General features: G+C 45.2%; 4 protein-coding genes, 2 long non-coding RNA genes and 1 pseudogene across 7 annotated transcripts; 2 read left to right on the top strand and 5 right to left on the bottom strand.

Moving 5' to 3' along the window:
* Positions 1-27508: 27508 nt before the first annotated feature.
* Positions 27509-28610, top strand: LOC123450790 (annotated as a pseudogene). The gene has a single exon (XR_006632076.1). The product of XR_006632076.1 is annotated as an alkylbase DNA glycosidase-like protein mag2 (transcript).
* Positions 28611-29125: 515 nt separating this feature from the next.
* Positions 29126-30839, bottom strand: LOC123450813 (protein RADIALIS-like 3). Its single transcript, XM_045127894.1, has 2 exons — positions 29911-30839; positions 29126-29349 (listed from the first exon to the last, which is right to left on the bottom strand). The coding sequence occupies exon 1, from the start codon at positions 30175-30177 to the stop codon at positions 29914-29916; it is 264 nt and encodes an 87-aa protein (XP_044983829.1). The 5' UTR covers positions 30178-30839; the 3' UTR covers positions 29126-29349; positions 29911-29913.
* On the bottom strand, positions 29126-38427 carry LOC123450842. The gene is made up of 3 exons (XR_006632078.1): positions 38286-38427; positions 35424-35426; positions 29126-29311 (listed from the first exon to the last, which is right to left on the bottom strand). It is a non-coding gene; the product is annotated as an uncharacterized LOC123450842 (long non-coding RNA).
* LOC123450835 lies at positions 30100-32198 on the top strand. Its single transcript, XR_006632077.1, has 3 exons — positions 30100-30188; positions 30886-31262; positions 31552-32198. It is a non-coding gene; the product is annotated as an uncharacterized LOC123450835 (long non-coding RNA).
* On the bottom strand, positions 33734-34946 carry LOC123450801 (protein RADIALIS-like 3). The gene is made up of 2 exons (XM_045127889.1): positions 34550-34946; positions 33734-34046 (listed from the first exon to the last, which is right to left on the bottom strand). The coding sequence occupies exon 1, from the start codon at positions 34814-34816 to the stop codon at positions 34553-34555; it is 264 nt and encodes an 87-aa protein (XP_044983824.1). The 5' UTR covers positions 34817-34946; the 3' UTR covers positions 33734-34046; positions 34550-34552.
* An 11804-nt stretch (positions 38428-50231) lies between the features above and the next one.
* LOC123450824 (protein RADIALIS-like 3) lies at positions 50232-51657 on the bottom strand. The gene is made up of 2 exons (XM_045127902.1): positions 51104-51657; positions 50232-50548 (listed from the first exon to the last, which is right to left on the bottom strand). Exon 1 carries the CDS (start codon positions 51368-51370, stop codon positions 51107-51109), a length of 264 nt encoding a protein of 87 aa, XP_044983837.1. The 5' UTR covers positions 51371-51657; the 3' UTR covers positions 50232-50548; positions 51104-51106.
* A 3113-nt stretch (positions 51658-54770) lies between these two features.
* Positions 54771-55872, bottom strand: LOC123450782 (protein RADIALIS-like 3). The gene is made up of 2 exons (XM_045127877.1): positions 55522-55872; positions 54771-55054 (listed from the first exon to the last, which is right to left on the bottom strand). Exon 1 carries the CDS (start codon positions 55792-55794, stop codon positions 55528-55530), a length of 267 nt encoding a protein of 88 aa, XP_044983812.1. The 5' UTR covers positions 55795-55872; the 3' UTR covers positions 54771-55054; positions 55522-55527.
* Positions 55873-72089: the final 16217 nt, after the last annotated feature.

The following is a 72089-nucleotide window of genomic DNA, read 5'->3' as shown; positions in this document are numbered from 1 at the left end:
GCTCAGAACTGCAAACTAGTGTCTCCATAGGATTCCTTGGGTTCTCCTACCACAAATCCATATATTACAGTGCTATATATGCATGAAGAAAAACACCACAAACAGCAAAGGGAAAACTGTTGGGGAACGTCGCATGGGAAACAAAAAATTTCCTACGCGCACGAAGACCTATCATGGTGATGTCCATCTACGAGAGGGGATTTCCGATCTACGTACCCTTGTAGATCGCACAGCAGAAGCGTTAGTGAACGCGGTTGATGTAGTGGAACGTCCTCACGTCCCTCGATCCGCCCCGCTAACCGTCCCATGAACCGTCCCACGATCCGCTCCGATCTAGTGCCGAACGGACGACACCTCCGCGTTCAGCACACGTACAGCTCGACGATGATCTCGGCCTTCTTGATCCAGCAAGAGAGACGGAGAGGTAGAAGAGTTCTTCGGCAGCGTGACGGCGCTCCGGAGGTTGGTGATGATCTCGTCTCAGAAGGGCTCCGCCCGAGCTCCGCAGAAACGCGATCTAGAGGTAAAACCGTGGAGATATGTGATCGGGCTGCCGTGGCAAAGTTGTCCTAAATCAGCCCTAATACCTCAGTATATATAGGAGGGAGGGGGAGGGAAGAGGCAGCCTCAAACCCTCAAGGTTTGGCCGAAATTGGAGGTGGAGGAGTCCTACTCCAATCCTACTTGGAGTATGATTCCACCTTCCCACTTGGAAACTCTTTCCACCTTGTGTTTTTTCCTTCTCAAACCTTATGGGCCTTAGTGGGAACTTATTCCAGCCCACTAGGGGCTGGTTTATCTCTTCCCATAGCCCATGAGACCCCCTGGGGCGTGACACCCCTCCCGATGGTCCCCGGCACCCCTCCCGGCACTCCCGGTACACTACCGATGAGCCCGAAACTTTTCCGGTGACCAAAACAGGACTTGCTATATATCAATCTTTACCTCCGGACAATTTCGGAGCTCCTCGTGACGTCCTGGATCTCATCCGAGACTCCGAACAACATTCGGTAACCAACCATATAACTCAAATACGCATAAAAGCACGTCGAACCTTAAGTGTGCAGACCCTGCGGGTTCGAGAACTATGTAGACATGACCCGAGTGACTCCTCGGTCAATATCCAATACCGGGACCTGGATGCCCATATTGGATCCTACATATTCTCCGAAGATCTTATCGGTTGAACCTCAGTGTCAAGGATTCATATAATCCCGTATGTCATTCCCTTTGTCCTTCGGTATGTTACTTGCCCGAGATTCGATCGTCAGTATCCGCATACCTATTTCAATCTCGTTTACCGGCAAGTCTCTTTACTCGTTCCGTAATACAAGATCCCGCAACTTACCTAAGTCACTTTGCTTGCAAGGCTTGTGTGTGATGTTGTATTACCGAGTGGGCCCCGAGATACCTCTCCGTCACACGGAGTGACAAATCCCAGTCTCGATCAATATTAACTCAACTAACACCTTCGGAGATACCTGTAGAGCATCTTTATAGTCACCCAATTACGTTGCGACGTTTGATACACACAAAGCATTCCTCCGGTGTCAGTGAGTTATATGATCTCATGGTCATAGGAACAAATACTTGACACGCAGAAAATAGTAGCAACAAAATGACACGATCAACATGCTACGTCTATTAGTTTGGGTCTAGTCCATCACATGATTCTCCTAATGATGTGATCCCGTTATCAAGTGACAACACTTGCCTATGGTCAGGAAACCTTGACCATCTTTGATCAACGAGCTAGTCAACTAGAGGCTTACTAGGGACAGTGTTTTGTCTATGTATCCACACATGCACCGTGTTTCCAATCAATACAATTATAGCATGGATAATAAACGATTATCATGAACAAAGAAATATAATAATAACTAATTTATTATTGCCTCTAGGGCATATTTCCAACAGTCTCCCACTTGCACTAGAGTCAATAATCTAGTTCACATCACCATGTGATTCCAACGAATCCAACACCCATATAGTTATGGGGTCTGATCACGTCTTGCTCGTGAGAGAGGTTTTAGTCAACGGTTCTGAAACTTTCAGATCCGTGTGTTCTTTACAAATCTTTATGTCATCTTATAGATGCTGCTACTATGTGCTATTCGGAAATACTCCAAATATCTACTCTACTATACGAATCCGTTTCACAACTCATAGTTATTCGGATTAGTGTCAAAGCTTGCATCGAACCCTAGTTGGTGTATGCAAGTGGGGCGATCGAACCCTGCACCTCTCCTACACACACGCACACAAAAAGCCACTGGGCTAGCCCATGCTAGTTGAACTAGCAGAGGCATCAGGCAAGGAAGCTATGACTCGAACCAAGTTAACACACCAGAAAAAACAAAAGGGCACACCGGGGACTCGAACCCAGTACCTCACGGTTGCAATACAACAGGCTATCCAGTTGGCTACACAGGAATTATGCTAACAGAAGCAATGTTGCCCTAGGTGAAGCACCCTTGCAGCGACTCTGACGGAAAAGCTGGCAAAACAAATATGGTGCTACTGGGATTCGAACCCCGGATCTCTGGGATGGAACCGGTTGTCACAAGCCAGTTGACCTATGCATGCTCGAGTGGTATATTGCAGGGTTTGTGCCAGATGAACCATACCGTGGGGCGAGTCTGACGAAACTGAATCACGAAACAGAGATATCTCTGTTGCCAGGACGGGATGCAGGCTGCGGTGGCTAGCTGGGGCTGCGGTCTCGAGGCGCGGGAACGGCGAGGTTCGAGGCCGATGCTTGGGGATGGGGCGCCAGGTCGCAGATCCGTCCGCATGGCAACGGATCGAGGCGGAGTTGGGGCAGGATCCATGGCAGGATGCTCTATCAACGCCATGGCGGGTCGCGCCGGAGACTGGCGGCGGAGGCGGCGCTCGCGACGGGAGCTGCTGGAGGAGGCCACGACGGGAGCAGGGAGACGCTCGAGCGACTCAGGACAAGGCGGTCTCGCCAGATGGGCTCGGCGGGCCGGTCGCGGACTCGGCGGGCCCGGCGGCGCTGAGGAGGTTGAGGGGAGGAGAGAGAAGAGAGAGAGAGGATTAGGGTTAGGGGAAGGCACGTAAATCGATGCACGGGCTGGGGTGGCTGTCTAAAATATACACGGGGGTCTATTTATAACAAATGAGGGGGCTAGGTTACCCGGAATTGCGTTCCAGATCCAACCGTGCGGTCGGATTCGGACGATTCCGAACGCGGGAACGGTTACGAAGACGTGTAGAGGAGATATCCGGAGACGAGAGGGAGAACGGGCAGCGCGGCAACGATTTTTAAAACACTGACAGACGTCCGACGGTAGACCGAATACGGTGCTGCTACGATCGTCCGTTCGGGTACCAGACGGACTCCGATCGCGACGAAATTCGACAGGCGGCCTAGCTATAACTACTTACGACCGCATGCCAAGTTTCACCCCGATCAGAGAAAGTTTTACGCACACTTTTAAAACAGGGTTCTAACGATGCCGCGGGCGCGTGTGTGTGTGGTCGGGCTCAGAACGGACAACGACGAGAACCCGCAACTAACAACGGATGCAACTTTTGAAAACTGGCGGCAACAGGGTGCCGATGCAATGCTGAAGATGTGCATGATGCGATGATGATGCAACAAAAGAAAATAGACACACGACGAAAACAGAAAGAAAAGGGGAATCTTCTGGAACGTCAGCATCGGGCTGTCACAACTGTCCTACACTACAAGAGGATCTCGCCCCGAGATCCAATAATGAAAGGGGGAGAGGATGAGAAAGAACAAGAGGTACAACTTAGTCGCTTCTTTGACAAACGAGTGAAACCAATGACCTTGAAAGTTGCAAGGCGATGAGGAATCAAATGAGAAAGAAGCAAGAATTCACGGAAAAATTCGGCAACACTTCGGTAGGAAAATTGGACAAAAAATTCGATAAGATGGTAGAATTAGACAATATTCACAACAAACAAGTAAATAGAACAAGGGAACACCATGATCTTGGTAGACCAACTAAATAGACCCAAAAGAGCAACATCACAATGCCGCCGGAACAATAGAATAGGAACTAGCTTATACGGAAGAAGAGAATGAAGAGAGAATGACAACTACTAACTCCAATGAACTTGACAAGCATTCTTGCAAAAAGAATTGGACGAAGTTGTTGGAAAAACAACAACGAAATAACAAGATAGTAGTGGCCTTATGGAAACCTTTTCAAACTAATGAAGTGACAACCAACCACTAACAGAAACAAGGATTGATTGGGAGAAACAAGATATGAACAATTTCTTACACCAAGAGGATACATTGAGAACTTAGATTAAAGACAAGCACCATAATAGCAACAATCCATAGGAAAAGCTTTAGGTGAAATCCAAACCAAGATAGCTCAACGAAAAACTCATGGGTTGAAAATATCTCATGATCATAGAATTGGTGGTTTTAATTATCTCATACTTGAAAGGAAATCTCTTCGAGGCTCCTACACTAACAAGAATGCTATAATACCACCTCAAAGGATAAAGGAAGAACAATGCACTAGAAATGGAAGAGAAAGAATACTTGAGGTACTCCAACAAGAATCTTGAAGAACACTTTGAGAAAAATCACATCCTTGAAGAACCACCAAGACGAGCCTCCGTACACAATTGAATGATGCAAGGATATGAAGGTAGAAATAATAAGATTATGACCTTGCCAAGATTTAGATGAAGCCTCACAAAGAGATACTTAAAAGAACTTGGAACTCCGAAAAAGAAAGATAAGCACACTCGAGAAAAAGAATTTGTATCATTAGCCACTCCGGAAGAAGAATTAAATCACTATGAACAAGAATAAGAATTATGTTATGCTTATCCTTCATCACGTTTAATTGATGACAAGCAGCGGATTTAGCATACAACTTATTCCTCTTGAAAGAATCTTGAAGAGACAGAGAGATAAGCACCACTTGAAGCATAATTGAAGGAAGCACCGGTAAGAATTCACAATTGAATGGGAAAACCAAGAATTAATGGAGATACATGAGAATGATGAGATCATAAGCCACCTGAGAGAAAACTTGAACAAGGCACCGGAATAATTGAGAGACGAACGAAGAGACAACAATGGAGAAGAATAGAGGATGAAAGCTAAAAGCTGAGAACGAAGAATCTTCTAAAATGATGGCCTTCGGAGGATCGAGAATGAAAACAACTCAGAGAAGCATCGGATAGCACAAAAGGGAATACTCATGATTGACAACAGTTAAGATGATGGCACAAGGCTGAAATGATGAATCTGCAAGAGAATGACAAGGATTTGAGAGACACACTCCTTCGGTCTTCAAAGCAGAGAATGACGAGAAGAACACCACCAAGAGTTAATGAGACACTCCGGAATAAAGAAGAACGAAAGGTTGAGCCAAATATGAGAATTAATTCAAATAGATCTTGAAGAAGGGATATGACTGATGAAAATCATACTTACATCATAGTTGAAAAGAATTTAATGATCTCCGGAAAAGATTAAAAGAGCCAGGAAAGATCCTGGGAAAACCTGTGGGTTATGGGCCCACTCGAAGAACCGCCGTTGAAAAGATTTCTTAGAAAGAGAGATATTGCACCGGTACAAAAGAAAACTAGATGAGGTTAGCACCTCGAAATAATTAAAAGAATTGAAAACGAGAAACTACTGAAATATCTTTAACACTCCGGATAGAAAAGAGAGGAATAAATAACAAGAAGACTAATAAGAATCTCCAACATAGGAAATAATTTACAAGGATAAAAAGGATATGATGAACACGGACAACTGAATAAAATTCAGCGAAAAAGACAACAAGATTGAATAAAGATGAACACGAAGCTCCTGAGAATCTTCACAATGAACCACCGGATAAGAGAGAAAAGAACAGACAGCGGAAGCACAATGAAAAGAAAACTCTTGGAAGAAAATTGAATCACTGAGAAAAAGGGCGGGAGGGTGGGAAAAACAAAGACAACATGGGACAGATGAGATGAACTCCGGAATAAATGAGAGAATGATCTTGCAAAAATTGGAGAGGATTGAATCCACTTGCAGAGAAGCACACCGGTTGGAAAAGAATTAACATGACGACTCCAGTTGACAAGAATTGACACAACAATCTTATTTGAGCAAAAGGATTAGTACTCTCATAAAAATATGAGAACACCACTTAGGAAAGATCTGAAATCATCACTTGACATCGAAGCAACACGAATTACCATAATCAACAAAACAAAGGGTGAGTCTTATGAAACAAGCCAGAACAAACTCATGAGAAAGATTTCGTCAGATATTTTCATGGACAGGATCGCACGGGCCCGATTTTACAGTAGCCATCAAGTGCAAGGCAGTGCACCCGACATACGAAGCGTCCCCGAGTCGTAGCAAGCTACAAGGACTCTTTAAGACACAACATGTACCGCTGTAAGTCGACCGTGAACAAACGAATCCACTAGATGTCGAACCCCAACCTAACATCATGTATTTGTTAGAAGATTGTCCTATAAGCAACTACTAGAATTCCCACCTATGAATTCCCGAAATATCTGGTCATGCAATCTGGTACACACATACAAGGAGTAATATCACACAACTCCTATACTAACCCGTCACCTGTATCACATCCATCAACACACGACCAGAATCTCGGACATTCATCTACTACAGACCCTCGTGATCACAATGATACAAAGTATGGCAGTACTCCCGAACAATCTGCACCAGTACTGGGGACATCGGGGTTATCTCGCCACTACTAGTATTGAAGCAATTACGAACATCCTTCGTTCTGAGATACTAAGAAATCTGTATGATAACGATGTGCTCAAGAATCCCCTAGAGCTCAACTCCCCTGAAACTCAAAGCAGATAGGAGGCACCAAGACAGAACTCCGTCACATCGGCATCATATAGATTCCAAAAATATCCGCGTGATCCTAAAAAAATTGAGTGAGAAGAGGAGTAGAATTAAATTATTACGTCAAGATTCCTCACTAGAGCGTAGAAGAGGAGAAAAAGAATCCTACTCTCCGATATATAACTAGACTCAAGCAGTTTTTCACTAGACTCGACTCGGCCAAGTTCGATCAATCAAGGGGGCTCCTAGGTCGGTACTGCTCTGATAACAACTTGTCACGCCCAAGATACGACCCTATCCTCAATTTAGCACGGGGGCCTCGTCAGGGATAGAAGCGCATCTCGTCGTGTTGCAAGAATGGAGATCGTTACAAGTACATGTACTGAAAAGAAGAGATATATAATAGAATTGGCTTACACTCGCCACAAGCTACATCAGAGTCACATCAGTACATTACATAATCATCAAGAGTAAGAGAAGGGTCCGACTACGGACGAAAACAAACGACAAAAGAAGAACAACGTCCATCCTTGCTATCCCAGGCTACCGGCCTAGAACCCATCCTAGATCGATGAAGAGGAAGGAGAAGAATCAACTCCAAACGTACAATCAACGCGCTCGCATCAAGTAACCTTTACCTGCACCTGCAACTGGTGTTGTAGTAATCTGTGAGCCACAGGGGACTCAACAATCTCATTTCTAAAGGTATCAAGACTAGCAAAGCTTATTAGGTGAGGTATGGTTAAGTGGTGAGCTTGCAGCAGCGGCTAAGCATATATTTGGTGGCTAAACTTACGAGTACAAGAAATAAGAGGGGGGAGATCTACGCATAACGGACGTGAACTACTGATGATCAAATGAATGATCCTGAACACCTACCTACGTCAAACATATATAACCCCACCGTGTCCTCGATCGGAGAAAGAACTCACGAAAGAGACAGTCACGGTTACGCACACAGTTGGCATATTTTAATTGAGTTAACTTCAAGTTATCTAGAACCAGTGTTAAACAAATTTTCCACGTTGCCACATAACCGCGGGCACGGCTTTCCGAAAGATTTAACCCTGCAGGGGTGCTCCAACTAGTCCATCACAAATTACCACAAGCCGCATAGAAATCCTCAATCACGAAGCTCGCGATCTCGTCGGATTCCCTAGTGGGAAACCTCAACTGTGAGATTACCCAAAGCATCACGAGAATCCCGATGCACAAGATATTTCGTCAAAGGTAAAACTAATCCAGCAAGGCCGCCCGACGTGTTGACGAACCCGATAGGAGCCGCGTATCTCGTTCTCAGGACACGGCGGATGGGTCACACTAGGAGAACCAAACCTCGGGTTCCCCCGCGGTGGCCCCGTAGTCTGCCAGTTTGGACCAACACTCATGAGGAGCACTGGCCCGGGGGTTGATTAAATTTCCTCGGGTGCCGGCGGGTCCCTATGCATTATTATTAGGTTATTAGGCAAATGTAGTACCAAAGTTGGGCCTTGCCAGACCAGCTTTAATCTAAAACGAATTATCAAGGGGTCCCCATAACAACCCCGATCGTGTTAGGAGCGCTCATTTATGGAACATAACACCGGTAGCCGAAAACTAAGGGGGCAAAGGTGGAACAAAACACCAGGCTAGAAAGGCCGAGCCTTCCACCTTTTACCAAGTATATAGGTGCCTTAAATTAAATACCGTTTAATATGGTGACATGACAAGAAACCCATGTTATCACATGGAAGCAATTGCACCTGCAACTAGCCACGCTGACAACATGGTTAAGCAAGCGGTAACATAGCCAATCAGTGGTTTGCTAGGTTGAACAGGTTGAAGGGTTCATGGCATTGTTGAGAGGCTGATATTTAACATGTGGTAGGCAACGAGACATAATCGATGGAAGCGATAAAACTAGCATGGCAATGATAGTAATGGTATCTGGGGAAATGGTCATCTTGCCTGAGATCCCGCTTGGAAGAAGAATGACTCCGTGAAGCAGACGAACCGACGTAGTCGAACGGGACCTCACATCCGACACGCTTGCGGAACTCTATCGAGACGGAGGAAACCGGAAACAAGAATCAACACAGATATTCACCACACAATGCACAACACAAATGATGCATGAGCAGCTGAAGGCATGCAAGACACGGCATGACAATTCACGACAAACAAACACTACACATTAAGTGAAGTTCAATATACAACGAGTTGCATATTGAAGAAACTCCACGTTAATTATTTAGTTCTATCCCGATTAGATACACGACAATATTAAATGTGGTTAAACATGGCAAGAGGTGAAGCGCAATTAATCTACCTATCTAGGCATTTTAAATGAGGTCGGAAATGTCATATAGCACCTCCGAAACGATCTCACAGGTTAATTTACAATTCTGTCCAGATCTGAACTAACACAATTAGTTGGTTGTTAAACAGCAAAACAAATAGGTTCATGTGAATCTACGCGTCTTTACAAGCAGTTTACACATAAAGATCATCTCCAACGGAGCTACGGATCAAAAGTTACAAGCACCGCAAGATATGATGGCATGAATGCACTATGTGTGCAATGGCGGACACGAGCACTTCAAAACATACAACCAGCAAGAGAAAATGAAACTACACAAGATTCTAAGCAAGTTTCACATAGGACACGATCAAATCGGAGCTACGGATCAAAAGATACGAGCAAAACACGAAATCACTACAATCTACCAAAATCAGCCACATAGCATTTCCTACGCCCCACAACTACGGGCTACACAAATCCGATAAACTCAAGCAAGACATGACACGAAAGAGGGCAAGAAGCACTACTACAAACAAGTAACAACAACTAGCATGGCATCTACCAAAATCAGCCACATAGCATTTCCTACGCCCCACAACTACGGGCTACACAACTCCGATAAACTCAAGCAAGACATGACATGAAAGAGGGCAAGAAGCACTACTACAAACAAGTAACAACAACTAGCATGGCATCATGGATTGCTAGGGAAAGAAGACACAAAATGGCTTCTCACACACTATTTCAGACTTAGTGAAAGTTACACCTCATGAAAGTGCAGTTTTCGGTCTGAAGGCATAATGACAGCAGCAAACCATAAGCTACAGGACTCCAAATGGCATGAAAATTTACAGCATGCTAGAGAATCACAAGGGCTACAACTAACTCCATTGCACCAACCTCAAAAGAGCTACAGATCACAAGATAGAAGCAAAACAAAACAACAACAAAAACATAACAAATTCCAGACTTAGCAATATCTCAACACCTCCAAATCAGTATTATTTCTAGCAACTTGAGGGCAATCAAACCACACCTAAACATGCATTTCTATTGCAACCAAAAATACCAGGGGCTAGAGTAAACATCCAAGAACAACTCTCTAGTTGTCAACTCCGTCAAACGAAGCACGGAATAAATCCTACGAAATAAACAAGAGGGCAACATACCAAAATATCACGCGAACTAACTTCCTTAAAAGCTAAAACTAATTGCAAATAATTGCAAATAATCTAGCGGCAATCTAGACAAAAACATATAAAATATATGGGGTTGCGCAACAAAAATATTACCACACGTAAATGCGAGATAACGTCCTAAACACAGAAAATAATCTAGCGGCAAATCCCTACGTGCAAAAATACCAACGGCTACTCTAAAATACATGGCCAATGGGTCTCTAGAGCATGAACATTTTATCTAAGGAATTCGGGCAAACCGGACACGCGCGAAAAATAAATACGAGACGCAAACATATTAGGACATCACGTTAATCTATGCATACGGCACGCGAAACGTAATCAAACAAATATGCAAGTTATAAATTCGAATTCTACGCGAAATTCTACACCAAAACCATATGCTACTTGTCGCGATCCGACTTACGGAATAAAAGTTACAGACGTTCTAATATTACGATATTTCCTGAATACACTAATTCGAAAACTAAATAAAATAAAAGAAATCTACTGGGCCGAAACTACAACAGTTGCATGAGCACAACATAACCAAAAGGCGCTCGGGCCGAAGCGGAGCTGGAGGCGCTGGGCCTTGGGAGCCACCCGACGTAGGCTGCAGTAGATGGGCCGAGGCTCAGCCTGGGGAGGCAGCTGGGGAGGCCGAAGTGCTCCTGGGCCGAAGGGGTGGCCCACGCAGCTGGGCGAGGCCAGCGGCTCGGCCTGGGCTGGCGCTTCCGTGCCGCGGGCGGTGCTGGAGCGGGAGGTCGCGGGAGCTGGCGCCTGGCGAAGTCCACTGGGCCTCCCTTCCCGATCCGTTCGAGACCGGTTGTAGGCGGCGGCACGGGGCCTGGAGAGGCGGCTGCACGAGCGGGAATGGGTCACCGGAGGCGGTCCCGACCCCTGGGAGAACCGGATCTAGAGCGGGTCGCGCCGGAGACCGACGACGGAGGCGGCGCTCGCGACGGGGGCTACTGAAGGAGGCCGCGACGGGAGCAGGGAGACGCTCGAGCGGCTCGGGACGAGGCGGTCTCGCGAGATGGGCTCGTCAGGCCGGTCGCGTGCTCGGCGGGCCCAGCGGCGCTGAGGAGGTTGAGGGGAGGAGAGAGAAGAGAGAGAGAGGATTAGGGTTAGGGGGAGGCACGAAAATCGATGTAGGGGCTGGGTTGGCTATCTAAAATATACACGGGGTCTATTTATAACAAATGAGGGGGCTAGGTTGTTGGAATTATGCCCTAGAGGCAATAATAAATATAGTTATTATTATAATTCCTGTATCAAGATAATCATTTATTATCCATGCTATAATTGTATTGCATGAAGACTTATATACATGTGTGGATACATAGACAAAACACTGTCCCTATCAAGCCTCTAGTTGGCTAGCCAGTTGATCAAAGATAGTCAGAGTCTTCTGATTATGAACAAGGTGTTGTTGCTTGATAACTGGATCACGTCATTAGGAGAAACACGTGATGGACTAGACCCAAACTAATAGACGTAGCATGTTGATCGTGTCATTTTGTTGCTACTGTTTTCTGTGTGTCAAGTATTTGTTCCTATGACCATGAGATCATATAACTCACTGACACCGGAGGAATGCTTTGTGTGTATCAAACGTCGCAATATAACTGGGTGACTATAAAGATGCTCTACAGGTATATCCGAAGGTGTTCGTTGAGTTAGTATGGATCGAGACTGGGATTTGTCACTCCATGTGACGGAGAGGTATCTCGGGGCCCACTCGATAATACAACATCACACACAAGCCTTGCAAGCAAAGTGACTAAGTGTAAGTTGCGGGATCTTGTATTGCGGAACGAGTAAAGAGACTTGCCGGTAAACGAGATTGAAATAGGTATGCGGATACTGACGATCGAATCTCGGGCAAGTAACATACCAAAGGACAAAGGGAATGACATACGGGATTATATGAATCCTTGGCACTGAGGTTCAAATGATAAGATCTTCGTAGAATATGTGGGATCCAATATGGGCATCCAGGTCCCGCTATTGGATATTGACCGAGGATTCACTCGGGTCATGTCTGCATAGTTCTCGAACCCGCATGGTCTGCACACTTAAGGTTTGATGTTGTTTTATGCGTATTTGAGTTATATGGTTGGTTACCGAATGTTGTTCGGAGTCTCGGATGAGAACCAGGAAGTCACGAGGGTTTCCGGAATGGTCCGGAAACGAAGATTTATATATAGGATGACCTCATTTGATTACCGGAAGGTTTTCGGAGTTACCGGGAATGTACCGGGAATGACGAATGGGTTCCGGGTGTTCACCGGGGGGGGGGGGCAACCCACCCCGGGGAAGCCCATAGGCCTTGGGGGTGGCGCACCAGCCCTTAGTGGGCTGGTGGGACAGCCCAAGAAGGCCCTATGCGCCATAGGAAGAAAATCAAAGAGAATAAAAAGAGGGAGGTGGGAAAGGGGAGAAGGACTCCACCTTCCAAACCTAGTTGGATTCGGTTTGGAAGGGGAGGACTTCCCCCCCCCCCCTTGGCTCGGCCGACCCCCTTGGGGCTCCTTGAGCCTCAAGGCAAGGCCCCCCCTCTCCCACCTATATATACGGAGGTTTTAGGGCTGATTTGAGACAACTTTGCCACGGTAGCCCGACCACATATCTCCACGGTTTTTCCTCTAGATCGCGTTTATGCGGAGCTCGGGCGGAGCCCTGCCGAGATAAGATCACCACCAACCTCCGGAGCGCCGTCACGCTGCCGGAGAACTCATCTACCTCTCCGTCTCTCTTGCTGGATCAAGAAGGCCGAGATCATCGTCGAGCTGTACGTGTGCTGAACGCGGAGGTGCCGTCCGTTCGGCACTAGATCGTGGGATGGATCGCGGGACGGTTTGCGGGGCGGATCGAGGGACGTGAGGACGTTCCACTACGTCAACCGCGTTTCTTAAACGCTTCTGTTGTGCGATCTACAAGGGTACGTAGATCGGAAATCCCCTCTCGTAGATGGACATCAACATGATAGGTCTTCATGCGCGTAGGAAAATTTTTGTTTCCCATGCGATGTTCCCCAACAGTGGCATCATGAGCTAGGTTCATGCGTAGATGTCTTCTCGAGTAGAACACAAAAGTTTTTGTGGGCGGTGATGTGCGTTTTGCTGCCCTCCTTAGTCTTTTCTTGATTCCGCGGTATTGTTGGATTGAAGCGGCTTGGACCGACATTACTCGTACGCTTACGAGAGACTGGTTTCATCGCTACGAGTAACCCCGTTGCTCAAAGATGACTGGCAAGTGTCAGTTTCTCCAACTTTAGTTGAATCGGATTTGACCGAGGAGGTCCTTGTATAAGGTTAAATAGCAATTCATATATCTCCGTTGTGGTGTTTGCGTAAGTAAGATGTGATCCTACTAGATACCCATGGTCACCACGTAAAACATTCAACAACAAAATTAGAGGACGTCTAACTTGTTTTTGCAGGGTATGCTTGTGATGTGATATGGCCAACGATGTGATGTGATATATTGGATGTATGAGATGATCATGTTGTAATAGATAATATCGACTTGCACGTCGATGGTACGACAACCGACAGGAGCCATAGGGTTGTCTTTAAACTAACGTTTGTGCTTGCAGATGCGTTTACTATTTTGCTAGGATGTAGCTTTAGTAGTAATAGCATGAGTAGCACGACAACCCCGATGGTGACACGTTGATGGAGATCATGGTGTGGCGCCGGTGACAAGAAGATCGTGTCGGTGCTTTGGTGATGGAGATCAAGGAGCATGTGATGATGGCCATATCATGTCACTTATGAATTGCATGTGATGTTAATCCTTTTATGCACCTTATTTTGCTTAGAACGACGGTAGCATTATGAGGTGATCTCTCACTAAAATTTCAAGACGAAATTGTGTTCTCCCCGACTGTGCACCGTTGCTACAGTTCGTCGTTTCGAGACACCACGTGATGATCGGGTGTGATAGACTCAACGTTCACATACAACGGGTGCAAAGCAGTTGCACACGCGGAACACTCGGGTTAAGCTTGACGAGCCTAGCATGTGCAGACATGGCCTCGGAACACATGAGACCGAAAGGTCGATCATGAATCATATAGATGATATGATTAGCATAGGGATGCTTACCACTGAAACTATACTCAACTCACGTGATGATCAGACTTGAGCTAGTGTAAGTGGGTCATGAACCACTCAAATGACTAGATAGATGTACTTTTTGAGTGGGAGTTTAGCAAGTAATTTGATTAAGTTAAACTCTAATTATCTTGAACATAGTCTAAGTCCACTTTGAATATATTTGTGTTGTAGATCATGGCTCACGCGACAGTCACCCTGAATTTTAATACGTTCTTAGAGAAAGCTAAGTTTAAAGATGATGGAAGCAACTTTGTAGACTGGGCTCGTAATCTTAGGCTAATCTTACAAGCTGGGAAGAAGGATTATGTCCTTAATGCTGCGCTAGGAGATGAACCACCCGCTACGGCTGACCAAGATGTTAAGAACGCTTGGTTAACACGTAAGGAGGACTACTCAGTAGTTCAATGTGCGGTCTTGTATGGCTTAGAACCGGGACTTCAACGTCGCTTTGAGCATCATGGAGCATATGAGATGTTCCAGGAGTTGAAGTTTATCTTTCAGAAGAACGCCCGGATCGAGAGGTATGAGACATCCGATAAATTCTATGCTTGCAAGATGGAGGAGAATTCGTCTGTCAGTGAACATGTGCTCAAAATGTCTGGGTACTCAAACCGTCTAGCTGAGCTGGGGATTGAACTCCCGCAAGAGGCTATCACTGACAGAATCCTTCAATCACTGCCGCCAAGCTATAAGGGCTTTGTGTTGAACTACAACATGCAAGGGATGAACAAGTCACCCGGCGAGTTGTTTGCGATGCTGAAAGTCGCAGAGTCTGAACTCCGTAAAGAGCATCAAGTGTTGATGGTGAATAAGACCACTAGTTTCAAGAGAAACGGCAAAGGCAAGAAGGGTAATTCAAAGAAGAGCGGCAAGCCTGTTGCCAATCCGACGAAGAAACCCAAAGCTGGACCTAAGCCTGAAACAGAGTGCTACTATTGCAAGGGTATGGGTCACTGGAAGCGCAACTGCCCCAAGTATCTGGCTGATAAGAAGGCGGCCAAAGAAAAATCATGTATATTTGATATACAAGTTATTGATGTGTACTTAACCGGCTCTCGTAGTAGTGCCTGGGTATTCGATACCGGTTCTGTTGCTCATATTTGCAACTCGAAACAGGAACTGCGGAATAAGCGAAGGCTGGCAAAAGATGAAGTGACGATGCGCGTAGGAAATGGTTCCAAGGTTGATGCAATCGCCGTCGGCACAGTTTCACTTCAGTTACCATCAGGATTAGTTATGAACTTGAATAATTGTTATTTAGTGCCTGCGTTGAGCATGAACATTATATCTGGATCTTGTTTATTGCGAGACGGTTACTCTTTTAAGTCAGAGAATAATGGTTGTTCTATTTCTATGAGTAACATCTTTTATGGTCATGCACCCAATGTGAGAGGTTTGTTCATATTGAATCTTGATAGTGATACACATATACATAACATTGAGACCAAAAGAGTTAGAGTTAACAATGATAGCGCCATATTTTTGTGGCACTGCCGCTTAGGTCATATTGGTGTAAAGCGCACGAAGAAACTCCATGCCGATGGAGTTTTGGAGTCACTTGACTTTGATTCACTTGACACGTGCGAACCATGCCTCATGGGCAAGATGACTAAAACTCCGTTCTTCGGAACAATGGAGCGTGCCAGTGACTTGTTGGAAATCATACATACCGATGTGTGCGGTCCAATGAGTGTAGAGGCACGCGGCGGATATCGTTATTTTCTCACCTTCAGTGACGATTGGAGTACATATGGTTATGTCTACTTAATGAAGCACAAGTCTGAAACATTTGAAAAGTTCAAGCAATTTCAGAGTGAAGTTGAAAATCATCGTAACAAGAAGATCAAGTTCCTACGGTCTGATCGTGGGGGTGAATATCTGAGTTTCGAGTTTGGTGCTCACTTAAGACAATGTGGAATTGTTTCACAGTTGACACCGCCTGGAACACCACAGCGTAATGGTGTGTCCGAACGTTGTAATCGTACTTTATTAGAGATAGTGCGATCTATGATGTCTCTTACCGATTTGCCATTATCGTTTTGGGGTTATGCATTAGACACAGCTGCATTCACTTTAAATAGGGCACCATCAAAATCTGTTGAGACGACACCATACGAACTGTGGTATGGCAAAAGGCCAAAGTTGTCGTTTCTTAAAGTTTGGGGATGTGATGCTTATGTCAAAAAGCTTCAGCCTGAAAAGCTGGAACCCAAAGCGGAAAAGTGCATCTTCATAGGTTACCCAAAAGAGACAGTTGCGTACACCTTCTATCTCAAATCCGAGGGCAAAGTGTTTGTTGCTAAAAACGGAGCTTTTCTCGAGAAGGAGTTTCTCTCGAGAGAATTGAGTGGGAGGAAGATAGAACTTGATGAGGTTGTCGAACCTCTCATCCCTCTGGATGGTGGCGCAGGGCAAGGGGAAACCCCCGTCATTGCGACGCCGGTTGAGGAGGAAGTTAATGATGATGATCATGAAACTCCGGTTCAAGTTCCTATCGAACGACGCAGGTCGATGAGATCACGTGCTGCTCCAGAGTGGTACGGTAATCCCGTTTTGTCAATCATGTTGTTAGACAACAATGAACCTGCAAATTATGAAGAAGCAATGGTGGGCCCAGATTCCAACAAATGGCTAGAGGCCATGAAATCCAAGATAGGATCCATGTATGAAAACAAAGTGTGGACTTTGGAAGTACTACCTGAGGGCCGCAAGGCTATTCAGAACAAATGGATCTTTAAGAAGAAGACGGACATGTGACCGTTTATAAAGCTCGACTTGTGGGAAAGGGTTTTTCACAAGTTCAAGGAGTTGACTACGATGAGACATTCTCACCCGTAGCGATGCTTAAGTCCGTCAGAATCATGTTAGCAATAGCTGCATTTTTCGATTATGAAATCTGGCAGATGGATGTCAAAACGGCGTTCCTTAACGGTTTCCTTAAGGAAGAGTTGTATATGATGCAACCCGAAGGTTTTGTCGATCCTAAGAATGCTGACAAAGTGTGCAAGCTCCAGCGATCCATTTATGGACTGGTGCAAGCATCTCGGAGTTGGAACAAACACTTTGATGAGGTGATCAAAGCATTTGGGTTTAGACAAGTGGTTGGAGAATCTTGTATTTACAAGAAAGTGAGTGGGAGCTCTGTGGCGTTTCTAATATTATATGTGGATGACATATTGCTGATTGGAAACAACGTAGAGTTTTTGGAGAGCATAAAGGATTACTTGAATAAAAGTTTCTCTATGAAGGACCTAGGAGAAGCTGCTTACATTCTAGGCATTAAGATCTACAGGGATAGATCAAAACGCCTGATAGGACTTTCACAAAGCACAAACCTTGATAAAGTTTTGAAGAGGTTCAAAATGGAACAGTCCAAGAAAGGGTTCTTGCCAGTTTTACAAGGTACGAGATTGAGTAAGACTCAGTGCCCAACAACTGATAAGGATAGAGAGCATATGAGCACCGTCCCCTATGCTTCAGCCATAGGTTCTATCATGTATGCAATGCTGTGCACTAGAACGGACGTTAGCCTGGCCATAAGTATGGCAGGTAGGTTCCAGAGTAATCCAGGATTGGATCACTGGACGGCGGTCAAGAATATCCTGAAGTACTTGAAAAGGACTAAGGAGATGTTTCTCGTGTATGGAGGTGACGAAGAGCTCGCCATAAAGGGTTACGTTGATGCAAGCTTTGACACTGATCCGGACGACTCTAAGTCGCAGACCGGATACGTATTTATTCTTAATGGGGGTGCGGTAAGCTGGTGCAGTTCCAAGCAAAGCGTCGTAGCTGATTCTACATGTGAAGCGGAGTACATGGCTGCCTCGGAGGCGGCTAAGGAGGGTGTCTGGATGAAGCAGTTCATGACGGATCTTGGAGTGGTGCCAAGCGCACTGAATCCAATAACCTTGTTCTGTGACAACACGGGAGCCATTGCCTTAGCAAAGGAACCACGGTTTCACTAGAAGACCAGACACATCAAACGACGCTTCAACCTCATCCGCGACTACGTCGAAGGGGAGGACGTAAATATATGCAAAGTGCACACGGATCTGAATGTAGCAGACCCGCTGACTAAACCTCTTCCACGGGCAAAGCATGATCAACACCAGAACTGTATGGGTGTTAGATTTATTACAATGTAATTCACATGATGATGTGAGGGCTAGATTATTGACTCTAGTGCAAGCGGGAGACTGTTGGAATTATGCCCTAGAGGCAATAATAAATATAGTTATTATTATAATTCCTGTATCAAGATAATCGTTTATTATCCATGTTATAATTGTATTGAATGAAGACTTATATACATGTGTGGATACATAGACAAAACACTGTCCCTAGCAAGCCTCTAGTTGGCTAGCCAGTTGATCAAAGATAGTCAGAGTCTTCTGATTATGAACAAGGTGTTGTTGCTTGATAACTGGATCACATCATTAGGAGAATCACGTGATGGACTAGACCCAAACTAATAGACGTAGCATGTTGATCGTGTCATTTTGTTGCTACTGTTTTCTGTGTGTCAAGTATTTGTTCCTATGACCATGAGATCATATAACTCACTGACACCGGAGGAATGCTTTGTGTGTATCAAACGTCGCAACGTAACTGGGTGACTATAAAGATGCTCTACAGGTATATCCGAAGGTGTTCGTTGAGTTAGTATGGATCGAGACTGGGATTTGTCACTCCGTGTGACGGAGAGGTATCTCGGGGCCCACTCGGTAATACAACATCACACACAAGCCTTGCAAGCAAAGTGACTTAGGTAAGTTGCGGGATCTTGTATTGCGGAACGAGTAAAGAGACTTGCCGGTAAACGAGATTGAAATAGGTATGCGGATACTGACGATCGAATCTCGGGCAAGTAACGTACCAAAGGACAAAGGGAATGACATACGGGATTATATGAATCCTTGGCACTGAGGTTCAAACGATAAGATCTTCGTAGAATATGTGGGATCCAATATGGGCATCCAGGTCCCGCTATTGGATATTGACCGAGGAGTCACTCGGGTCATGTCTGCATAGTTCTCGAACCCGCATGGTCTGCACACTTAAGGTTCGATGTTGTTTAATGCGTATTTGAGTTATATGGTTGGTTACCGAATGTTGTTCGGAGTCTCGGATGAGATCACGGACGTCACGAGGGTTTCCAGAATGGTCCGGAAACGAAGATTGATATATAGGATGACCTCATTTGATTACCGGAAGGTTTTCGGAGTTACCGGGAATGTACCGGGAATGACGAATGGGTTCCGGGTGTTCACCGGGGGGGCAACCCACCCCGGGGAAGCCCATAGGCCTTGGGGGTGGCGCACCAGCCCTTAGTGGGCTGGTGGGACAGCCCAAGAAGGCCCTATGCGCCATAGGAAGAAAATCAAAGAGAAAAAAAAAGAGGGAGGTGGGAAAGGGGAGAAGGACTCCACCTTCCAAACCTAGTTGGATTCGGTTTGGAAGGGGAGGACTTCCCCCCTTGGCTCGGCCGACCCCCTTGGGTCTCCTTGAGACTCAAGGCAAGGCCCCCCTCTCCCACCTATATATACGTAGGTTTTAGGGCTGATTTGAGACAACTTTGCCACGGCAGCCCGACCACATATCTCCATGGTTTTTCCTCTAGATCGTGTTTCTGCGGAGCTCGGGCGGAGCCCTGCCGAGATAAGATCACCACCAACCTCCGGAGCGCCGTCACGCTGCCGGAGAACTCATCTACCTCTCCGTCTCTCTTGCTGGATCAAGAAGGCCGAGATCATTGTCGAGTTGTACGTGTGCTGAATGCGGAGGTGCCGTCCGTTCGGCACTAGATCGTGGGACGGATCGCGGGACGGTTCGCGGGGCAGATCGAGGGACGTGAGGACGTTCCACTACATCAACCGCGTTTCTTAAACGCTTCTGCTGTGCGATCTACAAGGGTACGTAGATCAGAAATCCCCTCTCGTAGATGGACATCACCATGATAGGTCTTCGTGCGCGTAGGAAATTTTTTGTTTCCCATGCGACGTTCCCCAACATAGGTTACCCAGAATTGAGTTCCGGATCCAACCGTGCGGTCGAATTCGGACGATTCCGAACGTGGGAACGGTTACGAAGACGTGTAGAGGGGATATTCGGAGACGAGAGGGAGAACGGGCGGCGCGACAATGATTTTTAAAACACCGACAGACGTCCGACGGTAGACCGAATACGGTGCCGCTACGATCGTCCGTTCGGGTACCAGACGGACTCCGATCGCGACGAAATTCGATATGCGGCCTAGCTATAACTATTTACGACCGCATGCCATGTTTCACCCCGATCAGAGAAAGTTTTACGCACACTTTTAAAACATGGTTCGAACGATGCCGCGGGCGCGTGCGTGTGTGGTCGGGCTTAGAACGGACAACGACGAGAACCGGCAACTAACGACGGATGCAACTTTTGAAAACTGGCGGCAACAGGGTGCCGATGCAATGCTGAAGATGCGCATGATGCGATGATGATGCAACAAAAGAAAATAGACACACGACGAAAACGGAAAGAAAAGGGGAATCTTTTGGAATGTCGGCATCGGGCTGTCACAATCATCTTCATCTTCGATGTCCTCCTCTTCATCTTGGTTGTCCTCGTCTTCATCTTGGATGTCCTCATCTTCATCTTGGTTGTCAATGTCATCTTGGTCATCTTGGCTGACGATGTCATCTTGGTCATCGTCATCATCATCGCTTTGGACATATAATGTCCTTAACCTATTCACCTATCCTATTAAGGAAAAAGCTACAAGTTCTCCTCCTTTAAAATTGTTCACTGTAATGTATTGCTCCCACCCATCACCATATATGATGATAAGGAATTTACTTGAGTTCTCTTCGGCACATGCTGGGATACATACTTAATCCTTCTTCCTTCTCGGGTGGTGAGCAAAACCGACTGGCGCAGTCAATGTTCCCTTCATACTTCGATAACCAATCCATGCCTAATATTACATCCAGTCCTTGTGACTCCAATACTATCAGGTCTGAGGGGAACACATAGTTACCAATCCTTAATGGTAACCGATCACACCACAGGCTAGCCATGTACTCTGCTCCTGGCGAGGTTACTAACATGAGTGACCTAAGGGCTTGGGTTGGCAGGTTATACTTATCCACAAATCACCTTTATATGTATGAATGCGAATATGGGGTCACGTCTCGGAGGCATCTGATGGGTTTAGAAAAGGTGAGAAAACAGAATAGAATGAGATCTAAAGAGAAAAACACTACCCATATGCACATGAGACAAACACATCATATCACTTCAATCAATTCAAACAAGGGCATACAAACGGTCTAACTATCGTTACAAAAGTGCTCGGACTATACTATAAACATGGGGAAAATACTACTACGGATATGGTGGTCGACTAGAAGTTTTGATCGGTGGAAGACTCCACGATATCTGCTCCAGCTTCATCAACATAGTCATCATCGCTATCGTCAGGTTTTGAGTCAATGTCGTCGATGATGATGTAGTTCTCCGGACAAGTGGAATCGTCTTCATCTCTTCTTGGTGCGGGGTCTACCATGAGTACTTCTAGCTTCTTTGTCAAATCGTCATTCTTCTCCACGAGTATCGTCATCTCCTCCTCGTATCCATCGCGTGTAGACTTGAGTTCTTCCTCCAGCTCCGCGATCTTGGTCATTGCCCTCTTCAAATCATTCATGCTTGCGCACATCTGGTTCTCCTGGCGTCGAATGTGCTGGTTTAACTCGTGGATGAAAGCTGCAATGGATTTGTCCCTCCTGGTGCTGATCATCTCCCATTACTCGTCTTGGCGCCCATAGATCTGGTAGATAGTATCCTTGATATCCTCGTGGTAAACTTCTCCAATGCGTCCCATGGTGACGTGGGCTGCCATGCTCTTTCCTATACTCCAGGTTGGTGCATCAAAGGAAAACTCTATGGGCTCAGTGACTGGCATGAATGTCCTTCCTGGAACTTAAACTCGAATCTTCCAACGCTCCTCTTCTGGTAAAGTGGCGATGTAGGTCCCAGTGAAGCTTGGTATTCCGATGTTTAGGTACCTAGTAAGTTCCTTCAAGTGTCTTCCAAAAGGTGTATCTTCATCCGGTTGCGTGAACTTGTTCCTTGCATCCGCCATCCTATGGAGTAGAAAGGGGAGAGGAGTCGGAAATGAGAAGAGAGGAATGACCTATGGTTTTAGCTTATTGGTCGTGTCCTACAGTCAACCTGGCTCTGATACCATCTTGTAGCGCCATACCTCAAACAGTCTTAGTCTCTATGCATCTGTGTCATCCCTGGATCGGTAATGCTGACACACACAATACTTGAGGGTTTATAACAGAGTTTCAATCACACACTTATTACATCGAATGTCTCAAAAGAGAACTTATTACAATAATATGGCTTAAGGCCATCTAAAAACGATAACAGCGGAAGGCTTGGAAGATAAAGTGAGTCCATCAACTCCAACGACATAGCTGAGTGAAAGACAACGACCTATGGCACCTTACTCGACGTCTGAAAAGTCTGCAACATGAAATGTTGCAGCCCGAAACGGGTCAGCACATGGAATATGCTGGCAATGTAACACATAGAGTAATGAACAAAATAAATGCTATCTCTACATGCATATATGGCTGGTGGAAAGCTCAATGGTTAACAGTTTTGCATAAAGCCAATCTTTATCCTACAACAAAGGAGTAAGTTTATTTAACTATCATGGTTGTTGTTAAATATTGAGAAGGTTCCTCCAACTCAATTCCAATTAAGCATCATCATTAAACCCAACAAATTAAATTAGAGTGATGAGATCAACATGATAATCATAGAACCAGATACTCAAGATGTCCATAACCGGGGACACGACTAACCATGATTAGTTTGTACACTCTGCAGAGGTTTGTGCACTTTTTCCACAAGACTCGAATACATCCATGGTCGGAGATTCGAGACACAGTCTTTCTGAAGCATTAACTCTCTACTCTGGGTAGACCGTACCACCTACAACCCACTACATCTGCTAGTCTACCGCTTCAAGAGCTTCACACAACTTATTCAACTATGCCAGAGCCCATAATTGCTTGTGGCTGCACAAAAAAGTTTCTAGAATGAATAATCTTATGATCCCTTTGAGTCTGGGTGACGGGTCATAGGATGATCAAACGGTTCCTCCGGGATATCCTAGGACAACACTGGACTTCTCCAGGTGCCCTGACAAGCAATACACACAGATGTGTATTTAAGTTGCCACCTTAAGTGAACCATTAATTAACAATACTCACATCTGTCATGGATACACTCACCCAATCCACATCTACGAGCATACCATAGCAATATAAGCATAACATAGAAGTAACTCCCAAAGGTTTGATAATAAACAGGACAATAGGTTCTACCTCATCATCTACTTCACAATACCCACATGTTAATCAGATCCTAACCATGCAATGTTTGAGGGTTGAATCTAATGCAATAAAACTCGGTAGTAAAGGGGTATGATCAAAGTGTTATTTGCCTTGCTGATGATCCGCAAAACCTAGAGACTCGTAGTAGCACGCTTCGCACTCCTGGTACTCTATCGTAAACAAACAATAACATACATAAGCACTCAAACTAGATGCACGGGTAAACTCAAATAAGAGATCTAACCAGAAAGTTCAATTGAAGAACTCCGATTTGCAAAAAGAATCAAAACAAACGAAGCAACGAAACTCAAACTATGAAATGAACAAGATTCGTTTACTAATCTGGACTAGAGTAAATTTGACACTACAAAAATCTTGTTCAAGTTGGTTAAACAGAAAGAGGGTTTCGAGGCGAAGATTTGGGCGTTTGAATCACCTAATTCCGACAAACGAGCGAAAATCCCTATAAAAAGAAAATCTGACGAACACGCTAACGAACGATCGTTCGGTGTATGTGTCTAATGATGAACACCGTTCGTTAAAACGAACGTACGGACGAACGTCTGTTAATTAAACAAACCAAATAAATAAATAATAAAACCGATCTGATTTTTTTAAAACAAAACCGGGGCTATCTTTTCGGATCCCGCGACGGCGCAGATGGCGGCGACGGCCGGGTGGGGGCGGCGGCTAGGGTTTGGGGGGGTGGGGGTTGGGGCTCGGCTTATAAAGGCCTTTAGGGATAGAGTCTCGGCCGGATACGACCCGTTCAAAAAAATTCGGATTTTTGTAATAATTCCGACGCGCAGTTAATAAATAAAAAGAAATATCAAACAGACTCCAAAAATCCTGAAATATATTTTCCCCATCCTCTAAAAATATGCCGGATAAGGTGAACATTTATTTTGGCCTCTAATGCAATTTTGAAAAAACTTTTTTTCTAATTCAAATAAAATAGCAATTAAACTCTGAATAAAATTCTTATTTGATTTTAATATTTTTTCCTCCAATATTTCTTTTATTTTGGGGAATTCATTTTATCCCCTCTCCTTTATTTTACAAATAGAAATACTTGAAGAGGAAAATAATTAAAACCAAATGATCCTCTTTTCAAATTTTGAAAAAACTCAAATATGAAATCCCCAACTCTCTCTATGGGTCCTAAAGTTGCGTAGAATTTATAGGATCAACCAAGAATGCAAATAAAATATGGTATGCAAAGATGATCTAATGCATAACATTCCAAATTGAAATTTAGGATGTTACAAATACTATTTTTTCTAAATGGTCTAAGACGGAATATAGTATTCACCGCTATGTGTGAAGCGGTATCGGGGCTTCACAAAGAGCGGGGAGGGGAGTGATTTTAAATGGGCTCGTCCATTTAGCGGGTTGCAACATCCCCATCTTGGGAACCTTGTATAGGTTACAACCAGCCTTTTTCGGTTTTGGGAAACTTCTAGAAGGTTCCCTGAACCGTTTTTTTCTTTTCTGTTTTTGTTTTAGAAAATGATCTGGATTTTCCAAAAATGTTCTCGATTTTAAAAATTGTTCTGTATTTTCAGAAAATAGTTCTCAGTTTTAATATTTGTTCTCGGTTTCAAAATTTGTTTTTAAATTCAAAATTTGTTTTTAAATTCAAAATTTGTTCGTGCTTTAAAAAACTTGTTCGCGGTTCCAAATTTTCATTGGAGTTTTTCAAAATTATTCTCTGTTTCAAAATTTTGTTATCAAGATTCAAAGAATGTTCGTGCTTTAAAAAATTGTTCGCGGTTCCAAATTTTTTTGGAGTTTTTCAAAATTATTCTCCGTTTCAAAATTTTGTTCTCAAGATTGCAAAAATGTTCGTGTTTTAAAAAATTGTTCATGCTTTCAAATTTGTTCGGGACTTTCAAAATTGTTCTCCATTTTAAAATTTTGCTCTCAAGATTTAAAAAATGTTCGTGCTTTTAAGAAATTGTTCGCGCTTCCAGATTTGTTCAGGATTTGGCAAAATTGTTCTCGGTTTCAAAATTTGTTCTCAAGATTCAAAAAATGCCCGTGCTTTAAGAATTTCTTCGGGTTTTAAAAAAAAACTTCTAAGTTTCAATATTCTGTTCTTAAGATTCAAAAAATATTCACACTTTAAAAAATTATTCGCGTTTCTAAATTTGTTCACCATTTTCCAAATTGATCTCAAGATTTCAAAAAATATTCGTCCTTTAAAAATTTGTTCGCGCTTTCAAATTTGATTTCCGTTTTAAAAAATGCTCATATTTTCAAAAAATGATGGAAAACTCAAAAAATTGAAAAAAGGAAAAAGAAAGAAAAAACCAAGAAAATAAATAATTGAAATAAGGAAAAAATACTGGGCTGGTCTAGTCGGGCGACCTTACTGTGCGTCCGAGGGACTCCCTGCCGCAGAATGCGGTAGGTAGGAGCAGGAAACCCTATTTAGCAAAATTGCTAACCGGCGCCTGTAGCACTCTGTAATGGGTCGGCCCATGTAGAGATCCTTCATGAACTTTTTTTTAGACCCTGAACTGTTTTAGCCCGTGAACTTTTTTTGAAATCGGTGAACTTTTTAAAAAATCGATGATTTTTTTTAGAAATTCGTGAACATTTCTGAAAATCGATGAACATAATTTAAAATTCATGAATTTTTCTCATAATCAGTGAACCATTTTTAAAAATTGATGAATTTCTTTTCTTTTTAGAATTCTGTGAACTTTTTTAAAATCCATGAACATATTTTTCAAAAATCGCTGAACTTTTTTGATAATTGAACTTTTTTTGCAACTCTGAACTTTTTGAAATTATGTGAACTTTTTTCAAAGTTTTAGTGATCAACATATGTTTACATGGTCCGGCCCATGAGGAGGAGCGCTGCAGGCTCCAGTTTCCCTAATTGGTACCGAAGGCGTCAAATAGGAGGTCCCGGTAGGAGCTCCTGTTTGAGATAATACTATTTGTGTACTCCCTCCGTTCCAAAATATAAAACTTTTTTGAGATTTTCATTATAGACTACATATAAATGTATATAGACATATTTTAAAGTATACATTCATTTATTTTACTGTATATGTAGTTTGTAATCTCACCCTAATAATAAAGCATGTAGTGCTTCTGTCATCTGTCGTTCGATTTTAACATGTTATATATAAAATTTGATTAAAAAAATATGTAGAATCTAAATAGGATGTTATTTTTAGCAGTTGAATACTTCTTAAATTTTATTTTTGATGCAAACTTAATCTGTAATACATGGTCTTTTTTTCTATTTTTCTGGCGATGATACGAATTGCAATAAACATCCATTAAATTAAAATCAAATTCAGAGGAAAGAAAATATCGTTAACCACACATGCACACCTTTGGAAAACCTCATGGGAGAGAAACAACATATTTTTCATCTTATTCCGAGTGACTCATTCAAATGCGTTTTCGTTATGTGAGCACTGAGACCATCGTCGGCAACAAAAATGTGATGTCATGTGAAAATATATTGCGTTCAGAGCGTGTGTTATATTTTTTTATTGCAACGCACGAGCTCTTTTGCTAGTAAAATCTCTAAAATGTCTTATATTTAAGAACGGAGGAAGTAGGAGAATTGGGCTAAAGTTGTTAGACAGGCTGGCCCAAGGTTTCCTAAGCACAGCCGGACGTTCCGATGGCGGCCAAGCCCAGCACAAGTACATCATCCCTAGCCGCTTCTCTCCACGGTCCACGGTCCACGCCGCCGTCCACCACCTCCACGTAGCGCAATGCCCAAGACCAGGTCGGCGGCGACGCCCCACCCCTCCGCCACCGCCACCGCCACCGCCACCACCACCGCCAGGATCTCCTTCCGCTCCCGCAAGATCGTCAAGACTCCACCCGCCAAAGTCAAACCCCTCGCCGCGGCCACTGTGCCGCCACAGGCGCCGCCCGCTCCGGTGCTGCCCGCGCTGTCGGCCCCGGGCGAGCTCGCGGCCGCGCTGCGCCACCTCGCCGCGGCCGACCCGCTCCTCTCCGAAGTCATCGCCTCCACCGACGCGCCCGCCTTCATCTCCACCTCCTCCCTCCCGTGCTCCATCCTCTACCAGCAGCTCGCCACCTCCTCCACCGCCGCCATCTACGCCCGCTTCCTCCCCTCCGACGCCGACGGATCCGTGAGCCCCGCGGCCATGCTGGCCTTCGCCGTTGCCAACCTCCGCGCCATCGGCGTCTCGGGCCGCAAGGCCGCCTACCTCCACGATCTGGCCGCCAGTTTCGCGGCCGGGTACCTCTCCGAGTCCTCCGTCGCCGCCATGGACGAGGACGCTCTCCTCGCCCAGCTCACCAGGGTGAAGGGCATCGGCGAGTGGACGGTTCACATGTTCATGATCTTCTCGCTGCACCGCCCCGACGTGCTGCCGTCCGGCGACCTCGGCGTGCGCAAGGGCGTGCAGGAGCTGTACAAGCTCAAGGCGCTGCCCAAGCCGGAGGAGATGGCCGCATTGTGCGAGCGGTGGCGCCCGTACCGGTCTGTCGGCGCCTGGTACATGTGGCGCCTCTTGGAGAGAGCAAGGGCACCGCAGCAAAGGCGGCGAAGAAGGGCAAAGCGAGTTCCTAGCTAGGTATGTGTCATCTATGTGTGATGGTGATGCTAGTGTGTATTTTGTTGTAGTCAAGCTGTTAAATTTAGATGGCAATGTGGCAGATGCTGCCTGGATTAGTGAAGTGTGACTTGTGTGTCTATGTGCACATTATGTTGCTAATATGGTTGTATCTTGATCAAGGCCTGATCTTGATGTGCCTGTCCTGCCTTGTTATCAATAAAATTTGGTTTCATCCTGTTCTGATACTTGTAGAGAAGAGGGGGATTTTCATGGCTGGAAACGATATGGAATCGCCTTGTGTAAATGTCTGTGTGCTGTTATCTTGTATCATTGTTCGGCCTTGACCTGATACGTACATCCTGTTGAACTTGATTATACTCTACTTTCATTTTCTGGAATAATACTCACGACTTCTTTTTGATGGAATCATGATCATATCTTAGCCAATCTGCAGGACTGTTCTTGGTTCTACCGTCATACCATCCTCGATTCGATGATGCTTAACAGCGAATATTGGTGGGCTCAGATGTAGACTATTCTGGCATTAGGTTCTTCCTGTGGTTCTTGAACAAAGTTTAGTGACTTCTCTTTTAGGTAGGTAGTGGTGACAAGGATTCCGTGTGCTTTCTGAACCTGTGGAGTCCAAACTGAACATGGTGGCCAGCTAAACCAGATATTGGAGGCGACAAAATGCTACAGGTACAACTTCTTACAACTAACACTAATACATGAATTTACATGACAGTTTACTGATAATGAACAAGATGCAATTCATGAATGTAGACAAGAATATACAACGATGTAGAGAATTTAACTTGGACATAACCTAATACTTTGTACACATGACACAATAGACAATACTCATTTCCTTCCTGTTATTCTAACCAATGCTGGATTCCCTTGCTTCCTCCTAGATCTAGTTTGTACTTTGTACACCTTTGTTCACTGTCCACTGGAGCTTACACTGCTTCATCCTGAAAAGTTGTGAAAACACTTGCACTGTAAGCTTATCTGAAATCTGAACAAAAATACATATAGTCAAATATAAGAGGCTTGTTCTTGTTTGTTCTATTTAGGCATGAAGTTCTTTCGGAATGGTTGTGCGGTTAGTATGGAGCTACACAAAATCGCACCACAAATCTATAAAAAGAAATAGCTTTGCAAGCTGAAAGCACGAGGAGAGAAAGACTGCAAGAGCCATCCAAGCTTTTGTCTTGGAAGTAGGGAAATTGTCTGATTGTGCTAAGATTAAAGCACTGATAAATTGAGTCAGGGTGGCTGCAATTAAGCAGTTTGGTTGATAGAGATTTAGTTGATGGTGCCAGTGCCAGTCGTCTTACATCCTTGGTGGTAAGCAACCTCTAAGGAAAAAAAGTACATAAATACCCATGCATCCTATTATGCTAACGACAGAGTCATGCATGCATATCATACTTTTCCCAGGAAGCAGAAGCAGACAAATACATCAGTAACTGGCATGCTCATGTTCAGCTGAAAACTTTAGAAGCAAAGCATCTCATGTCTGTGAATTATACCTTTCAGGTCCAGAATCCCTGGGTCTTGTATTTGGGGAAGGGGATGCGGCCGTACTCAATGTTCTGGACGTCGTCGACGAGGATCTGGAAATGGCGGCACACCTCCTCGACGGACTTGGTGCCCCCCATGGCGTTGGCCACCTTCTCCCAGAGGTTGGGGGCGCCCTCGCCGTAGTAGGCGAGCGCCTCCTCGAACATCTTATTCTCCTTCTTGCTCCACTCCGAGTATGAGCTCGGCGAGGAGCTCCGCGGTGACCCAGAAGACATCCTTGGAGCAGGTAAAGCTTCCCTGGTGGGATTCTACTGAGCTAATGATTCCTGTATCTAATATGTTGGGCTCTGGGAAGTTGTTTGCTCTTGGAGACGCTCTGGTTGTTAGATTTGGTGTCTCTCTTGCTGCGAGGGCTGCTATTTATAGGCCATGGGGGTGTGTCATGTCTCTCTCTGTGGGTTAAAAGGTGGCTGGGGAGAGGACAACAAGATTCTCACAGGTTTTTTGAGCTAGGGATCAGACATGGGAAGCGTGTGGTGTGTATGATGAAAATTTTAAGTGATAGGCTGGTTGAGTAATTAAGCCTTTTGGGTCCATCCAGATGTGCATTCCCAGCGCATGGCGTCTGGAGTTGTATCCAGTATCATACACATCATCTAGTCTAGATATTTTATAGCTGTAGAAATCAACTCTCGTATTCGTCGTGTCTGAATCCCAATATGTGGCCCGGTTTGATGCAACTTGATGCAAAGTGTTCATGAAAAACACATGAATTATATGTTTTTCTATGTAGTTCATTGCTCGGCTGTGAAACAAACTTTTTTTATATGGTCCTAGCTTTGCTGGCTAGATGGAGGTGGCCTTGGGTGGGCACCCCATGTCAGGGTGGCCATCCATGGCACCACGGGCACTGACAAATGTCAATGGTGTTGCGACTCCTTCCTCCAATGCTTTGCATGCATTTGATAACTGTTCATCACCAGGCAGCAGTTACCACTCACTCGATATGATACATGTAAATGGACGGCGAGTGCTCAGGTTTCACAAGGGGAAAAAACCGAAGTGCTCTGGATGCGCATGCACCCTCTCCAGCTCAGTTACTACACCAGCTAGCTGTAGCTGGCCTTACTCACAAGTAAAAACATTTTGACAAACAGTACTAGCTGTAGCAGTTACGAAGCATGGATCGATGCTGCATGCTCTGCTCACGTCACCAACGGAAGCATGCATCTCTGGATGCATGGCGATATCTTAGCCGTGTGTGATCCTGACATTGATTGGCAGAGAGCTCTCCATGTAAGGCGTACGCATCAACCAATAGGATGCAAGGCGCCCGCAGGAGGAGAACTGAGATGTGAAGGTGCGCAACCCAAAAACCTCCGATCTTGATGCTCATTTCTATTAGTTTTCTGAACCCTCTGATCCGATGCTACACAAGCATGTCATGGATGCACCCTCAGTAGCCTATATGAGCTAATCACCATTTTTCATCTAAAAGTAGTTCTACCATGCCCCAGAAAACCGTGAATTAAAGCATGGGTTAGGCATCTCTGGATCTTTGATTACATTATCAGCGATAACAGTATCGTAGATATTATTTACCTGCTATAGCGAAATCATCTAAAGGATTTTTTTTTTGCATTGTTCAGAAAGGACCCTCGGAATTCAGAGAAGTTTAGGGAACACCATGATTGATTCATCCATTTGAGAGAGGAAAAATGGCAGGGATGTGGGCTAAGAGCCTCCATTCTTTACATGTCGCGTGATCTCCGCCACCCGGTCGACGAACAGATTCCAAAGAGGCAATGAACACCCTCTAGCTCCGGGGACCGAAGGAATATATCTATCTCAACATGTGTATCTTTCCATCTCCAATGGTCTTGGAAAGGGAATTGACAAAATGCCATCCTGTCCTGCTTGCTTGTTGCTTGCCCAATGAGTCCTTGGAGGCTGGGATTTGCATCGGATACACTGGACCGGACCGGGACGGTGGGTGCAACTTGCGTCGGGTTTGATTCTTGCGGGCGTGTGGATCGGTCCACCATCCGTCCACCAGAGATCTGTTCATTGGAATCATATCTGCGTAAAATCTAAAGAAGCAGGATTCCCCGTCATATTTCGAACAATCGGAGCAAAAGGCTTATCAGGGAGATGCTAGGTAGTGCATGCCTGTTCCATGTATTAATTTTGCTGTCATTTTGTGCAAACTAGTAAAGCATACTTATTTCATGTGTTTCCACAAACATATTTTCCATAATTCATGTACTGTATTAATTTCGCTGTCACTTTGTGCAAACTAGTAAAGTACAAATACAAGTAGGTTATCGAAACATTTTTAAGAATGATGGTGTCAGCATGTGATGAATAATATATAATCATCCCTATCTGTAACTAATAATAATAAAATAAGCAAACCAGTGTAGGGTTTTCTTCTTCTTCTTTTACCGGAACCAGCGGAAGCGCTGCTTATGCGTTATAGAAGGGGACAACTGTACTATCCGCCATGAGTGTAGTAGGGATTTCTGGTCCTGCAGACTGCTTATGCATTATAGAAGGGGACAACTGTACTATCCGCCATGAGTGTAGTAGGGATTTCTGGTCCTGCAGACGGAGCAAACACAGAAGCTTTGTTTGTTCTGAACTTTAACGCGCGTGTTGCTTCTAGGGGCTAGTTTGACCGCAGAGTGTTGTCTCCTTCAAGTGAAAAGGCGGTAGATAAGAGGAGAGGGGGCATCTCATATTGTGCAGAATAAGTTATCTTGCACAAAAGAACTTTCTATCTGCATATATGTTTCCGATTCTTGAAAAAAAAAGATCATTCATTCATCTTTATGTTGAGGCCTCAGAACAGCCAGCCTGAATTTGTACAAATGGTCAACTTGCCTCCATAACTAGATCCTTGGCTAGTGAGTACAGACATCACCTATCTTCACAGAGTATTAAGCTAAGGTACGCAGAGCAAAGTGGGAATGCTTTTTTGGTTGTCTGAGCCATCGTTAGTTGGTATATGGTATCTTGTTTGCCAGCTGCTTGAATGACTGATCCCTATCTATAGTTGCCAAGTAGCCTGGATCGGATTCCGCTTTGTGGCCGTCACTGCATCATCGGCTGGCCAAAAGCTTTGCGATCTGGATTCTCTGCCCCGGTCAAGTTGCTGGAGGAGATTGGGAATCGGAATCCAGTCCAGGGCAATCTATCTCTCTGGCGGGTGTCGCAATGCTGGGGATTCAAAGCGAGCTTTCTTTCCCCCTGAAAAGGAAATGGTGACCTCCCGGCTTTCTTCTCGTCACGAGGTACATGTGCCTCCTGGAGAGCAAGGAGCCCCGCGGCAAAGAAAGTGAAGGGCAACGCGAGCTCATAGCTAGGTATGTGTCATCAATGTGTGATGGTGATGCTAGATTAGTGAAATATTTTGGGCAACCTTGTGACTTGTTTGTCTATCATTGTTCAGCCTTGCCTTGATATATACAGCCTGCTGAACTTGATTATACTGTACTTTGTAGTGTCTGGTACTCTGGTATGGTCTGGAATAGTACCCGTAGCTTCTTGTTTTAGGGAATCATGATCATATCTTAGCCAATCTGTATGACTGTTCTTGATTTTACCGTGATACCAACCACGATTCAATGATGCTTAACAGTGAATACTGGTGGGCTCAGATGTAGATTATTCTGGCATTAGGTTCTTCCTGTGGTTCTTGAACAAAGTTTAGTGGCTTCTCTTTTAGGAAGGTAGTGGTGACAAGGATTCTGTGTGCTTTCTGAACCTGTGTAGTCCAAACTGAACATGGTGGCCAGCTAAACCAGACATTTGAGGCGACAAAATGCTACAGGTACGACTTCTTAAAAATAACATCAATACATGTTTTTTTTTTCACAAATACATGAATTTACATGACAGTTTACTTGACGATTTAGTTCAAGAGGATAATGAACAACACACAGTTCATGAATGTAGTAGACGAGAATCTACAACAACATAGCGACAGGCTTGACCTTGGACATAACCTAATAATACTTTGTACACACAATCGACAATATCACTTCCCTTCCTGTTATTCTAACAACTGTCCATCCTTGCTTCTTAGAAATCTAGTTTGTACAACTTTGTTCATTGTCCACTGGAGCTCTTACACTGCTTGATCCTGAAAAGTTGAGAAAACATTTTCACTGTAAGCTTATCTGAACTCTAAACGAAAGTACTCAAATAGAAGACACTTCTTCTTTCTTTCTTTTCTTTTGTTCTATGTAGGCATGAGGTTAGGCGAATGGGTTTGCAGATAGCATGGAGCTGCACAAAATCAACCAAAAATATATAAAATCAGCCTTCTAAGCTAAAAGCACGAGGGGAGAAAGACTGCAAGATACATCCAAGCTTTTGTTTTGGAAGAAGGGAATTAAGCAGTTTGTCTCATAGAGAGTTAGTTCATGGTGCCAGTCGTCATGCATGCATGATGGTAAGTAACCTCTAAAGAAAAACAAAAAATACATAAATACCCCTGCATGCTGTGCCTTTGACATTGATTTCAAACATCTAATTTTCCTAGAAAGCAGACAATACAGCAGTAACTGGTATGCTTATGCTCGACTGAAAACTTGTTAACATGAGAGCATCCGATGTGTGTGGCAGTTTGGTTGAGGATTATACCTTTCAGGTCCAGAATCCTTGGGTCTTGTACTTGGGGAAGGGGATGCGGCCAGACTGGATGTTCTTGACGTCGTCGACAAGGATCTGGAAGTGGCGGCGCACATCGTCGGGGGATTTGGTGCCCCCCATGGCGCAGGCCACCTTTTCCCAGAGGTTGGGGGCGCCCTCGCCGTAGTACGCGAGCGCCTCCTCGAACATCTTGTTCTCCTTCTTGCTCCACTCTGAGTCCGAGCTCGGCGAGGTGCTCCGCGATGACCCAGAAGACATCCTTGGATTAGGTAAAGCTTCCCTGGTGGGATTCTACTGAGCTAATGATTCCTGTATCTAGTATGTTAGGCTCCGGGGAGTTGTTTGCTCTTGGAGATGCTCTGGTCGTTTGGTTTCGTGTCTCTCTTGCTGCGAGGGCTGCTATTTATAGGCCATGGGGGTGTGCCATGTCTCTCTGTGGGTTAAAATGTGGCTGAGGAGAAGACTGCAAGGTTCTCACAGTTTTTTTGAGTTAGGGACTTAGAAGCCTATGTTGTGTGTTATGAAACATTTAAGTGACTTCATTTCACTGACAGCCTCCCCAAGTAATTAAATCCCGTGTGACAATCATGCTCCAGTCGCTATATTTCCTTTTATGGTATTCAGTTTTGAAATAGCTGATCACGTGTGCTTGCTACGTGGTTCCAAATTTAACTTTTTAATTTTGACACAGAGTGGATTGATGCATGCCGTCTGCGCGCTCTGCTCGCACCACCACCGGAAGCACCTATCTCTGCATGGCAATGTGTCGGCTGTGTGTGATCCTGAGATGGATCGGCAGAGAGCTCCTCGTAAGGCGTGTGTATCAGCCAATATGCTGCAAGGCACCGACTGGACGAGGTGACACATGCTATTCCTATTCAGAACAGGGATGCACAGGTGCGCATACCCAAAGACCTCTGCTCTTGATGCTCATTTCCATCATTTTTCTAAAACCTCTCTAATCCGATGCTATGTACCAAGTGTGCACCCTCATAGCCTATCCAAGTTAATTACCAATTCATCTGAAAAAAATAGTACTATACATATCTCAGGAGACTGCGGTTTTGCATCTCCTCTCTGAAGATTGTAATCTTTCCTCATGTTCAATCGCACAAAATAGAGAGGCTTTCAAAGCACGAAGCATAGCACAATTGTCCCAAAAATCAAATTATGCATTAGTTTAAGCCCGTCATCTCTGAATCTCTGAATCTTTCTTCTCTGAAAAAAAATCAAATTATGCTTTCTTCTCTGAATCTTTCAGCCCGTCATCGATGATACAGTAGTCCGGGGCGTTGCCCTGGCTCAAAAACGAATTTTGCTTGTCCATGCATTAGTTTAAGGATGTGGGCTAAGAACCTCCATTCTTTACATGTCGCGCTATCTCCACCACCCGGTCGACAAACAGATCCCAAAGAGACGATGAACACCCTCGGGCTCTGGGGACCGAAGGAATATATCTATCTTTCCATCTCCAATGGCCTTGGAAAGGGCATTGACAGAGTGCCATCCTGCTCCTGCATGCTCACGGAGTCCTGGGGTTTGCATTGGATTCACTGAACCGGGGCGGTGCGGGCGCAACTTTTCGAGAAAACGCAAAAGCCTTGCGTTTCTTTGCGTTGAAAAGGGGGATAGTACAGCCTCCGAAGAGGAAGTTGCGGTGCGGGCGCAACTTGCTTTTGATTCTTGGGGCATATGGACCGGTCCATCCATCCATCGGAGATCTATCCCCCGGAATCATATCTGCGTAAAACCCATAGCAAAGATGGAGGATTCCCCATCATATTTCGAACAATTGGAGCAAAGCTTTTTAGGAATATGCCAGCTCATGTAAACTAGACTCCTTGCATGTATTTCTGCAAGCATTTTCCTTTAAATTTCTGTTCTCGTACGTGACAGGTTTTGTCAGTTCAGTATTGTGACACGTTCATGCACGGGTTAACTTCCAAATAATGGAATCACAGTAGGTATGCGTATATACATAGACGACATATTCATATAATTTTAAACATGCAGTATCTGATGTAACCGGTGTTACAATTCGAGTATTGCTGTAGTATCTGATTTATAAATCATCAAGCAAACAATGGAGCAAATACCATTGTTTTGAACGCACGCGTTGCTTCCTGGCGGGCTAGGCAGTTTGACCATGCAGTGTTGTCTCTCGAGTGAAAAGGCAGATATGTAGATAAAAGGAGAGGGGGGCATCTCAATTTGTGCAAAATACATTATCTTTTAAACAAGAAGTAAATTTCTATCTACATGTATGTGTTTTTATTCTTGGAGAAAATTCTTTCATGTGATGTTGAGGCTTGGGAATAGCCAGCCTGAATTTGTACGAACGGTCAACTTGCCTCTCTCCATAACGATCGTTGGCTAGTACTACAAGCATCATCTTTTTCACAAAGTATATTAACCTAAGGTAAGCAGAGTAAAGTGGGAATGCTTTTGGGCTCTGTCTGAGCCATCATTAATTAGTTGGTATGTGGTATATTGTTTTCCAGCTGCTTGAATGACCGATCCCTATCTGTCGTTGCCAAGTAGCCTGGATTGGATTCTGCACTGTGGCCGTCACTGCACCATCGGCTGGCCAGATTCTAAATCTTTGAGCCTAAAGCTCTAGGATCCTGTTTCTCTCCCCCGGTCAAGTTGCTGGAGGAGATTGGGAATCGGAATCCAGTCCAGGGTGATCTATCTCTTTGGCAGGCGTCGCATTACTGGGGATTCAAAGCTAGCATTCTTTTTCCCTGAAAAGGAAATTGTGACCTCCCGGCTTTCTCCTCTCCACATGGTACATGCGGCGCCTCCTAGGGAGCAAGGATACATCAGCGATGAAGGTGATGAATGGCAATGCAAGCTCATAGCTAGGTACGTGTCATGTATGTGTCATGGTAATGCTAGTATGTATTTGTTGTACTCAAGCTGTTAAATTTAGGTGTCAATGTGGCAGATGCTACCTGGATTAGTGAAGTGTCATTTTGTGACATCGTCTTGAGGTGTGCACATTATGGTTGCTAACAAGGTTGTGTCTTGTTGTACTTGTCCTTCCTTGTTATCAATAAAATTTAGTTTCATCCTGTTCTGATACTTGTAAGAGAAGAGGGGAATTTCTGTGGTTGGAAACAATATGGAATCGTCATGTGTCCATGTCTGTGCACTGTAATCTTCTATCATTGTTCAGCCTTGACTTGATAAGTTGATATACATAGCCTATTGAACTTGATTATATTCTACTTCCAATTTCCGGAATGATTCTCGTTAAATTTCTTTTTTGACAGAATCATGAATTCATGATCATATCTTAGCCAATCTGCAGGACTGTTCTTGATTCTACCGTGATACCACCCTCGATTAATTCAATGATGCTTAACAGAGAATTATTGGTGGGCTCAGATGTAGGTTATTCTGGCATTAGGTTCTTCCTGTGGTTCTGGAACAAAGTTTAGTGACTTCTCTTTTAGGAAGGTAGTGGTGACAAGGATTCTGTGTGCTTTCTGAACCCGTGGAGCCCAAACTGAACATGATGGCCAGCTAAACCAGATATTAATCCAGATATTAATTGGAGGCGACACAATGCTACAGGTAAAACTTCTTACAAATAACACTAATACATGAGACCGCTTGATTTGAAGGGATAATGAACAACACACAGATCATGAATGTAGACGAGAATCTACAACAACATAGAGACAGACTTAACCCTTGGACATGACCTAACAATACTTTGTACACACAATAGACAATACTCATGTCCTTCCTGTTATTCTAACCAATGCTGAATTCCCTTGCTTCCTCCTAGAATAATAGTCCATTCTTACTTCTTAGAGATCTACTTTGTACACCTTTGTTCACTGTCCTGTCCACTGCTTCATCCTGAAAAGTTGAAAAATGCTTGCACTGTAAGCTTATCTGCTCTGAACACAAATACAGATACTCAAATATAATGGGCTTGTTCTTTCCTTGCTTATTCTATTTAGGCGTGAGGTTGGATCTTTCGGAATGGAATGGGTGTATAGACAGTGTGGAGCTGCACAAGATCTAGCAAATATCTATAAAAGAAATAGCCTTTCAAGCTGAAAGTACGAGGGGAGAAAGACTGCAAGATCCATTTAACCTTTTGTTTTGGAAGCAAGGAAATTGTCTGATTGTTCTAAAGGTTAAACCACCGATAAATTGGGCCAGGGTGGCTTCAATTAAGCGGTTTTGGCTCATAGTTCATGGTGCCAGTTGTCATGTATGCTTGGTGGTAAGTAACCTCTAAAGAAAAAGAAAATACTTAAACACTCCTGCTTGCTGTGCCTTTGACATTGAGTTCAAACATCTACCTTTCCCAGGAAGCAGACAAATACAGTAGTAACTGCTATGCTTATGCTCAACTGGAAACTTGTTAGAAGCAAAGCATCCTATGTCTGTTGAGAATTATACCTTTCAGGTCCAGAATCCTTGGGTCTTGTACTTGGGGAAGGGGATGCGGCCATACTCGATGCTGTTGACGTCATCGACGAGGATCTGGAAGTGGCGGCGCACCTCCTCGGCGGATTTGGTGCCCCCCATGGCGCTGGCCACCTTCTCCCAGAGGTTGGGGGCGCCTTCGCCGTAGTAGGCCAGCGCCTCCTCAAACATCTTGTTCTCCTTCTTGCTCCACTCTGAGTTGGAGCCCGGTGAGGTGCTCCGAGACGATGACCCAGAAGACATCCTTTAGAGGAGGTAAAGCTTCCCTGGTGAGATTCTACTGAGCTAGCTAATTGCTATCTTCTTGTATCTGATGTCTTGGAGAAGCTCTGGTGGTTTGGTTTGGTGTCTCTCTTTGCTGCGGGGGCTGCTATTTATAGGCGCTAGGGGTGTGTCATGTTTCTCTCTGTGGGTTAAAAGTGGCTGGGGAGAGGACAACAAGGTTCTCGCAGGTTTTTCGAGCTAGGGATCAGACATGGGAAGGAAGCTTCTGGTGTGTGTGATGAAATTTTTAAGTGACAGCCTTTTTGTGTAATTATGTCTTTTGGGTCCGTCCAGATGCGCACCAGGGCAGGCATTCCCAATGCATGGCGTCTGGAGTTGTATCCAACATTATACACATCATCTAGTCTAGATATTTTTTATAGCTGTAGAAATCAATTCTTGAATTCGTCGTATCTGAACCTGTAATCCTGTATACGTGGTTCGGCTTGGTTTCCTGCAGTTTGTTCATGATTCATGAAAAACCATGTCGATTGGATACTTATTTCTTCTGTGTTTTGCTAAGTTGCATCTCATATATAGGGAAGTAACCTTTTTTTTCTTTTTCTGTGAATGCATATTATGGTCCTAGCTGACCTGGGCTGGCTGGGTCTGGGCACCCTATGTCAGCGTCGGCATGCATGGCACCGCGGCCACTGACAAGTGGCAATGGTGGTGTGACCTCTCCCCCAATGCTTGCATGCATTTGACAACTTTTCATCACTGGGCAAGTGCTCAATTTCACAAGCGGGAATAAACTTAAGTGATGTACCTTCTCCGGTTCAGTTCACTGGACGATGTGCACGATGACAAATCTTGCTTTCCTCTCCCCTCAAGTATAGTAGGATGTCACATTGATCACATGCCTAGCTCTCACCAGGACTGCACTGCTCAAACTTTTGACTTGGCCAGGGCATGACGGCATGCAGCTTTATTGTGAACATTTTTTTCATTGTCGAATTTTACATCGCTTAACTAATTTCCACATAAAAACCACACGTTGATCCTTATATTGGATTTTTGGTTCAGTTTTGAAATACCTGACCACACATATGCTTCTTGGTTCCAGAAACACTTTTATACACGGTGCCAGCTGTGGCCATTACGCAGCATGGATGGGTGTGCTCTGCTCAGATTACCAATGGAAGCATACATCTCTGGAGGCATGGCTATGTCTCGGCTGTGTGTGTGCTGACATGGATCGGCAGCGAGCTTCTTTAAGGCATGCACATCGTCCAATAGCTAGGCTGCAAGGTGCCCACAGAAGAACAGATCTGTCAAGGTGCGCAACCCAAAAACCTGTGATCTCGATGTTCATTTCCATTAGTTTTCTGAAACCCCTCTGATCGAATGCTACACAAGCCATCTCATGCATGCATCCTCATAGCCTAAAATGAAATAATAAAGCATAGATTAAGCATCTCTGAATATTTTATTACATTATCGGTGATAGAGTATCCTAGTTTTTTGTAACAGCGATAGAGAAACCGTCTAAAGAAATATTTTTGCATTGTTCAGAAAGGCATCTCGAAATTCAGAGATGGTGTTTTGCCTGTCCATGCATTAGTTTAGGGAGCACCATGATTGATTCATCCATTTGAGAGAGAAATGGCGGCAGGATGTGGGCTAAGAGCCTCCACTCTTTACATGCCGCGCCATCTCCGCCACCCGGTCGACGAACAGATTCCAAAGAGACGATGAACACCTCTAGGTCCAGGACCGAAGGAATATATCTATCTCTATGTGTGTATCTTTCCATCTCCAATGGCCTTGGAAAGGGAATCCACAGAATGCAACCCTGCTCCTGGCTCCTTGCTCACAGAGTCCTGGGATTTGCATCGGATGCACTGGACCGGGGCGGCTGGCGCAGCTTGCTTTGATTCTTGAGGGCGTGTGGACTGGTCCACCATCCGCCCATCGGAGATCTCCCCCGGAATCATATCTGTGTAAAAGCCATGAGAAAGATGCAGGATTCCCCGTCGTATTTCGCACAATTATTGGAGCAAAGGTTTTCAGGAAGATGCTAAAACTAGATTCATTTCATGTATTTCTTCGAGCATTTTCCATTAAATTTCTGTTCTTATGAGGGACAAGTTTTTTCAGTTCGGCACTATGACGCGTTCATGCATGGGTTAGCTTCTAAATGATGGCATCACCTCTACATATACAACATATTCCATTCCTATATTATTAACATAGTTTTAAATAGCCCGCTATAGCCTTGCTATAGCCTTTTCAGCAGGGTGCCGTTAAATGGTATCATGTACAAATATGCCGCTATAGCCCGCTATAGCTCCGCTATAGCTGATTTAGAGGCTCGCCGCTATTTGCCGTAGCCCGCCATTTAAAACTATGATTATTAAACATGATCATATCTGATATAACCGTTGTTACAATTCGAGTGTTGCTGGTATCTGATCAATAAATCATCAAGCAAGCAATGTTTGGATTTCTAGAGCCAACGCGTTTGTTTGCAACACATGTGTTTGACCACACAGTGTTGTCTCCCTCGACTTAAAAGGCAGATGGGTAGATAAAAGGAGAGGGAGCATCTCATGCTGTGCAGAATACGTTATCTTGCACACACAAGAACTAACTTTCTGTCTACATGGGTGTTTTTATTTTTGGAGAAAAATCATTCATGTGATGTTGAGGCTTTGGGAATAGCCAGCCTGAATTTATATGAACGGTCAACTTGCCTTTCCCCATAACTAGATCCTTGGCTAGTACTACAAACTGTTAGGAAGTATTAGTATTAGTCTAGGAGTCCTTATTAGTCTATGTTTACTTTTCTTGCACCTCAAGTCATGTGTAATATATATATGTCCCTTGGGCCTTCAATAAAGATAAGTTGCTTTCCTAACATGGTATTAGAGCCTTAGGTTATTTTTCCGCATGCGCAACTCGTGCAGATCCAATTTCGCACCGCCACCAACCTCCTCTTGGCCGGACGCTCCCTCCCCTCGCGATGCTGCCATCGTCCTCTGGCCGTCTCGCGATGCTGCTCCCGATCTCCTCCTGCTGCAGCTCTCGTTCTCGACCTGCTGCAACCGCTGCTTCTCCAGATCCTGCTGGAAAGAGGCTGCTCCCGCTGGAACGAGGCTCCTCCCGTCAAACTCCCCGCTCCCGATCCGGTTTGGTCCCTGGCCGCCGCCGCCGCAAGGCTGCTCCCGCTCCCGATCCGTTTTGGTCCCTGGCCATCGCCGCCTCCAGCCGCCACCACCCCATCTCGCCAGTTCCTCGGATCCAGATCGAGGCGGCCCCAGATCTGTCCGGGCGGGCGGATCTCGGGCTCCTGCCGCTCCCGGGCCTCCCGGAGGATCTTCTCGGTGATCTGGACATGCGTCGGCGTCTTGTTCTTCACCCGCGTCCCGCGGGGGCGCCTGGCCTCCGTGTCACGGTTCGTGAGGAGGCCGAGGCTCGCTTGGTTTGACGCACCGGTTGCGCATCTCGAACTCGGCGTACTCGGGCGGCGTCCAGGTCCAGGGCGCGCTCGTAGACGGAGCGAGCACGGGCGAGGTCGCGAGCGACGAGGCCCTCGAATCTCTTGCGCTCGCCGAGCCGGTAGTCCGTGAGCTCGTCGGCGTCGGCAATCCTCTGTCTGGGCGGGCGGATCGCCAGCCTGCTCGCTGGGACGTGGCTCCAACCATCTGGTCAAACCTGTGTTGACGCCTCTTCATGCAGCTACAACGCATGGTTACATGCAGCAACTAGCTGCTTACTGTTGCTACGTGATGCTGCTTCTTGCTGCTATGTGATGCTCCTGTCACTTGCCGTTCTCATCTTGATTTGAACAACAATAAAAAAAAAGTATAATGTCTTCTGCATACACGATGAATTTTGCATCTTTGTGTCGTGTATGCTTCCTAGCTTTTAGCTTTCTTGTTTTTCGCTGCGTCCATCAAATCTATTGATATTTTATGTTTTCTCATGCCATGCGAGTCCATCATACCTTAGTCCGTCAGCCTTTCTTCGGTCCTGATCCTTTCTATGCAACTTTTGTGGCCTACTTGCCTTTGTTGTTTTCTATAGGATTTTCTGGAATTCTTTTGCATTGTCAATCTATGTTCATCGTGCCTTAATCGTCGAGCTTCTTTCGCCGTCGGTTGTCATGGGATATGATTTTTTGCACAATGTTTTATTCTCTTGATGTGCCATCTTCTTTTGACAACCCATCTTCTCTTGATACTTATCTTGTATCTTCAAGTGATGCGGTGTCTTCCTCTGATGTGCCATCTCTTTGGTGTCTTCCTCTTGATGTGCCATCTTCTTTTGACAACCCTTCTTCTCTTGATACTTATCTTGTATCTTCAAGTGATGCGGTGTCTTTCTCTGATGTGCCATCTCTTCGTTATCTCCTTCGGCGACTCGACAAGTTTTTGAAGACTCTTCATGGTACGACGACACTCTCAAGACGCGGATTTGGATTATCATTTTTTTTAGTATTACACTTCTTCAAATGCAATGCTATTGCATACGCTTTCAAATGCAATGCTATTGCATACGCTTTGTATTTAGGAGGGGGGGGAGGGGGTGTTAGGAAGTATTAGTATTAGTCTAGGAGTCATTATTAGTCTATGTTTACTTTCCTTGCACCTCAAGTCATGTGTAATATATGTATGCCCCTTGGACATTCAATAAAGATAAGTTACTTTCCTGACACAAACATCTACTCCCTCCGTCCGAAAATACTTGTCCTAGAAATGAATAAAATTGTCCTAGAAATGAATAAAATGGATGTATCTATAACTAAAATAAGTCTAGATACATGCATTTCTAGGACAAGTATTTTCTAGGACAATTGGTATCTAGAGCTTGGTTTATTGGCGTGATCTTCGGAAAGCAATCGAAGGATCATGTCAAACCCGGGCAAGGAGATCGTTGTGGCGGGAGCTAGAGCACCGATGCCGATGGTTGGGGGGTCGCAATTCCCCCGGCTGGATCGAGAGGACTACGCACTATGGGCGATGAACATGGAGGTCGCGATGGAGGGAGCGGAATTCTAGGAAGCTGTCGATCCCGGCGGCGCCGAGTACGCGAAGGGCGCGGCAAAGTACCGGACGGATCGTCAGGCGTTAACGGCGATCTACTCCGCCATGCCGAAGGATGTGCTGCAACACCTCGTCGGAAAGAAAACGGCGAAGGAGGCATGGGAGACCATCAAGATCCTGCACCAGGGTCATGACTGTGTCAAGGAAGCACACCTTCAGTCCCTCATGAGAAGCTACGAGTGCCTGAAGATGGAGGAAAGCGAGACGGTTGATCAGTTTGCCTCCCGTCTCAAGACCCTCGTCAACGGCATACGCGGCTATGGTTCAACTCTAGAAGAAGTTGCGATCGTCCGACGATTTTTGCGCGCCGCGCCGGCACGCTACATCCAAATCGTCACGTCGATCGAGCAATGTCTTGACCTGAACACTCTCACGGTCGAGGATCTCGTCGGAAGGTTCAAGGCCCACGACGAGAGAATTCGTCTCAGCTTCGGCGATTCAAAGGAGAGTGAGCATCTCATGCTTACAATGGCGCAATGGATGGCCCTGTCGAAAGGAAAGCAAGGTGGATCCACAAGCGGTAGTAAAGCAAAGGAGAAGCAAAGCCCGACGAAAAAGGACCTCGCTGGACAGGAAGAAAAGGCTAGAAAACCAAGGAGAAAATTTGACATAAAAAAAGTAAGGTGTCACAATTGTGGAATCCTCGGTCACTTCAAGTCTGATTGCAAGAGTCCACCGAAGGAAAAAGCTCTCATGGCCAAGGGAGGCGATGATAGCGATATGATGCTCATGGTCGAAGTATGCGAGCTTATGGACGAGGATGGTCCAGCTCCGAAGGCACCGGCTACCGAGGTTGTCACGCTTGACGAAGAGAAGGTTTACCTTCATGACAAGAAGAGGGTGAACACGGCGAGGCATGTGTGGTACCTCGACACGGGAGCAAGCAACCACATGACCGGTGACAAGGACCAGTTTTCTGAGCTAAATCTCTCGGTTGGAGGCACGGTTCGGTTCGGTGACGGGCGGACCGTTGACATCACAGGGCGAGGTACTGTCCTGTTTGAGCTGAAGAATGGCGGTCACAAGGTACTCACAGATGTGTACTATATTCCTAAGCTAAAGAGCAACATCATAAGTCTTGGCCAACTCGAGGAGCGTGGTTGCAAGATTGTGCTCGAAGATGGCTATCTATGGGGGTATGACCGTCAGAGGATGCTGATCATGAAGGTGCAGAGGTCGCCAAACAGACTCTACGTCCTCAACTTGGATCGTGTGGATCCAGTATGTCTCTTGTCAAGCATGGAGGACTCGGCATGGAAGTGGCACGCGCGCTACGGTCATCTAAATTTCCAGGCTCTTCGGCAACTTGGACAAAAGGAGATGGTACGTGGCCTACCGTGCATTGATCATGTTGAGCAAGTGTGCGACGGTTGCCTTGTTGGGAAACAAAGGCGGGCCTCGTTCCCGAGAGAGGGAAACTTTAGAGCAAGTAAAGCTCTTGAGTTGGTCCATGGAGACTTGTGCGGACCCATTACACCGGCTACCCCAGCTGGGAACAAATACTTCTTACTCATCGTCGATGACTTCAGCAGATACATGTGGATTGTGTTGTTGAAGACGAAGGACCAAGCTTTGCAAGCCTTTAGGAAAGTAAAGATGGCGGCCGAGGTAGAATCCGAAGCCAAGCTGAAGGCCCTCCGTACCGATCGGGGGGGGGGGGTGAGTTCAAGTCTCGTGAATTCACAGAATTTTGCGAAGCACATGGGATCAAGCGGTATCTTACGGCGCCATATTCACCACAGCAAAACGGTGTTGTGGAACGGAGGAATCAAACCGTGGTGGCGATGGCACGAAGCATGATGAAGAGCAAAGGGATCCCGGGCAAGTTTTGGGGTGAGGCGGTCAATACGGCCGTTTATTTGCTGAATCGGGCTCCAACCAAGAGTGTGGTTGGGATGACGCCGTACGAAGCATGGTACGGGCATAAGCCCGCGGTTGATCATCTTCGTACTTTCGGGTGTGTGGCGCATGTGAAGACGGTGGCCGGGCATACAAGTAAGTTGGCGGATCGGAGTACTCCAATGATATTGGTTGGCTATGAAGCAGGCTCGAAGGCGTACCGTGCGTGCAACCCCTCTACCAATAAGGTGGTTGTGACGCGTGACGTGGTCTTTGAAGAAGCAAGGTCATGGAATTGGAACTCTACCGAGCCGGTATACCCGATCTCTGATGAAATCTTTCACGTTGTTTACAACGAATACGAGCATGCCGATAATCAACCGGAGACTACAACGACGCCGAGTGATTCTCTCGACAACGGAGTGCAGCCGAACGCGCCAGATAAAGCAGGGATAGAGGCGCGCCAAGGCACGCAGCAGGACGCGGCAGTCGAGGCATGCGATGGCTCGTGCAACACACCAAGCAATGCTCGAAGCGCTCGACCAAGTGACTGCGTACCACAGGGGAGCAGCCTGGGAGCTGCGCCTGGAAGTCCACAGCCTGGACGTGGCCAGAATCTGGCTCCTACTCAAGCTAGCTGTGAGACAGGAAGGCATGCACGTGGACTTGAAGGTTCACATGTACCTGCAACTAATTCTGGAGAACCTAGATCGCCAGAAAACAGGAGTTTGGCAACTCCACAAGATGAAAATTCCTCGTCTTCGACAGAACAGGAGACAAGGGAACGTCCGCCGACACCAGTTCGTCTTCGACCAGTGGTGGATTTATATCCGAAGGAAGCACTTCGAACTATTAATCCTGTCAAAGTTATAAGAAGAGGACGACAATGTTTGCTTAGCGTCGAGGAACCGACAAAATTTGAAGAAGCAAATACTGAGGAGTGTTGGCGTCGTGCTATGGATGAAGAGTTGGGATCAATACGAGACAACAAAGTATGGGAGCTCGCTGATCTTCCCAACGGTCACAAATCCATAGGGCTCAAGTGGGTGTATAATGTCAAGAAGGATGCTGAAGGAAACTTGGTCAAGCATAAAGCTCGGCTCGTAGCTAAAGGATTCGTGCAAGAGCAAGGTGTGGACTTCGAGGAAGTGTTCGCTCCAGTCACAAGGATGGAATCGGTGAGGCTAGTTATAGCTCTCGCGGCTCAAGAATCTTGGAGGCTACATCACATGGATGTAAAATCCGCATTTTTGAACGGGGAGTTGGAAGAAGAAGTATACGTGAAGCAACCACCGGGGTACATCAAAGAAGGAGAAGAACACAAGGTGTTGAAGCTACACAAGGCATTGTACGGGCTACATCAAGCTCCTCGGGCATGGAACATCAAGCTTGACCGTACATTGATTTCTCTTGGTTTTGAGAAAAGTCCACTCGAACATGCTATGTACAAGCGAGGTAAAGGCAAGGATCGTCTCTTAGTGGGCATCTATGTTGATGATCTCTTGATAACTGGAGCAGACGAAGAGGAGATTGCAAGATTCAAGCTACAAATGAAGGAGCTATTCAAGATGAGTGATCTAGGGCTCTTGACATACTACCTCGGGATCGAGGTACAACAAAAGCCGAACGGGATCACACTATGTCAAGAGGCATATGCAAAGAAGATACTTGAAAGTTGTAGCATGGAGGATTGCAAACCAACTTATGCTCCAATGGAGCCTCGGCTTAAACTTAGCAAAAGGAGTGAAGCCCCTGCGGTTGATGCAACGGATTATAGAAGTGTGGTCGGAAGCCTAAGGTATCTGGTGAATACACGACCGGACTTGGCCTATTCCGTTGGCATAGTGAGTCGCTTCATGGAAGCACCCACGACTGAACATTGGGCAGCTGTCAAACATATACTCAGGTACATCAAAGGGACAACAAACTTCGGTTGTGTCTATTTGAGAGAGAAAAAGAAGGAGATGGTGGAGCTACTTGGCTACAGTGATAGCGACCTGGCAGGAGATGTGGATGACCGTAAAAGTACCTCGGGTCTGGCATATTTCTTGGGCAGGAGCATAGTAACTTGGCTATCACAAAAGCAGAATGTGGTCGCATTATCGTCCTGCGAAGCAGAGTATATAGCAGCTGCAACCGCAGCGGGTCAAGGTGTGTGGCTAGAAATGCTACTCGGTGACCTCACAGATAAAGAACCTGAAAGAGTGGTGCTCAATGTTGACAACAAGTCTGCCATTGCCCTGTGTAAGAATCCAGTGCATCATGACAGGAGTAAGCACATAGATATAAGGTATCACTACACACGACAGTGCATGGAAGGCAAGATTAAAGTCAACTACGTTTGCACCGACGATCAGCTTGCAGATATCCTGATCAAGTCTTTGGGACGACAGAAGTTTACAGAGATGCGGAGAAGGATCGGCGTCCAAGCTGTAAAATGAGGACATCGTGTTTAGGGGGTGATTGTTGGAATTAACCACGATGTAAGTCCATGTCCGGCTCGGACTGGAACAATCGCATCCGAGTCGTATTAGGCTAGGTTAGCTTCATAGGCTAGCTCCTTTATATACTCGTATACCCCTGTAGTATTTTGAACCACCAAGACTAAGCAAGATCAAAGCAATTGAATCATAGGTGCGACACGCACCTATTAGCCATCAAATACTTTGTGTTTCGCCGAGTTGTGCTAGTTCCAGTCGATCAGGTTTTGACTGCTGATTGTTAGCTATACGTGCGAAGCTAGCTAGCTAGCCAGGATAAAATCCATCCAGCTGCTAGCTTGTGTGCTTAGCTTTGCTACGCTTCGTGTCTCCAGCCTAGTCTATCGTTCGTCGCTTGTCGTTCCGCCGGAAAGTAATCAGCGGATCGCTGCGTCGTACGAGACCACGAGACCAGTGCCAACAATCTCTATCGCAAATTATATTACTCCCTCCGATCCATATTAATTGTCACTGATTCTGTATGGGATCAGAGGGAGTACTAAAGTAACCAGAGCAAAGAGGGAATGCTTTTGGGCTCTGTCTGAGCCATCGTTAGTTGGTATATGGTATCTTGTTTGCCAGCTGCTTGAATGACTGATCCCTATCTATCGTTGCCAAGTAGCCTGGATTGGATTCCACCCTGTGGCCGTCACTTTATCATCGGCAGGCCAGATTCCAAATCTTTAAGCCCAAAAGTTCCGGGATCCGGATTCTCTCCCCCGGTCAAGTTGCTGGAGGAGATTGGGAATCGGAATCCAGTCCAGGGCGATCTATCTCTCTGGCGGGTGTCGCAATGCTGGGGATTCAAAGCGAGCTTTCTTTTCCCCTGAAAAGGAAATGGTGAGCGCCCGGCTTTCTTCTCTTCACAAGATACATGTGGTGCCTCCTGGAGAGCAAGGGCGTCGCGGCAAAGAAAGTGAAGGGCAACGCGAGCTTATAGCTAGGTACGTGTCATTAATTTGTGATGGTGATGCTACTATGTATTGTCGTTTCAAGCTTTTAAATTTAGATGACAATGTGTTCGCGCGCAAAAAATAAATAAATGAAAATGTGGCAGATGCTGCCTAGATTAGTGAAGTATTTTGGGGAGCCTTGTGACTTGTGTGTCTATGTGCACATTCTTGTTGCTAATATGGTTGTATCTTGAATTCTTGATGCACTTGTCCTGCCTTGTTATCAACAAAATTTAATTTCATCCTGTCCTGGTACTTGTAGAGAAGAGGGAAATTTCTGTTGATGGAAATATATGGAAAGCCCCCGTATGTCCATGTCTGTGCACTGTGATCTTCTATCATTGTTCAGCCTTGGCTTGATATATACAGCCTGCTGAGCTCGATTATACTCTACTTAATACTCGCAACTTCTTTTTGTCGGAATCATGATTTTATCGTAGCCAAATATGCAGGATTGTTCTTGATTCTACCGTAATACCAATCTCTATTCGAGGATGCTTAACAGTGAATATTGGTGGGCTCAGATGTAATAAATTATTCTGGTATTAGGTTCTTCCTGTGGTTCTTGAACAATGTTTAGTGACCTCTCTTTTAGGAAGGTAGTGGTGACAAGGATTCTGTGTGCTTTCTGAACATGGTGGACAGCCAAACCAGATATTGAAGGCAACAAAATGCTACAGGTACGACTTCTTACAAATAACACAAATACATGAGTTTCCATGACAGTTTACAGCACACAGTTCTTGAATGTAGACCAGAATCTATAACAACATAGAGACAGACTCAAGGACATGACCTAAGAATACTTTGTACACACACAATAGCCAATACTCCTTTCCTTCCTGTTATTCTAACCAATGCTGGATTCTTTGCTTGCTACTGGAGTTTTACTTCTTAGAGATCTACGTAGTTTGTACAACTGTGTTCACTGTCCGCTGGAGCTTACACTGCTTCATCCTGAAAACATGAGAAAACATTTGTACTGTAAGCATATCTGAACTTTGAACACAAATACTCAAATACAAGAGACTTGTTCTTTTCTTTTCTTTTCTTTTGTTCTATGTAGGTTATTAGGGGAATGGTTGTGCAGATAGTGTGGAGCTGCACAAAATCTAGGAAAAACTATAGAGGAAATAGCTAAGCTGAAAGCACGAGAGGGGAGAAAGACTGCAAGGTCCATCCAAGTTTTTGTTCTTGAAGTAGGTGAATTGTCTGATTGTGCTAAGATTAAACTACCAATACATTGGGCCAGGGTGGATGCAGTTAAGTACTTTTGGCTCGCACAGTTGATGGTGCCAGTCGTCATGCTTGCATGGTATAGTTACATCTAAAGAAAAATGAAATAAAGATAAATGTCCTTAGATGCTGTGCCTTTGACATTGAGTTCAAACATCTACTTTTCCCAGTAAGCAGACAAATACAGCAGTAACTGTTATGCATAATTATGTTCAACTGAAAACTTCTTAACATGAGAGCATCCTATGTATGTGGCAGTTTGGTTGAGGATTATACCTTTCAGGTCCAGAATCCTTGAGTCTTGTACTTGGGGAAGGGGATGCGGCCGTACTCGATGTTCTTGACGTCGTCGACAAGGATCTGGAAGTGGCGGCGCACCTCCTCGGCGGATTTGGTGCCCCCCATGGCGCAGGCCACCTTCTCCCAGAGGTTTTGGGCACCCTCGCCGTAGTAGGCCAGCGCCTCCTCGAACATCTTGTTCTCCTTCTTGCTCCACTCCGAGTCCGAGCTCGGTGAGGTGCTCCGCGATGACCCAGAAGACATCTTTGGAGCAGGTAAAGCTTCCCTGGTGGGATTCTACTAAGCTAATGCTTCCTATATCTAGTATGTTGGGTTCCTGGAAGTTGTTTGCTCTTGGAGACGCTCTGGTCGTTTGGGTTCGTGTGTCTCTTGCTGCAAGGGCTGCTATTTATAAGCCATCAGGATAGGCCATAGGGGTGTGTCATGTCTCTCTCTGTGGGTTCAGAGGTAACTGAGAACAGGACAACAAGTTTCTGTCAGGGTTTTCGAGTTGTGTTGTGTGTAATGGAAAAATTAAGTGATGTCATCAAACTGACAGACCCCCCCCCCCTCCCCTCTCCTAAGTATCTAAGGGTTCGAGTTGGAGCACGCCTATCGGGACCCGAAAGATGGTGAACTATACCTGAGCGGGGCGCCTTTTTTGGGCCCATATGCACACGAGGGCATTCTCATCGCTTGACGTTTGGAGTTGTATCCAACATTATACACATCATCTAGATATTATAGTTGTAGAAACTGGATGCTTGCGCCCTCTCAGGCCTTTGCTTCCATCTAAGTAAAAGCTGCCAGCTAGCTGGCCTTTGCTCCAAGTAGAAACCTGTGAAGCCTTTGGTGCTCTGCGCATCTTGCTTGCCTCTCCTCTCAACTCAAGTACTACACATGTTTGCAGTGTTCAACTTTTAACTTCCCTAGCATGGCGTCGCCGCATGGGCACGTTGGCAGCTTTGTTGTGAGCAATTTTCAGCATCAAATTTACTTTCCGTAACTAATCCTTCGTGAAAATCATGCGTTGATCGCTATATTTTCTTTTTGGTATTTAGTTTTGAAATACCTGACCATGCGTGCATGCTACGCACCAGTACAAAATTTAACATTTGGACAGAGTGCTAGCTGCTTTAGGAATTAAGAAGCGTGGATCGATGCATGCCCATGCGTACCCTGCTCACATCAACAACGGAAGCATCTATCCTGCATGGCGATGTCTCGGCCGTGTGATCCGGCCTGCCATGGATCAGCAGAGAGCTCCTCGTAAGGTGAGCGTTTCAAAAGCACGAAGCATAGTGCAATTGTCTCAAAAAACAAATAACGCATGCCTCTGAATCTTTCATTCTGTCGCCATCAATGACAGAGAAGTCTGGGGTGTTGCCCTCGTTCAAAAACGAATTTTGCTTGTCCATGCATTAGTTTAGGGAATAACATGATTGATTCATCCATTTGAGAGGAGAAAAAGATGCAGGGATGTGGGCTAAGAACCTCCATTCTTTACATGTCGCGCAATCTCCACCACCCGGTTGACGAACAGATCCCAAAAGAGACGATGGACACCCCCGGGCTCTAGGGACCGAACGAATATATCTATCTTTCCATCTCCAATGGTCTTGGATAAGGAATTGACAGAATGCTATGCTGCAGCTCCTTGCTTGCTCTATGCTCACGGAGTCCTGGTGTTTGCATCGGATGCATTGAGCCGGGGGGGCGGCAGGCGCAACTTGCGTTTGATTCTTTGGACGTGTGGACCGGTCCATCCATCCACCGGAGATCTCTCCCTAGGAATCATATCTGCCTAAAAGCCGTAGCAAAGATGCAGGATTCCCCCTCATATTTCGAAAAACCGGAGCAAAGCTTTTCAGGAAGATGCTAGCTCATGTAAACTAGACTCATTTCATGTATTTCTACGAGCATTTTCCTTTAGAGTTCCCTTCTCATACGAGACAGATTTTGTCAGTTCAGTACTGTCTACTGTGACACGTTCATATGCACGGGTTAACTTCCAAATAACGGAATCCCAGTACATATGCATACATACATATACGACATATTCCTATATTTTTAAACATGATAGTATCTGATATAAGTCGTTGTTACGATTCGAGGATTGCTCTGATTAATAAATCATCAAGCAACCAATGTAGGGATCTCTAGTCATACAGACGGAGCCAATTTGGAATGTATGTGTTGTTCCTTGGAGGGCTAGGATAGTTTGAGCACACAGTGTTGTCTCCCTCGACTGAAAAGGCGGATAGGTAGATGAAAGGAGAGGGGCATCTCATGATGTGCAGAATATATACATTATCTTGCACAGAAGAACTAGCTTTCTATCTACATGTATGTGTTTTTATTCTTGGTGAAAATTCATTCATGTGAAGTTGAGGCTTGGAAATAGCCAGCCTAAATTTACGCAACGGTCAACTTCCCTCTCTCAATAACTGGATCATTTGGCTAGCACTACAAACATCATCATCTTCACAAAGTATATTAAGCTAAGGTAAGCAGAGCAAAGTGGGAATGCTTTTGGTGTGTGAGCCATCATTAGTGGGTATATCGTATCTTGTTTGCCAGCTGCTTGAATGACTGATCCCTATATATCGTTGCCAAGTAATCTTGGATCGGACTGGATTCTGTCACTGTATCATCGGCTGGCTAGATTCCAAATCTTTGAGCCAAAAGCTCTGGGATCCGGATTCACCTCGCCGGTCAAGTGGTAGGGGACGGGAATCGGAATCTTGGCCAGAGTGGCCTCCCTGGCATGGCGGGCGTCGCAATTCTGGGGATTGAAAGCAAGCTTTCTTTTCCCCTGAAAAGGAAATGGTGACCGCCGGCTTTCTCCTCTTCACAAGGTACACGTGGTGCCCTGTAGAGCAAGGGTGCCGTGGTGAATAAGGCAAAGAAGGGCAATGTGAGCTCGTAGCTAGGTATGTGTCATTCGTGTGTGATGCTAGTCTGAATTTGTTGTACTCGAGCTGTAAAATTTAGATGACAATGCGGCAGATGCTGCCTGGATTTGACTTGTGTGTCTATGTGCCCACTATATGGTTGCTGATATGGTTTTATCTTGATGTACTTGTCCTGCCTTGTTACCAATGAAGTTTAGTTTCATCCTGTCCTGTTATAGTTGTCGAGAAGTGTAATTTGTATGGCTGGAAACAATATGGAATCGCCATATGTCCATGTCTTAGCACCATGATCTTCTATCATTGTTCAACTTTGACTTGATATATACAGCTTGTTGTATTTGATTATACTGTACTTTGCAGTGTTTGAAATAATACTCACAATTACATTTGACAGAATCATGATCGTATCGTAGCCAATCTGAAGGACTGTTCTTGATTCTACCATAATACCACCCTAGATTCAATGATGCTTAACAGTGAGTATTGGTGGGCTCAGATGTCAATTATTCTGGCATTGGCTTCTTCTTATGGTCTTGAACAAAGTTTAGTGACTTCTCTTTTAGGAAGGTAGTGGTGACAAGGATTCTGTGTGCTTTCTTGACCTGTGGAGTCGAAACGGAACATGGTGGGTGGTGGCTAGCAAAATGTTACGGTAGATATCCGGGGCTAGCAAACTGAACATGGGTAAACCAGATATCGGGGACGACAAAATGCTACAGGTACAACTTCTTACAAATAACACAAACACATGAGTTTACATGACATTTTATTAGATGACTTGATTCCAGGGGATAATGAACAACACCCAGTTCAGGAATGTAGACGAGAATCTACGACAACATGGAGATAGACTTAACCTTGGAAACAACCTAATAATACTTTGTGCACACAATAGACAATACTAGCTGATTTCCTTCCTGTTATTCTAACCAATGCTAGATTCCCTTGCTTCTTCCTAGAACATCAGCCCATTCTTAAGAGATCTAGTTTGTACACCTTGTTCACTGTCCACTGGAGCTTACACTGCTTCATCCTGAAAACATGAGAAAACATTTGCACTCTAAGCTTTTCTGAACCCTGAACACAAATACAGATGCTGCAATAGAAAATAATTGTTCTTTCTTTCTTTCTTTTGTTTTGTTCTATGTCGGCATGAGGTTAGGAAGATGCATCCAAGCTTTTGCTTTGGAAGTAGGGAAATTGTCTGATAGTGCTAAGATTAAACCACTAATAAATTGGGCCAGGTTGGCTGCAATTAAGTAGTTTGGCTCATAGAGTTGATGGTGCCAGTCGTCATGCATGCATACATGCATGGTGGTAAGTATCTCTAAACTCTAAAGAAAAAGAAAAATACATAAATACTATGCATTTGACATTGGATTCAAACATCTACTTTTCCTAGGAAGCAGACAGCAAATACAGCAGTAACTGCTATGCTTAATTATGCTCAACTGAAAACTTGTTAACATCAGAGCATCCTATGTCTGTTGAGAATTATACCTTTTATTAGGTCCAGAAGCCCTGGGTCTTGTACTTGGGGAAAGGGATGCGGCCGTGCTCGATGCTGTTGACGTCGTCGACGAGGAGCTGGAAGTGGCGGCGCACCTCCTCGACGGACTTGGTGCCCCCCATGGCGCTGGCCACCTTCTCCCAGAGGTTGGGGGCGCCCACGCCGTAGTAGGCGAGCGCCTCCTCGAACATCTTGTTCTCCTTCTTGCTCCACTCCGAGTCGGAGCTCGGCGAGGTGCTCCGAGACGACGAACCAGAAGACATCTTCAGGTGAGATTTAATTGTCTACTCGAACTAACACTGCTTTCTGGGTTGTGTGTTTGGTATTTGGTGTCTCTCTTGCTGCGAGGGCGGCTATTTATAGGCCTTGGGGGCGTGCCCGGACTCTCTCCGTGGGTTAAAACTTAAAACCCTAAAAGGTGGCTGACGAGAGGACAACAATGTTCTCGCAGGTTTTTTGAGCTAGCTAGGGTTTGCACATGGGAAGCGTGTGGTGTCTGTGATGAAAATTTCAGATGCCAGCCTGTTTGAGTAATTGTAAGCCTTTTGGGTCCGTCCATAGCGCATCCCAACGTCAGGTGGAGGTGGAGGTGGTGGCCTGGGCTGCGCTGGGTGTGGAGCGTGGCCATGCATGGCCGGCATGGCATGGCACGGCGGCCATTGACAGTGACAGATGGCAATGGTGGTCGTGACCTCTCCTTCCTCCAATGCTTTGCACGCATTTGACAACTGTTCATCACCAGGGCATCAGTTACTGGTCACTCGCGATCGATGTTACTGGTCAAGCCGTTATTTCCAGCTCAGTTAATACACCAGCTAGCTGAGTAGCTAGCTGTAGATGGCCTTGCTCCAAGTAGAAACCTGCCTGTCAAGCCTTTGGAGCTTTGCACATGCATGCATCTTGCTTGCCTCTCCCCTAATTAAAGTATAGTAACAGGTCACATTGATCTGATCGCATGCATGCATGCCTAGCTCTAACCAAGGTTTTGTTGTAGTGTTCAACTTTCAACTTCTCCACCATGGCATGGCATGTGCACGATGCATGCATGCTGGCAGCCAGCTTTGTTGTGAACAAACTTCAGCATCGAACGTGTGTGTTTGTTTGGTAAATAAATTCCTTGTGGAATTCACGTTCTCTTTACGTCGATCGCCATTGTATTTTGTTTGTATTCAGATTTCAAATACATACCTGGCCACATCTCGATCTTCTACGTACATGCATGCATGGTTCCAAATTGAACATTTTGGCACACATTGCTAGCTGCCGGAGAGAGCAGCGTACGTAGATTGATGGACACAGGCTGCGTGCTCTGCTGATCACATCACCAATGGAAGCATCCATCTCTGCATGCATGCATGACCATGTCTCAGCCGTGTGATCCTGACATGGATGATGGGTCAGCAGAGAGTCTCGTAAAGCGTGCACATCAGCCAATAGGCTGCAAGGCGCCCACTGGAGAGGAGGAGGAGGATACGTGCTCTTCTGCACACAGCTGCCAAGGTGTGCGCATACCCAAAAACCCCTCATCGTCTCCATGCTCATTTCCATTAGTTTTCTGAAACCACTCCGATCCAATGCTACACAGCCAAGCATGTCATGCATGCACCCTCATAGCCTATCTGAGGCTAATCACCATTTCATCTAAAAGCATGCATGTCCCAGAAAACTGTGAATTAAAGCATGGATTAAGCATCTCTGAATCTTTTATTACATTATTATCGGTGATAGTGTATCCTAGATTTTTTTAAATCATCGATAGAGCAATCGTCTAAACATTTTATTTTATTTTTGCATTAATTGTTCAGGTTCAAAAAGGAGCCTCGGAATGCAGAGATAGTGTTTTGCTTGTCCATGCATTAATTTAGAAAGCACCATGATTGATTAATCCATTTAAGAGAGAAAAGCGGCAGGGATGTGGGCTAAGAGCCTCCATTCTTTACAAGCTGCGCCATCTCCGCCACCCAGTCGACTAACAGATTTCAAAGAGTTGATGAACACCCTCTAGATCCAGGCCGGGGACCAAAGGAACATATTTATCTCTATGTGTGATATCTTTTCCATCTCCAATGGTCATGGAAAGGGAATTGACAAAATGAATCCTGCTTCTGGCTCCTTGGTTAATGCACTGGACTGTACCGGGGGTGGCGGGCGCAACTTGCGTTTGATTCTTGCAGCGTGTGGACTGGTTCACCATCCTTTCAACGGAGATCTCTTCATTGGAATCACTAGCACAAATGCCCGCAACGGGAAGAACAATATTTGTTTTTTTATGGGTAAAATACAATTATTTTGTAGGCAAGACTCTTCGCATTTTAGTATGGATTTTGAACAAACAACTTCAAATTTGAACATTAAACTGTGCAACTAAAGCTTATTTTTGTCTTTGTGTGGCCGAAACACCCACCTCTCACACGTGATGATCTTGGGTCGAGGTATAGTAGTATCTTGATGGATCCGTCCATGCATAACCTTTCTGCCCAACACCTACAAAAAATAGTAGACACGATAGAAAAAACATATTAAAAGAGAAGATGAGAAAAATTGATGGTGCAAAAGCGAGATCAAGAAAAGAATGGAGATAAGGATCATAAAATCACAAGCTTAATCACTTGTACCCAGAAATTCATCTCTACATGACTAATCATGTGACAAACAAGCAGTAGACCAGTAGCCACAAATCCATGAGACATGCGTAATCATTAGGAAGCACAAAATCCACTTATGCATGCAAAAATCTCAGCTCAAAATGAACCATATATTGTATACGCATCAGAAATAATATAATAGGAAATCTAGAGCACATCACGCAGTCAATTGTGCTACACACCGCACACCCCTTCGTGGGACCCATATTTGTTGTGGTTTGATGCTGAGATGGATAGGCTATCGACGGTTGGTTGTCTGCCGTTATTCTCTTTCCAGCGATTTTGTCCATGCATCGTCTCTCTAAGTCTCCATCTCTCTCTTTCCACGCAAAGTCCCTTCCTACCTTAGATCTATGTCGCTTGGAGGCACTCAAGGTAACTGCGCAAGTGCGGTGGCCGGCGACCGGCAATCAGCGCAGCCAAGGTAGCGAGGCAAGCTCCTGCCTCTCCAGGAGCTCGATTTCGATGAGACTCACATGCGAGGGAGCGGAGGAGATCTCGATTCTCCGCGGGCGAGCTCGGTGGCGTGGAGTCGCACCAATGATCTTTTTTTAAGATTTCAGGACTGCCTGACCTATAGCTGATGGGGAGGAAGATGAGCGCGGTTGACGCGTAGTTGCCTGGGGAGCGACAGGCGATTTCGGTAGCGAGGAGTTTCGAGGCTTGATATATTGACTGGTGTTAATTTATATAGTCATGGATCGGGCCGTGATGCTTTGAGGCTCCTGCAGAGTCCTTGTCCTTGTCCGCGGTTGATCATGTGGAGAACGACCCTCGTTTTTAATTATTATTAGGTGCGCTTGCGTCGTTCATGAACAAAACGGTTTTGAACTGCGGGCTGAATAACAAAAATTACAGGGGCTTTATATATATATATATATATATATATATATATATATATATATATATATATATATATATATATATATATATATATATATTTCAGGAAGGGGTCGCGCTATTCGTCATCCTGGGTGAGGAATAGTTATTCTTCACCCCCTCTATTTTTACATCAATTCACCGTAATTTTACGTTTCTGAAATTTTAATCTTATCTCATACGTAAAAAGAGACCGTAAAGAAATACATAGTCACTGTAAAAAATATTTTATTTCACGTAAAATTACAAACATAAAAATATAGTGCAAATTATACACAAAATGTGATTTTTCTGGTCTTATGACCTACTCCCTCCGTTCCTAAATATAAGTCTTTGTAGCGATTTCACTAGTGGACTATATACGGATGTATATCTAGACATACTTTAAAGTGTACATTCAATCATTTTGCTCCGTATGTAGACATCTAGTGAAATCGCTTAAAAGACTTATATTTAGGAACGGAGGGAGTATATTTTTGTTTTCTTATGTCAAATTTTTCGTAATGAATCAATATAAACGTATCTATTTGCATTTTAAATTTAATTTATTTATGAAATGGTCGTAAAATTACCTCGGATGAGGAATAATTTAATCTGCACCCTTGGTGATGAATAGAGTTTTCAGGAAGATGCTAAAGACCATCACAATACAGTTCATCTACGTTAGTAGAAACATAACTTTAGACGATACACAATCATTACAATCTGCACTAGCTAGCTATCTTAGTGCGTTCTTCTGAACGTAAATGACGACGGGCCAACATGTGCCCATGTGGTACATATCTTTCTCCTTCTGTCAGCAGTTTGATATTTTGTTATTAGTATATAATTTAGCACGGGTGTCCGGGAACTGGGAGATCCTTGGTTTGACCACAGTGCCCGCTGTCTCCTTCAAGTGAAAAGGAAGATAAAACGAGGGAGGCATCTCATATTGTGCAGCAGAATCACACTTAATTTCCTGGAGTATACAGGACTAACTTTCTATCTGCACGCATGGTTTTTGATTCTCGGAAGAAATTCATTCATTCTTTCTGACGTTGAGGCCAATACGAACATCATCTATCTATCTATCACAAAGTATATTAAGCAAAGTGGGGATGCTTTTGGGGCTCGTGTGAGCCATCATTAGTCGGTATATATATGGTATCTTGTTTGACAGTTGATGCCTTGCAAGTAGCCTTGGGTCGGATTGGATTCTGTCACTACATCATCGGTTGGCTGGCTAGATTCTAAAATCTTGGAGCCCAAAAGCTCTGGGATCCGGATTCGCTACCCCGGTCAAGTGGTAGGGGACGGGAATCGGAATCGAGGCCAGGGGTCGCTATGCCGGGGATTCAAAGCTTCCCTTTCTTTCTTTTCACCTGAAAAGAAAATAATGACCTCCGGCTTTCTACTCCAGAGGGAGTACGTGCTCAGCACACACCACCCCTTGGATTCCACCCCGCTTGGTTCATTCTGCAATGATACAAATTGCTACTCCCTCTTGGCTATCTTTTGTTTTTGTGAATTTTTAAACAGGGAATGGGCTCCCCCCCCACCTGAATAATTCATTATAACTACTCAAAAATTCCACTCGGCATTGTTATCTTCTGTTCAAAGGCCATTTACTAGGGTGAAGTGACCAAAATACCCCTGAACCCCACTTGTCAGCGTTTGTAAGTCGTGGACCTTAGTTTTTAACACACAAAGAATGAAATTAAAACAAAAATAGCTTTGCACGCTGGAGATTGAATCCCGCGAGTCATTGTTTTTGCTTCTAATTGAATTATCTATGCTGACAACTAGGACCCACAAGTTATAGGGGAGCGCTGACGAGTGGGTCAAAAAGATATTGTCATTGCTTCACTCTGGTCAATGGCCTTTGACAGAACAGTAATGGTGCTGAGTGGCGTTTTAGCACACGCTTAACAGAATGATGACATTTTTTTGTAGCTGAAACTTTTATTGTGGCAAAGCCAAGTAGTATGACACAACCACTGGCAAGACTAATAAAAGCTCTTCATTTAAAGGGGTCAAAACACCCAAATGTCACATTTTATAGAGAGAAAGAGAATGCGGGGGGCGCTTCGAGGGGGAGCCAAGACCAAACTTGCAGAAACTATAGCGGCACCACCAAAGCACGAAGTCACAAGTCGACATGACTCTACTAGCCGTCCTTGAACATAGACCTCTAGAGCACTGCATCGTCGTGACAACACTTCATGGTAGCAGTGAGAGAGGCCCTGGCGTCTTGGAAAATGACGACATTTCGTTGTTTCCATAGGTGCCAACAACGTTAACAAAGAAGAAGGAATGCGTCCGGCGAGACATTGCCGACCGTCTAAGACACGTCGAAGGGGTGGAGAGTGGTGACTGCGGCGTCGCTCATAGCAAGCCCAAGGCACCGCCAAAACCTAACAACAAACTCACACCAGAAGATGAGGTGGTTGGCCGTCCCAAGCATCGCCCAGTACTAGCACGGATAGCCAGCTCCCGGAGAAGCGATGATCATCTTCTTTAGGAGCACGAAGTGATTGTGGATCCTGGCCATAGACAAGATCCAACCAAAGAACTTCATCCGAGAGGGATCCGTAGAGCTCGAGAGAAACTTGGCGTTGGCCGTCGTCTCCCCACCCAGACGATAGGACGCGTACGTCAAGTGAGAGGAACGTGTTGTGGGGGCAGAGCAGAGGGTGGCACATCGGTGATCCTCACGCGCAGCGGCCGGACAGCCTTGCATAAGGCCGATCAACGCCTCCTTCTCCCGGAGCGACACGACAATGGCGTAGGATGAGGACCGCCCCCATGTCGCGTTGCCGTGTGGAAAAGCTAGATTAACCGTATGCCTAGCAGGGACGGATTGCGTGTTAATATATAGCACAAGATATACAAGGTAGTTATGCCTAAGGATTGATCTCCAAGTCATATCCCTTCGGCACACATGATTTAAACTAACTTATCTCTAAGTCAAGATTATCTCTATACGGATTATACAACACCGTATAGATTACAACTTCCAACACTCCCCCTCAATCGAAACTATCTAAGTTAATATTGTGTCTAAAAGAGGCCAGCTGCTGTGCTGTCAATGGTTTTGTGAAGCCATCCGCCACTTGATCTCCAGTGGGTACAAACCGAATGTTCAACTGCTTGCTGGCTACCCTTTCACGAACAAAATGATAGTCAATCTCTATATGCTTAGTTCTGGCATGGAAGATTGGATTAGTAGAGAGGTACGTAGGACCAAGATTGTCACACCAAAGAGATGCTGATGTTGGATGTGAGACACCCAATTCTGTCAACATATTCTGCACCCATATGATTTCAGCAGTATCATTGGCTAGTGATTTATACTCAGCTTCTGTGCATGATCTAGACACAGTAGCTTGCTTGCGAGCACTCCAGGAGACTAAGTTGCTGCTGTTGACCTCCTGTCATCAGGGCATCCTGCCCAATCTGCATCAGAGAAGGCACTGACTAGCATTGAGTCTGACTTACCAAGCTTAAGCCCATGGCCTTTGGTTGCTTGAAGATACCTAAGTATTCTTTTAACAGCTGCAAAATGTACGCTGGTTGGAGCATGTAAGAACTGGCAAACTTTATTCACTGAATATGAAATGTCTGGCCTAGTCAATGTTAAGTACTGTAGAGCTCCTACAATACTTCTGTATTTTGTAGCATCTTCTGGCACAAGAACCTTCCCAGAATAAAGAGACAGTTTTTCAGAAGTTGACAAAGGAGTAGGAGATGGCTTACAATTCTTCATGCCTGCTCTCTGAAGAAGAATATCCTGCACATATTTTTCTTGTGATAACACAATGCCATTTGTCACATGTTTTACCTAAATGCCAAGGAAGTAGTGTAGATCACCAAGATCTTTGAGAGCAAAATCCATACGCAAGTCCTTGAGAAGGGCTTCAACAGCTTGAGAGCATGAACTGGTGATAATTATATCATCAACATAAATGATCATATAAATAGTGACTCCTTTCCTATGATAAAAGAATAAGGAAGTGTCACCCTTGGAGGGCATAAAACCCAAAGACTGTAATTTGGAGGACAACCTATAGTACCAAGCTCTTGGTGCTTGTTTGAGACCATACAAAGCTTTGTCAAGTCGGCAAACATGATGTGGGAATTGTGAATTCTCATATCTAGGAGGTTGCCTCATAAACACTTCCTCTTCCAGAACACCATGCAAAAATGCGTTGTTCACATCTAATTGTCGTACGCACCAATTTCTAGATACTGCTATTGAAAGAATAATTCGAATAGTGGCAGCTTTTACTATAGGACTGAAAGTATCCTCATAGTCAAGCCCATACCTTTGCTTAAAACCTTTTGCAACCAACCGAGCCTTGTACCTGTCAATGGTGCCATCAGACTTCCTTTTAACTTTATAGACCCATTTGCAGCCGATGACATTTCTTCCGTTGAGAGGAGGAACAAGTTGCCACGTGTTGTTCTCCATGAGAGCAGAGTACTCCTCATCCATAGCAGCTTTCCAGTTGGACTCGCTGAGAGCCTCATCCAAGGTTTGTGGTTCTCCTGTAGAACAGAAAGAACCCCAGCGTACACAACCATCTTTATAAAGTTTAGGCTTATAAATGCCACTACGAGACCTGGTTTGATGTTGATCAGGTGGCGGCGGCGGTGGTCGAAACAGTGCCTGTTGGAGAGGAGGTGGATGCATGGGAGAAACGGCGGTTGCACCGTCGGCGGATGAGGCGCCATGCACATCAGCGGAGGGGCTGCCACGTGGAGTCGCCTGAGTGGATGCATGGGGGTGACCAGTGACGGGCGATGCTGGCGTAGAGGAGTCGGCTGCCGAGGGCCTGACCGACCCGGCAGGTGCTGGCGCGTGGCCCGAAGACGGTTCGCCCAACCGTCCTGGCGAAAGTGCTGATCCCGGAGAGGATCTTCCTGGCGCGTGGCCCGCAGGCGGTTCACCCGACCGCCCTGGCAGGGGCGCCGATCCCGGGGAGGATCCGCCTGGCGCGTGGCCCGCAGGCGATTCACCCAACCAACCTGGCAGGGGCCCTGATCTCGGGGAGGATCCGCCTGGAGGCGTGGCAGCGCGTGACTCCGAGACCGATTTTGTACCAGAATCAGCACCGGATCTGCACCCGGATTTTCTACGCCGTGGGAACCTGGTTGCTGCATGAAATCACGGTCATTTTCTGCAATTTCTTCGCCAGAATTTTCCTGCACACTTGCACCAAGGTTAGTAGATATAGACATATGATCAGACTCTATGCCTCCCCCTGGTAAAGGTCCGAACATAGGAAGAAGGTTGGGTGGAAGAAGAACTAGATCCTTGCGGAGTTGGGCTCCGGCATTTGGGTGTAAGGTGGCAAAAGGGAAGACGTGTTCATCAAAGACGACATCGCGAGAGATATAAACACGTCCAGAGGAGACATCAAGGCACTTGTATCCTTTGTGGAGATTGCTATATCCTATGAATACGCACTGTTTAGAGCGAAACTCGAGCTTATGTTTGTTGAAGGGCCGAAGGTTTGGCCATACCGCACAACCAAAAATGCGGAGAAAGTCATAGTTGGGTTTAATATCAAACAAGCGTTCTAGTGGAGTTTGGTGGTGAATGACTCGACTAGGGACACAATTGATAAGATAAACCGCGGTAAAAAAGCTTCATCCCAAAATTTAAGGGCATAGAGGCATGAGCGAGGAGGGACAAGCCAACCTCGACAATATGGCGATGTTTCCGCTCAGCAGATCCGTTCTGTTGGTGAGCATGAGGGCAGGAGACATGGTGGGAAATACCAATGCGCTCAAATAAGGAGTTAAGTTTTTGATACTCACCTCCCCAATCAGTTTGCATGGACAAGATCTTGCGATTAAAAAGGCGTTCAACAAGCTGTTGAAAGAGGTGAAACTTCTCAAAAACATCAGACTTATTTTTGAGTAAATGGATCCAAGAGAATTTGCTGAAATCATCTATAAAGCTCACATAATATTTTTGTCTACCAACCGAGAGAGGGCCAGGACCCCATACATCTGAAAACACAAGTTCTAAAGGAAACTTTGATTCACAAGTTGATCGAGGGTAGGGAAGTTGATGGCTTTTTGCCATCTGACAAGCATCACAAACAGAGTGATGATCCCTTTTATTTGAAACAGGAAGTTTAAAATCTCGAAGAATTCTTTTGACTATTGCTAAAGAGGGATGCCCTAGACGCCTATGCCACCGAGATGTAGATGGTGTCGTGACGCCTAGTGCTTGATGCTGTGGAGGGACATCCTGGCGACCCGAGACAGGAAACAAGCCGCCGTTACTCTTGCCTTGGAAGATTGTTCTCCGATTGGCTGGATCCTTAACAAAGAAAATCTCAGGGTAAATCTCAAGAAAAGCATAATTGTCTTTGATAAGCTTATACCCAGATAGGAGACTCTGATCAGACTTTGGAGCATGAAGAATATTTTTAAGTTGAAGAGATCCATGGGGAGTGCTAAGAGTGGAATGACCAATATGCGCTATATCCATACCTTGACCATTTGCCGTGTGAATTTGCTCGGTGCCGGTGTAGCGATCGCGGACAGCAAGTTTTTCAAGCTCGCCTGTCACATGATCTGTTGCACCCGTGTCGAGGTACAAATTTGTGTCCACCCCATAGGAGTGCACATCATTGGCAGATCGGTTTCCTCCTCCACCACTACCAGCGGGATTGCGAACGTTGTTGTTGAAGCTGCAATCAAACCGCTGCTTGCAGCGCCATGCACCGTGCCCCATCTCCTTGCAGATTTGGCACTTCTCCTGGACACGGTCACCACGGTTGCCGCCTCCTTGCCGTGGCGCCCTGCCTGGGCCGGAGTTGTTGGCGGAGTTGTCGTGGTAGCGTCCCCCGGTGTAGTTGTTGTTGTAGCCCCGGGGACCGCCGCCACCGTTATTTCCACCAGGACGGCTGGAGTTGCCGCGGCCACCACCGCGGGAGGCGTGATTGGCAGAGTGGTTGGATGGGAAAGAAGCATGATGTGCTGCTATGCGGGATTCAGCGGCGAGTAGCAGCGGGAAAAGCTCACCAAGTCCGATCGGCTGATCGGTTGCAGTGCGTGTGGAGATCGCCGACACAAACCCATTGTAGTCGGGCTCGTGAAGGAAACCTTGCAGGATGTTGGACACCACATCATCCTTGTCCAGAGGCTTGCCGGCGGCAGCTAGCTCGTCGGCGATGCTCACCATCTTGGTGTAGTAGCCGGCGGCCGTCAGATCTCCCTTGCGAGTGTGCTCGATGGCCGAGCGAAGCTGGATCACCCTAGCCCTAGACTGCGAGGCAAAACTCTGCAGCAAGGCTTTCCAGATGCCAGCGGACGTGGTAAAGGAGCTGACCTGAAGCAAAACCTCGCGAGACAGCGAGGAGATCAGGAAGGTAAGAACCTGCTGATCCTGCATTACCCATATCGCATGGGCAGGATTTGGAGACTCCGTCGCCTCCTTCCCGGAGACCTCCTTCTCCATGATGAGAACAGCCGGCGGTTCCTGGACCGAGCCGTCCAGGTAGCCCATCATGCTAGCAGCTTTGATGTGCGGTAGAACTTGCGTGCGCCACACCAAGAAGTTTTCGCGGGTTAATTTTTCAGAGATGATGTGGCCAAGGGATGCGAGGGAGGGTGTGGCCATTGCGACGGCGGAGGAGGAGCTCGACATGTTTAGATGTGATAGGAAGAGGTGGCTCTGAATACCATGTGGAAAAGCTAGATTAACCGTATGCCTAGCAAGGACGGATTGCGTGTTAATATATAGCACAAGATATACAAGGTAGTTATGCCTAAGGATTGATCTCCAAGGCCCTGTTTGGATTCATCCAGTTTATATAATCTGGTTTTTATAAGCTATTATGTTTCCAAACAGGGCAGTTTATACTATAGATTATAAAAACTAGATGACCAGATTATTAAAAACTCATAAGCTACTCTAACCCAGCTAAAATCAGATTATGGATTAATAAAGACATGTTACCCTTATTAACTTTGAACTATTTACAAGGTACTGCCACCGCACCGTTTTCCCATCGCATCTTCCTGTCAGCGCGGCCCAGTCTTTCTTTCCCATCGAGCCCGTCTTTCTCCCCCCCCCCGTCGCGCCCGTCTTTCTTCCCCATCGCGCCCTAGGCTGCCGCCACCGCCGCCAGTACCCCCTCAGACCTGCGGCCGGAGACCACCGCCGCCACTACCGCCACTACCGCCGCCACTACCACCGCACGGAGATGGCGTCGCAGCGAGAGGACGAGGCGGAGCAACAATACCAGCGGGATTCAATCCCAGCGAGGAGTGAGCATGTCTGTGTCCATGGCAATCCCCTCGATTCGAGCTTCGTCGGCGAATGCGGTTGTCTCCCTGCCCATGGATCCAGCATGTTTGGAGGATTGGACCTCAATTCGCAGACTTCTTTCATGGACCTGATGCATTCATCTGATTTGTACGAAGAAGGGCGGGAGTTCGTGGCTGGAGGTGCCAGAGGCGGTGGCCGGGGTGCAGGGGCGGGGCACAGGCCCGACCGTGGTGTTGGACGCTCAACTGCTGGCCGTGGGGGGCGCAGCAGTACTGGCCGTGCTGGTCGCGGTGGACGCCGTGGCCGCGTCCCTGTTCTGGGATTAGAAGAGGCAGCTGGCGGTCGGGGTGCTGGACGTGGGCGTGGCGTAGGCCGCAGTGGGCAGACCGGTCGTTCATCCTCTCTGCCGTATCGAGTGCCCCGTGCTAGCAGCGGTTCAATGGAGATTGAAGGTGTTCCTGGTATAGAGGATGAGCCAGACGACTCCCACTTCCATGATCAATATTATGATGGTGTTGGAGAAGATGATTCGGTAATATTTCCTCAACGTTTAATTAATTTCTGCCATTTGGTCAATGTTATGTGAGCAGGATAGAACATTAATTTAAAAGTACAATTGTTCTTAGTTTTTATGTACCAGCAGTTCATGCTATGTATAACATTAACATGCTTGTGTACTAGAACGATGATATTGATAAGGCTGAATGAACCAATAGTGAAAACACTGCTGCATTTTGTTCACTCTGTGTTGAGGAGATCACAGCTGGCAACAGGAGCAATGGATTCATGACTGTTAGAGGTTACAAAAATATTGCTATCAAGTTTGAACAGAACAGAGGGCTACGACACTCTAGGATACAGTTTAAGAACAGATGGGAAGAACTAAAACGCTTCTACTGATTTTGGTTGTGGCTTAACAAACAAACTGGACTAGGTCGATCCCCTAGTGGGGGAATTGTGGCAAGTGATGAATTTTGGAAGAAACATACTAAGGTACATTTGTTGCAAATTTTTATTTTGATGGTTCATATTGGTGTATCATGCACATAATACTTATCATTCTCCTTTACTTTGGGTAGGGACATGCTGCATGGAGGAAGCTTAAATATGGACCACCAGAGAACCTTTCTGAGCTTGAGATCATGTTCGAACATACTGCTGTAGATGGATCAACATCTTGTGTGGCAGGAGAACAAATGGATGATGAAGTCGATTTTGGAGAGGAGGGAGGAGATGAAGCCGATGTGACTCCCTTGAGTGTTAGCAACAAGAAAAGAAGCTCCAACAACACTGCAACAGTCATTAGTCCAAAGAAGAAAATCAAAAGTCCTATGGTGAGAATAATGAAGGGAATGTATGAAGAGATGAAAGAAACCAATGCAACAGCACAAAAGGCAATGCAGGATAAGGTTGTGCAAGCGGAGAAGGTATTGCAGGAGAAGAAGGATTCCATTACCAAATGCATGTCCTTGGCTGTTGAGAGTGGGGCATTAGAGGGAAGTGCTGAGCATTTCATGGCTGGTACATTGTTCGTAAAGGAAGAACACCGGCAAGTGTTCCTCACTATAACTACTAGTCCTGGGAGGCTAGCCTTTTTGAAGAGGTGGTGTCGGGCAAAGAATGTCGAATAGCTACATGTTTTGTTTGTTAGTGGGTTGTTCCTATTCTTTACTTATTATCATAGGCCTTCATGTAATGATGTCATATTTCTCTATATGGATTGTCCGTACCTTTAATATAAATGCACAACATTGATGACTCTATTTTATTTACTGGATTGTTCCTACCTTTCACATAAATGCACAACATTGATGACTCTATTTTGTTTGAATTTAATGTAGATGAATTGGTCAAGTGATGATTTATTTGAATATTCTTCAAGTGATGATGGAGCGGTTAGCTTGCATGGGAGTGATGTGGAGGACGACACAGTTCAATTTGCAAGACAAACTTTGAAGCGGCATGCAGCTGTAGCGTGCATGATTGGTATGTACTATGAAGTGACTTTCTTGCAAAATAAAAAGAGGTCAGTACAGGCAGAAGAAGGTGAGTCTGGTTATGATTGGACTATTCGAACTTTAAAAGACCCAATTGAGTGTTATAACATGTTTAGAATGAGTAGAGAACTGTTTTACAAGCTCCATGATTTGTTAAGGTCAATATATGGACTGAAGTCATCAGAAAAGATGTGCACTCTAGAATCTTTGGCGATGTTCTTATGGATGGTTGGTGCCCCACAATCTTTTCGACAAGCTAAAAATAAATCCAGAAGGTCACTTGAGACAGTTAGTAGGAGGTTTGATCATGTTTTGGAAAGTGTGTATAGGCTATCTGTTGATATTATTAAAGTGAAAGATCCAACATATAGTACAATTCATGCGAAACTGCAAGAAGCACGCTTCTCACCACACTTTGATAATTGCATTGGAGCAATAGATGGGACACATATACCTGTCCAAGTGCCAGCTGCGAAAGTGCTTCAATATGTCGGGCGTCATGGTTATTCTAGTCAGAATGTGTTGGCAATATGTGACTTTGATATGAGGTTTACATTTGTTGTTGCTGGTTGGCCGGGTTCCGTACATGACATGAGAGTATTCAATGATGCTTTAAACAAATATGATGACAAGTTTCCTCATCCTCCACTAGGTAACTAGAGAAATTTTAATCATGTTGATATTATTTTTACTTATCTTTGATACATGCTCATATCAGCTCATAACATTGTAGGTAAATTTTATCTTGTCGACTCGGGGTATCCGAACAGAAAAGGCTATCTTGCACCTTACAAGGGGACGAAGTACCATTTGCCAGAATTTCGTCAAGGTCCAAGACCACAAGGTAGCAAAGAACTATTCAATTACTACCATTCGTCTCTTCGCAATGTCATTGAAAGGTCTTTTGGAGTTTTGAAGATGAAATGGAGGATTTTATTAGCCATACCGACGTACCCATTAGAGAAGCAAAGTAAAATCATTCTGGCATGTATGGCTCTACATAATTTCATCCGAGAGAGTGCGTTGAGTGACCAAGAGTTTGATAAGTGTGATGAAGATGAAAACTATATGCCCATGCCGCCACAAAATCATCCTGGACAAAGCTGTGATAGCACTGAAGATACCGACATGAATGCCTTCCGTGACACTATATGTAATGCTTTGATCGGCGAAGTAGAGTAGATTTGATATTATATGATAATTTAATAATGTAGTTATTAATTTCTCATGGACAATGTAACTGTGTTCTTCATTCGGATGAGATTTTCCTTCAAAGTTAACGATGTGTGTCCATCGTATTTTTTCATACAATGATTAGTCTACAGTTCAAATTTGCCGGCAAATAACACGTTCGTACATGGCTAGTACAAATGTCTATCTATTCAAACTTGGCGCCAAGCAAACCAAATGGCAAGATGAATTAAAAAAATGACCGTTGCAAAAAAAAAAAACAGAGGGCAAACATGTCATTGCACAATTTAAAAGCTGGTTTACAGTTTATATAATCTGGCCTCCAAACATGCTCACCTAGATTATTTTTATAAACCAGTTTATATAATCTATGTTCATAAACCAGATTATTATAATCTATTATGGTTCCAAACAGGGCCCAAGTCATATCCCTTCGGCACACATGATTTAAACTAACTTATCTCTAAGTCAAGATTATCTCTATACGGTTTATACAACACCGTATAGGTTACAACTTCCAACATGCCGGACCTGCCAAACTGTCGCCTCGGGGCAGGGGGAGTGAAACAACGGTGCGTGCGGGGAAGAAGCTCCCTAGCTAGCGCCCCAAAGGGAAGCCACCGATCATGCCAGAACGATTTCTTTTGCCAACCACCACGGTGACTTTTGGCATGAGTTTTTGCAGAGCAGCCAGTGCCCGCCGTCAGGAGCGGGGGTGCTGACGGTAAGAGGGGAGCGCCCGTCGAGCTCAGCCCATAACCAAGCTGACAAATGTGACGACGGTGGAGCAGAATGCAGCCGATGGAGCATCTTGGCAGGAGGCAGTCATTTTGCATACGAGGTTAACTTGCTATCTAATAACCTCCCGGCTAAGCTGGACAACCAAAAATTCCAGCAGCAAAGATATCCAACGGGCGAAAAAAAATCAGCAGGCGACATGCCCAGCTGCTCCAATCGTTAAACTACTGGACGAGGTGTAGTATTTGAGCCACTAAAATGTACAAGACTCTGAGGGCAAGAAGCCTCCCCGAGGTAACTTAGGAGATGGGATACAAATCACATTCTATCAAATATAGAGATATGTCAATATACTCTAACAGACAACCACAGCAACATAGAAACAGGCTTGACATAACCTAATATAGTAATACTTTGTACACACAATAGACAATACTCCTTTTCCTCTTGTTATTCTAACCAATGCTGGATTGCTTGCTTCCTAAGAGCTAGTTTGTACAACTTTGTTCACTGTCCACTGGAGTTTACGTCGGTTTGGACCTCTGCTTAGTTTCATCCAAGCTTCATCCTGGTCATGGATAGATCACCCAGGTTCGAGTCCATAAGCAGTGACAATCACCCTATTAAGACTCGCTTTCGCTACAGCTCCGGTGGGTTCCGCTTCATCCTGAAAACATGAGAAAGCACTTGCTGTGTAAGCTTATCTGAACTCTGAAGTTTCCACACAAATACAAATACTCAAATATATAGAAGTGTCTCATTCTTTTTCTTTGACTTTATTCTGTGTAGGCAAGATGTTAGGCGAATCTAGCAAAAACTATTAAGAGAAATAAACCTCT

The sequence above is a fragment of the Hordeum vulgare genome, chromosome 1H (genome assembly GCF_904849725.1).
Source record: "Hordeum vulgare subsp. vulgare chromosome 1H, MorexV3_pseudomolecules_assembly, whole genome shotgun sequence".
Classification (NCBI taxonomy): Eukaryota; Viridiplantae; Streptophyta; class Magnoliopsida; order Poales; family Poaceae; genus Hordeum; species Hordeum vulgare.
This window is presented reverse-complemented; position numbering and strand designations above follow the sequence as displayed.

Excerpts from the sequence above, each read along its gene's own strand:
- LOC123450824 (XM_045127902.1), bottom strand. The coding sequence starts at position 51,370 with ATGTCTTCTGGGTCATCGCGGAGCACCTCACCGAGCTCGGACTCGGAG.
- LOC123450813 (XM_045127894.1), bottom strand. The coding sequence starts at position 30,177 with ATGTCTTCTGGGTCACCGCGGAGCTCCTCGCCGAGCTCATACTCGGAG.
- LOC123450782 (XM_045127877.1), bottom strand. The coding sequence starts at position 55,794 with ATGTCTTCTGGTTCGTCGTCTCGGAGCACCTCGCCGAGCTCCGACTCG.
- LOC123450801 (XM_045127889.1), bottom strand. The coding sequence starts at position 34,816 with ATGTCTTCTGGGTCATCGCGGAGCACCTCGCCGAGCTCGGACTCAGAG.